Source organism: Pristiophorus japonicus, chromosome 23 (genome assembly GCF_044704955.1).
Source record: "Pristiophorus japonicus isolate sPriJap1 chromosome 23, sPriJap1.hap1, whole genome shotgun sequence".
Taxonomy (NCBI): Eukaryota; Metazoa; Chordata; class Chondrichthyes; family Pristiophoridae; genus Pristiophorus; species Pristiophorus japonicus.
The window spans coordinates 18,659,063-18,731,151 of record NC_091999.1 but is presented as its reverse complement, the minus strand read 5'-3'; the positions used below and the strand labels follow the sequence as shown (position 1 = coordinate 18,731,151).

Below are 72,089 nucleotides of genomic sequence, written 5' to 3'. Positions count from 1 at the left end.
CAGAGAGCCAACAATTTATATTTCTGAGGCTCAAGCAACAACCAAACTCAGGAGCAGTGAGGCAACACTACAGGCAGCTCAAAGCTGAGGTCCAACAAAAAACCTGGCACCTAAAGGACAGGTGGTGGATGGAGAAAGCACAGGAGATACAATAACTGGCCAACAGCCATGATGTGCGAGGATTCTTCATATCAGTCAAGGCCACCTACGGTCCAAACTCCCAAGGCCCCACTCCACTGCTGGCCAAGAATGGGGAAACACTCATCAAGGACACCGAGGTTGTCAAGGTCCGCTGGAAGGAGCACTTCGAAGATCTCCTCAATCGAGATTCTGAATTTGACTCGAGTGTTCTCGACTCTATCCCACAGCATGCGTCCCGCCCCCACTTCAGTGAAACACCAACGTTGCATGAGTAGGAAAAGCCATAAGACAGCTCAAGAACAACAAGGCTACGGGAGCGGATGGACTCCCTACTGAGGCGCTAAAGCATGGCGGAGATGTATTGTTGGCACGAATACATGACCTCATCGCTCTCATCTGGAGGGAGGAGAGCATGACGGGAGATCACAGAGATGCAGTGATCGTGACCATCTTTAAAAAGGGGGGGCAAGTCCAACTGCAGCAACTACAGAGGAATCTCCCTGCTAATCAGCCACTGGGAAAGTTTTTGCTCGAGTCCTCTTCAACCGTCTTCTCCCTGTGGCCGAGGAGCTCCTCCTGAAGTCACAGTGCCCCACGGGGCACATCGAACATGATCTTTACAGCGCGACAGCTGCAGGAAAAATGCAGGGACCAGCGCCAGCCGTGATACAAAGGCTTTTTCAACCTTACAAAGGGATTTGACACTGTGAATTTGACTCGAGGTTCCATGGAGCATCCTCCTCCATTTTGGATGCCCTCAAAAATATCTCAACATCCTTCGCCTGCTCCATGATGACATGCAGGTGATAATCCTTACCAACGGATCCATTACAGACCCTATCCACGTAGGGACCAGGGTCAAACAGGGCTGCGTCATTGCTCCCACCCTCTTCTCAATCTTCCTCGTTGCCATGCTCTACCTCACAGTCAACAAATTCCCTGCTGGAGTGGAACAAAACTACAGAACCAGCAGGAAGCTGTTTAATCTTCGCCGCCTCCGGGACAAAGTCCAAGATAACCCCAACCTCTGTCGTTGAGCTACAGTACGTGGACAACACCTGTGTCTGCGCACATTCTGAGGCTGAACTCCAGGATATAGTCGACGTATTTACTGAGGAACACAAAAGCATGGGCCTTACGCTAAATATCCGTAAGACAAAGATCCTCCACCAGCCAGTACTCGACATACAACACTGCCACCCAGTCATCAAGATCCACGGTGCAGCCCTCGACAACATGGAACATTTCCCATACTGCGGGAGCGTCTTATCAACAAAAGCAGACATTGATGAGGAGATTCAACACCACCTCCAGTGCAGCAGTGCAGCCTTCAGCCGACGGAGGAAAAGAGTGCTCAAAGACCAGGCCCTCAAAGCTACCACCAAGCTCATGGTCTACAGGGCTGTAGTAATACCCACATCCTGAATGGCTCAGAGGCACGGACCATGTACAGTAGACACCTCAAGTCGTTGGAGATATATCACCAATGATGTCTCCACAAGATCCTACAAATCCTCTGGAATGATAGGCGCACCAACATCAGTGTGCTCATCTAGGCTAACAACCCCAGCATTGAAGCACTGACCACACTCGATCAGCTCCACTGGGCAGGCCACACAGTTTGCATGCCAGACATGAGACTCCCGAAGCAAGTGCTCTTTTGTGGAGTCCTTCTTGGCAAACGAGCCAAACATGAGCAGCGGAAACGTTACAAGGACACCCTCAAAGCCTCCCTGATAAAGTGCGACATCCCCACTGACACCTGGGAGTCCCTGGCCAAAGACCGCCCTAAGTGGAGGAAGTGCATCCGGGAGGGAGCTGAGCACCTCGAGTCTCAATGCAGAGAGCATGCAGAAATCAAGTGCAGGCAGCGGAAAGAGCGTGCGGCAAACCAGTCCTTCCCACCCATTCCCTCAACGACTATCTGTCCCACCTGTGACAGAATCTGTGGCTCTCGTATTCGACTGTACAGCCGCCAATAAACTCACTTCAGGAGTGGAAGCAAGTCTTCCTCGATTCCGAGGGACTGCCTATGCTAATGATGAAATGGGGATTCTAACCCTGGGACTGAACATGGGGATTCTAACCCAAGGATTGAATATTTCTGGCCCTTCTCTGTTACAATTATGTAGGACTTAACCCATAAGGTCGGTACTAAGCATCGCCTTTAGGGGAGATGTTGAGAAATTCGAGGTGTGGAGAGTGAGAATTAAATATCTGATATACTCCTTTACCCACTGGGACCCGTTGGAAACAGACACTGACATCGCTCACTTTGTTCCTGAACCAAGATGGCCGCGCATGCGCGGTGCGACTCAGCGAATCAAGTTGGCCGAGCGCTGAGCCAGCCTTCCTGTACGAAGATGGCCGCCGTTAGCCTGGGCCTGTGACCGGGAGAAAGCCCCAAAACTGCAACCGCCGATATGCCGTTTATTATTCCAGGCTTGCGGTAGCACCGGTGCTTTATGAAGCCTTCTAAGCGACCCGCTGGTCCATTGCTCCCCTCCACCCGCTCATGTGGAACGCTTCTGCGGAGGTCATGTTGCCCGTTTCTCCTTCGCCACTGCATTCGCCGCGCATGCTCCAAAACCAGCCACGACGCGCGCCTGCGCACTGAACTCCTGTAGTTTGGGTTCGGCACCTTCTCGCCCGTGGTGCATACTGGGTAAATAACCTGCCATTTAAAAGCTGTATTGGTGAATAGATCTGGATATAATTTGATTGCATTGGGCATTGAACGATATTCATTCTGGCAGATATTGTTTGTTTCTGCTGATCTTAATAACCCCTATACCTGAGCTGGAGATTAATGTTCTATACACATATTGAATAAATCAGCTTGGTTCAAACACAGTGTGTCGAATGTTTGATTTCTCCATAATAATATCTACTTAATGTTCTGTTACCGACTGTTCCATTTTGGGCCTTTTCTTACTGTAGATTATTTCACTTCTCACCCAGTTCATCTTTTATGACATCAAATCCCAAGGTTGTTCTGTTTGAGTATTCGGCTTGTGGGTGTCATAAACTGAACCGGAGTATCTCACGTTACACTCATATAACGTTCCTTTCAACCAACTATTGATTGAACTATGATGCTTTAGACTTGAAATCTATTATTTTGTACATTGTTTAACGATTTTTGAATGTGGTTACTATATGTAATAGTCTTTGAAATGTGTGATCTTTGTAACTATCTTTGCTGATTTTGAAAGTTTTGTTGATATAATTTCTTGTTACTTACATAGCTTGCAGAATTTCTTGCATCAAGATAATTGTTTAAATATTTCCATTATCGGGTCTTTAGCTCCTCTACTGATCCCTGTGAACAACCTTTGGTTCGGGAATGGGTTTGGGTGCGAGTTAAGGGTTTAGTGGTTGTGGTTATTTGTTAGGATTGGGGTTAGTGGTTGGGATCGTCAGTAGGATATTAGGCACCTTGGAATCCCTGGCCAAAGACCACCGTAAGTGGAGGAAGAGCATGCAGGATGGCGCTGAACACCTCGAGTCTCAGCGCCGAGAGCATGCTGCAAACAAACGAAGGTAGCGGAAGGAGCATCTGAGAAACCAGACTCCTCACCCAGACTTTCCATCAACGACTGTCTGTCCTACCAGTGACAGTGACTATAATTCCCATATTACACTGTACAATCACCTGAGAACTCACTTTTAGAGTGGAAGCAATTCTTCCTTAATTTCGAGGGATTGTCTATGATGATGATGATGAGGCTTAGGAGATAGTAATTCTCTGTACACCTCGAGTCTCAACGCCGAGAGCATGCAGAAGTCAAGTGTAGGCAGCAGAAAGAGCGTATACAAACGAGTCCCACCCACCCGTTCCCTCAACAACTATCTGTCCCATCTGTGACAAATCAGTGGATCTCGTATTGGACTGTTCAGCCACCAAAGAACTCACTACAGGAGTGGAAGCAAGTCTTCCTTGATTCCGAGGAACTGCCTATGATGATGAGTAATTAACATAGAAACCATTATTGACAATATAAGTGTCACTGGACGTGTCCTTTTCCATTTCATGCCTTTAACCTCATGCAGACGAGTCACAAAACTGCCTCACAAACTGTTCATTCAAAGAACATTCTTTCCTGCAAGCCTCATTTCATCCCTTCTTCCACATCTCTACAAATCTCACCGAACGTTTAATTAGCGACATTAGATTTTGGTATTTTGGAACAAGAACAGACGGATACATTTGCTGCGCTGGTTACATCAAATTATCAGCCTGTCTGAAAAGTGCTTCTGACAATAACCTATTACAAAATTGAAAAAAATAGAAAAGCAAATTATAATTTAAATGGAGAAAAATTGCAAAGTGCTGCAATACAGAGGGAGTTGGAGGTCCTTGTGCATGAAACACAAAACGTTAGTGTGCAGATACAGCAAGTAAACAGAAAGGCAAATGGAATGATGACCTTTATTGCAAGGGGGATGGATTATAAAAGCTGAGAAGTCCTGCTACAACTGCACAAGGTATTGGTGAATCCAAACCAAGAGTACTGCATACAGTTTTCATCTCCGTATTTCGGGAGGAATATGCTTGCATTGGATGCGATTCAGAGAAAGTTCACTAGGTTGATTCCAGTGATGAGGTGATTGACTTATGAAGATAGGTTGAGTAGGTTGGGCCTATACTCATTGGAGTTCAGAAGAATGAGAGGTGATCTTATTGAAAAATATAGGATAATGAGGAAACTCGACAATGTGCTTGCAGAGAGGATATTTCCACTCACAGGGGAAACTAAGACTAGGGGACAAAGTCTCAGAATAAGGGGCCGCCAATTTAAAACTGAGATGAGGAGGTATTTCTTCTCTCAGAGGGTTGTAAATCTGTGGAATTCTCTGCCCCAGAGAGCTGTGGAGGCTGGGTCATTGAATAAATTTAAGGCGGAGATACATAGATTTTTCAGCAATAAGGGAATAAAGGGTTATGGGGAACGGGCAGGAAAGTGGAGCTGAGTCCATGATCACATCGGCCATGAGACCGACTCCTGTTCCTACTTTTTATGTTCCTGTACCAGGCCCTACCAGTCACCATGTGATTCCACCGTGATATCTTCATCCATTACTCAGCTTTTGCCCTCACTAGAGGTGGTTTCACCATCATGACCATTGCCCACACTAAGACTCTCTAATTCCCGAATGGTGCACAAACGCCAGCATGGACTGGTTATTCTGAATGGCCCATTTGTGTGCTGTATATCCGATGTAATTTTGTAGTCTCAGTGTAAGTGGTCCCTGGAATTGGTGCCTCAGGGTAACTGGTCCAAGGATCTCGTGTCGCAGTGTAAGTGGTCCCTGGATTTGGTGTCTCAGTGTAAGTGGTCCCTGGATTTGGTGCCTCAGTGTAATTGGTCCCTGGATTTGGTGTCACAATGCGAGTAGCTTTTGGATTTGTTGTCGAAAGCACCTCGTCACTGGAACTGAGTGCAAACCCGCTGCCCAGCATTGTATTCAGCACAGAATGATCCCACTCAATCGATTCCAAATTAACACGGTCCACATTATTTCAACAGAAACAGCCCAGTGCTCACAAGTAACTGCTGCCCCACATTTAACTTCAGTGAAACACGCAATTCTAAACATTTTAAAATAAAAATGAACCGCATCAAAGCACAACAGAAGTGATTAATTTCAGTAAATCGCCCTCACTCATACACCTCCTTCATCACGACTCTTCAACTCCCTCTCGAAATACAACTCTTCACCCCAGCTCCTCTTTCACCCATACAATTTCATTTTTACCATCACTTACAGCAATGATCCACACTGGAGGTAAATCTCAGGAGCTTCTGTGTGACGGTGCGATGATCACTGGACAATAAAGCGCAGAGACGGCGGGGAGGGGGGGGGCTGCTCATTATCCTCGATGTGATTTAATCCGCTTTCCCACTGAATACTGCAGACAGACATGGTCACCTTGTAACAGAATGGTCAGTGTGACGTCACTTTTTGAACAAGAGCACACAAGACAATGTGTTATCAATAAATGGTAAAGTTATTAAACACCCCACTATTGCATTGTAAACAAAATGGAAATAAATTGTTGGAAAATAATTGGTGAAGATAATTATTTATCTCTGTGCAATTGACTAGCAAACATTAAGAGTGTCGTGTTTTGTTCACACACACACATAAATATTTATATATATAGCAAAGACTGTGTGTGTGCCCTTTTCAATTGTTCTGCTCAACCCGATATTGATCGTTGTGGAATTTAGGACCCTGCGGCAGCCCATCCGGCGGTGCTTGCTGGGTCAGGATACAAAGAGACCGTGCGCTGTTCCTCCTCCCACTGCCTGGGGGAATGGGGCAGATATTTAAAGGGACAGGGTCTCCCCTTTCTCTGCTACTTTATAGTTAAAGGGACAGTCCAATTTATCTTGGGGTGTCGGAGGACTTCACTAACCGAGCTTCCATTAACAGTCTCTCCCTTCTGTACTGTGCAGTGATTGTAAAGCTGTTCATTTCAGTGACTTGAGCATTTCTACAATGACTCACTGATTTTGATGATCCAATTGTATAATTTGGAAAGAGTCCAGAATTGTGCAGTGTGAGGAAGATTTCATTTGAAGGTGGAGTAAAATTTGTTTCAAAATATTCTGTTCTAACCGTTCCCCAACCCCCCAAATTTTAGAACACTACAATACTGACTGGGAAGGTCCCAAGTTCAATCCTTGATCTGGGCTGTTGGTTGACCTCAGACAAGGCAGCAGTTCAGGGGTTATAATTGTCCTCAGTAGCATTGGACTAAATAAGAGTAAAAATCAGCCAGTGCCCCTGCTCTTCAGACCGATCAAGTGACGTCAACTGGGAAGTGTGTGGATGTCATTTGAGGACAGGATTTGAGGCTGTGATGCCTACCACAGTGGAAATCCTGCTGGCACTCACTGTGTCGACTGACAGTGAGGCACGAGAGGTTTACTAATGTCAGTGGAATTGCACCCAGCCAGATTCAGCACTTTCTGGAGATAATACATCTCAGGCAATGAAAGGAATGTTGATTTTATAGAGTGAGGATGGAGGGGAGAGTCTTGAATAAGGAATTTACAGCTTAGGGGGGGACACGAGAGGACAGGATGTTCTGTAGAATCTGGAATAGTGTGTTCTGAATTTCAATCCTTTACTTAAAGTAACAACGTTTGTAACCACCATTTGCAGGGTATTAGAAGAGGAGGATCTGCAGCTGGGAAACTCAAACCAGACATCACGTCAAGATTTGACAGATTCCCTGGATTGATCAGGATCACCTTATCATCAGCCTTTGTAAAAACACCAATCACAGCGGGGAGAAACAGGACACATGTTGTGTGTGTGGATGTACCTTAAACAATCGTTCCGCCTGTGAGATTCGTGAGCCCACCTGACTCAACACTGCAAATGTGGGGACAGTGGGAATGGATGCTGTTGCACGTGGAAAGTGATTCAGTCGCTCATCTCACCAATTGACATTCGAGGCGTGAGATAACAGACTTTCTCCTGTGAATATAGAGCTAGGTTATTAGGCTGTGATGTGTTTACTTATTCATCTCGTTGATTCTAAACCTTTGCCAATTATTTGTTGTGATTGGTTTAGAGAGAGATGCTGTGAGGTGTTGTGGAAAAATATTTCCGAGACTGTATAATATATAAAGAGAGGTTTATTAAATCGAAGACAAAGCTTTGGGAGAAGTGTTAGATACACCTGTCTCTGCACCAGCTTCTCAATTTGATATCTCCAGTGAGGTTATTTTATCTTACAAATTACATCACTTTACATCACGTGCTTTAGCACTAGTCCTTAAGTCCAATCGTCGCATTACAAGGTTTACAAAGCTTTTCATACAATTACTGTCCAAGGCTGAGCTCTTGATATAAACCAGTCTCGCATTGTGACAGGAATTATATACATCCAAGAGGACTAGTTTCCCTTTTATCAACAAAAAAACAAGTGGCAGGCTTTTTGGCACCGGTATAGACAAACATACCCCCACTTATCTCTCCAGTCGTTCATTATCTCACTTTCCTGTCTCCATAACTCAAGGTCAGCATACCTTGAAGTCTAACTGTGTTTTTTTGCAAAAACAAATTGCATCAGTATTGTCCCTTACAAAATTCATTCAAGGGGAAAATAAAAACAAATGTTTGGTCCTGTATACTAGTCAAGTATATGTCCAAAAATCCGCTCCAACAATATTTCCCCTTTTGGCCCTGGAGGATGTTCACGAAATCCAGATGACCACAATGATAGTAGCATGGTGTCATATATGCATCCTTTGGGGTATGTTACTTCCATGATGTCCCGTATGTCCACCTTGCCTGTAGCTCCAGGCTACCCTTCAAAGATAGTGGTCGGTGTCAACGTCGTCTGTTTCTTCATCCTTGGTGTTTTCAGGCATTTCCATCAGGTGTGCTGCTGCTTCTTCGGCGATTACACTGGCTACTGGATCAGTCGGGCCATCATAACTTTACAGCAGATATTAAAACACCCGATAATCAGACAGCAAGTAATTATTATTACAACCAGAATAATTACTCCGTGCATAAGATAGGACCCCCAGGATTCCCCTAACAGCCAGTCAAACCAGCCAGATCCTCCTTCTGTCGTGGATAACTTCTTTACCTCCCTTCTTATGTGATCAGCGAGGTTGGTTATGTTTTCTGAATTATCGGGAATGTAAGTGCAACATTCAGCTCCAATTAAGGCACATGTGCCCCCACTTTGTACTAGTATCTAGGGCCATATGGTTCTGGAGTACGATTGTGCGTATGGCTACCATTTCAGCCGTTATGCCCTCCATTGCTTCAGCAGTGTCGTTAACTATCTCTTCCAGTAACCTCTCTAGGTTACGTAATTAATCCATGGTGCGTCCTATCCCGAATGGGAGCATCATGACCACAAATAGCCTCTCTACCGGGGTAAGAGCTCATCTTACTCGACCTGGTGTCTGTACTTCTGCTAAAGTATGTACCCGTCTGACAAAGGGGACCACATATCCCAAATAACAGGACCCCCTCCAGTCCTGTGGCAACCAGGGGTAGGCCTTGTGCTCGCACACAAAATAAGTGCCATTGTATGCTGTTAGATTCAATCCCAATCTCTCTCTCTCTCAACCCCCGTCGCCACCTAATCTTAGGGTCCCAGTCCTGGCTACTTGTCTGATTCTTCAAACCCTCCATTTCAAGGAACCCCTGGTTTATTGTTTCGCTGTCTGTTATGTTCCACCTGGTGAGGTTACAGTATTGCGTACAATTGCTATATCCTGCTCAAAACCTGTTTCCTCATCAGTCAGGTTTCTAGTGAAACAAATGTCAGTGGTGGGTCTTCCAACTCCTGAGGTGTTGGTCAAAACCAGGAATGGGGGTCGTACCGACCTATTGTATTCCGGCTGGTACCATCCGTCAATGCATCCAAAAGGTAACCCCCCATCTCCATGTTTCTTTATTACCCACTCCGCTACTTCCGAAATGTTAAAGGAGATTGACCTCAAAGGGATGCCTCCTTTGCTATGTATGGGGATGTTCGAACATACTCAGCAAATGGAAAAGTTCCCATTTTGCGCATAAACATAAGACATGTACAAAAAGGTATTCACATGTAACTCTCGTTTCGGTCCAGCTGGCAGGCCGGACCAAACACGAACTATGATAATTGCACGGATCGCAATATATAGTTTCATCTTATTACTCTATAATTAACAAATAGTCAAAGGCAAAATGGCCATATGGCTTGCTTGAAGAATCTCTCGCTGTCAATCTGTAAATAGACAAACAACAACAACTAATACGTGTGCTAAACGGCTGGTTCAAAAACCTTAAGCTGGGTCCAATGCTTCCATTGTCCGTTCCCTTTAACATCAATGCAGGCACAAGTGTCCCCGCTGATTGTAACCTCATATGGTCCTATCCATTTTGGGGCAAACCCCAGTTTTCCCGGGAGGACCCTTACCATAACGCGACTTCCCGCCAACGGGACTTCAGGGAGCTTTGTAAGCTCTGCTTCCACGTCGCTTTCTTCCTGATTGTCCCTAACTAATTTACGCATCCATTTTAATTGAGTACTTAGTTCCAAAACATACCGTTTTATTTTGACTTTTAATGGGCCTACATCGGCCCCACCTGTTATGATGTTCTCTGGTAATTGCATCGCCCTTCCTGTCACTAGTTTATAAGGGGTTAATCCGGTTGTCCGGTTTGTCGTGGCTCTTAACTTCATCAAAATAATGGGTAATACTTCCGTCCACGTTTTTCCTGACGTTTGCATGGCCTTCGCCAGGGCGTTCTTAAGGGTATGGTTCATGCGCTCTACCATCCCAGAACTCTGCGGCTGGTAGGGGATGTGGAATTTTTGTTTTATGCCCATCAGCTGGCATATTGTTTTTACAATCTTCCTGGTGAAGTGGGTGCCTTGGTCAGAATATCCTTACCACTGTTGAGGCAGTGCAATCACGTGTGGGGACAGCTTCTACCCACCGGGTAAGTTGATCTATAATCACTAGGCAATATCTTTTTTCCATGGGATGGGGACAAAGGACCTGTGAAATCAATTTGTACGTGGTCCCATGGCCCCCGTGGACGGGGCTGGTGTCCCATTTTAATATTAATGGGCCGGCCTGGATTATATTGTGCACACGTAATGCATCGATGGCAATGTTTGGTGATATCTCTCCCCATCCCTTTCCACCACCAATCTCTCCCAAGACTCCCGGTCATGGCCTCTCATCCTGATTGAGACAGGCCATGATGCAACTCCAATAAGGTATTCTGTATGCATTCAGGCGCCATTACCTTGTCGTTCCGTCTACAAACGTTATCCTTCCCTTGCGTTGCGCCCTGCTTTGTCCACATACCTATTTCCTCCTCAGAAGTGTCCTGGTATAGTTTCTCAATACTTGTCTGTTCATCTCGGGTCCCAGCGGCACTGACTTAATTTTAATAATTTAAAATCATCATCAATGGAGAGTGTTTTTTACCTCTTCAAATTCTTTTTTTTTCCAATTAAACCGATATCTTTTTCACAGCTGATATCAACTGGTATTTAGTAAGTTATGTCTTTATCCATCGCAAACACCCCTTTTTTTTCCAGATCCTAATTAGTGCATTACGTCTTTTTTTTAATTAGATCACCTTTCTTCAAATTAGGTATTGTATTTAAAATCATCAGACAATCGAAGACACTTTTTCTTTCCAATCGTTCAATTTGTTTATTTTCAAAGTTGCGTCTTTATCTTTTTCTTTTCTAAACTGCTAAAGCTTACTGTTTTAGCCTTTTGCAAAAGTCCATTTTACACCTTCACAGATAGCTCACCACTCGCCCAGGAGTTTGCCCTGATCCCTGAAGGTATTTCTAGATTTAAAACTTTTTTTTTAAACTGAGCTAGAAGCTTTTGTGTCAAGGTTTTACACAAAGGAAAAAGCGAGCGTTTTAAAAGGCATTCTTTATCTCATTCCTCGAATAAATTTATGTCTTTCAACCCAATTGCATGTTTTCTTTCGACAGGTAAGTGAGCGTGACAAATAAATTCTTTATTTTTTTACTACCAGGACCATGAATTTTTATCTTTTATTCAACAAACCTATCCTTTGTGCATTTCCTATCTCTGTAACTTATTATCCGTATATATCCACACCTGCATTTCTAACTTAAAATGTAATACCAGAAGGTTCACACTTTCTTAAACTTCCCATATACAGGACAACACTACGAAATGTTAAAAAAACTTTCACTCTGTTTGGAAAAGGTGGGTGGAGCTAAAACAGTCAGCCACTCCATACCTTCCCAAACAGGCTTTTCATTCATTCCGCTGTCAAAATCACTCAAGTATTCTCATTCAAAATAGACATCACAAAAGTCTCTCTTCATTCAACAAAGCTTAAGTCTGGCCAGTTCTATTTTTGGATCCATATGTCACTTAAGATAGTCACCATCAGCTTTTTTATGGCATTACGTAATTACGCAAGTTACAATTAATGATAGGAATTAATTAATGACCCGGGCAGCCCGCGTTTTTCATTCCCTTCCTTACCTTCCATGTTCGCCAGTCTCGGACGTTTCCCTTTGTTTCTGTAATACTCACGGCCATGACTACTCTGTGGAGACCCTTTGTCTTCGCAACAAAGCTAGCGTGTTTCCTTACCACCGGAGTTTCGCCTCTAGGTTGGAGTGATCAGCTCCCTTCTGCACCGACCTTATTTACTAAAGGGACAACTCAAACTGGTTAGTCAGCCTCCTCCTGCTATCTACTTACTCGTATCTTATACACGATCCCATCGTGCTCATACACCTATCTTTCAGTCTCTAACACCAGATTCCAGATACTGTCTTAAGTGATCATGTCTGATCGGACAGTATCCTGTTTGTGACGCCATTTTGTTGTGGAAAAATATTTCCGAGACTGTATAATATATAAAGAGAGATTTATTAAATCGGAGACAAAGCTTTGGGAGAAGTGTTAGAGACCCCGGTCTCTGAACCAGCTTCTCAATTTGATATCTCCAGTGAGGTTTTTTATCTTACAAATTACGTCACTTTACATCACGTGCTTTAGCACTAGTCCTTAAGTCCATTCATCGCATTACAAGGTTTACAAAGCTTTTCATACAATTACTGTCCAAGGCTGAGCTCTTGATATAAACCAGCATCGCATTGTGACAGGAATTATATACATCCAAGAGGACTAGTTCCCCTTTTATCAACAAAAAAACAAGTGGCAGGCTTTTTGGCACCGGTATGGACAAACATACCCCCACTTATCTCTCCAGTCATTCATTATCTCACTTTCCTATCTCCATAACTCAAGGCCAGCATACCTTGAAGTCTAACTGTGTTTTTTTGTATAAAGCACAATGCATCAGTATTGTCCCTTACAAAATACATTCAAGGGGAAAATAAAAACAAATGTTTGGTCCCGTATACTAGTCAAGTATATGTCCAAAAATCCGCTCCAACAGAGGCACACACTCAGTCCAGTATCTGAAAGTGATTAAGAGACTGGGTTTTGTGTTTAGTGATCCCGGGTGTGTTTCTGACACCTTTGCTCGATACCAAGGCAAGGAGAGGTACTCTGGACGGTAAGAGGAACTGGGACTTGTCCCTGAGAGTAACCAAAGATATGAGACTGAAATAATGTAGAGTTAGAAAGTAGAAAATGCACAAAATGGTGCAGTCGGTAACAGGAAATAACTTAGTCTCCTCTTATCTTGGAGACATCAAATATCGACACACTCTGTTATTTAAAATATCAAATTATTAAACTCCAGCCCAGTTATAGGGGTTATTCACATCAGCAGAAACAAATTCCAACCAATACAAGAAACAAGATTCAGTCAGGAAGCCATTAACACCAGCAATAACAGCAGAATCTAACCCCTGCAGTCACTTGTGAACTCGCTGGTGTGTCAGCAGGTTGGATGACTGAGTGAATCACTTCCCACACTCAGAGCAGGTGAACGTCCTCTCCCCAATGTGACTGTGATGATGCATTTCCAGTTTACAAGGTTGGGTTCAGTTCTGCACCCGCTGTGCGCAGAGTGAGAATAAAATCAATGAGCTGCTGATTCTCTCTGCTGGACACTGCATCTTTTGTGCTGGTCCAATAGGGTGAGCCCATGCTGCCCCAATAAGGTGAGCCCGGGATGGCCAGTAGGCTGAGCCTCGGCTGGCCCAAAAGAGTGCAATTCAGTGGCCCAATAGGGTGAGCCCGTGCTTGCCCAATAGTGAGATCCTGGGCTGGATCAATAGTGAGATCCTGGGCTGGACCAATAGGGTGAGCCCAGGCTGGCCCAATGGGGTTATCCCAGGCTGGCCCAATAAGGTGAGTCGGGCTGGCCCAGAGTCACCAGGCAACAATCAGCACAAGAAGACTCCCTTTCAGGGGCCACTGACCTGGTCACAAACATGTGGTCCAATCAAACTGACAGACAACCTGAAGCCCCGCCCACCCATTGTCCCTGCTGAAAAAGCCACGCATGCGCCGCGAGACCCGCCCAGACCAAGATGGCGGCCGCTCAGCACGATCTCCAACGCCCCACCCTGACCAAGATGGCGAAGATGGCGGCCGCTGAGCCCGCTCCCTCCACCCTGACCAGTATGGCGGCCGCTGAGCATGCTCGCCCCGCCCTGACCAAGATGATGGCCGCTGAGCCCACTCCCCCGGACGCTCATTGACCGTGTCTGTAACCGGTGGGTAAACACGGGGTCTGCAGGCTGTGATTCGAGGCCTGGGGACGAGCCCGGGTGTGGGTGAAGCGGATGGTGCGGAGTGTTGTCTCTCGGGCCTGGGCCCACACTCCCCGGGTTTAGTAAGCCAGGGAACTATTGGTTCTGCACTTTGTGATTGACAAGTGGCAAGCCCCGCCCCCTCCTGGCCCGAATCATTCCATGCAGATGGTGCAGGGAAATAGGACTGGGGTAAGGCACTTCGGCTGGGGGAGACATGTACTGGGACTGGGGGTAGGCACTTCGGCTGGGGGAGACATGTACTGGGACTGGGGGTAGGCACTTCAACTGGGCGAGGGATACACTTGGACTGGGGTAAGGCACTTCGGCTGGGGAGGGATACACTGGGACTGGGGTAAGGCACTTCAAATGTTGGAGGGATACATTGGGACAGGAACAAGGTACTTCAACTGGGGGAGGCACACACTGGGACTGGGGTAAGGCACTTCCACAGAGGGAGGGTTAGAGTGGGACTGAGGTAAGGCACTACAGCTGGGGATGGCATATACTGGGATTGGGGTAGGGCACTTTGGCTGAGGAGGCATGCACATGGGACTGGGGTAAGGCACTACGGCTGGGGGAGGCATATACTGGGACTGGGGTAAGGCACTTCAACTGGGGGAGGGATAAACTGGCACTGGGGTAAGGCACTTCAACTGGGGGAGGCATACACTGGGACTGGAGTAAGACACTTCGGCTGGGGAGCGAAACACTGTAACTGGAGGAAAGGCACTTCAACTGTGGGAGGGATACACTGGATCTGGAATAAGGCACTTCAACTGCGGGAGGCTTACACCGGGACAGTGCTAAGGCACTTCAGCTGGGGAGGGATACCCTGGGACTAGGGTAAGGCACTAAGGCTGGGGGCGCATATACTGGGACTGGGGTAAGGCACTTCAACTGGGGCAGGGATACACTGGACCGGGGTAAGGCACTTCAACTGGGGGAGGGATACACTGGCACTGGGGTAAGGCACTTCAACTGGGGGAGGGATTCCCTGGGACTGGAGGAAAGGCACTTCAACTGTGGGAGGTCTACACTGGGTCTGGAATAAGACACTTCAAATGGGGGAGGCATAAACTGGGACTGGGCTAAGGCACTTCAACTGGGGGAGGCGTGCACTGGGACTAGGGTAAGGCACTTCGGCTAGTGGAGAATATACTGGCACTGAGGTAGGGTACTTCGGTTGGGTGAGGTGTGCACTGGGACTGGGGTAAGGCACTATGGCTGGGATTGGCATAAACTTTGACTGGTTTAAGGCACTTTGGTTGGTGGAGGCATATACTGGGACTGGGACAAGGCATTTTGGCTGCGAGAGGCATGCACTGGCACGGGTGTAAGGGACTTCGGCTGGCAGAGGTGTGCACTCGGACTGGAGTAAGGCACTTTAACTGGTGGAGGCATACACTGGGACTGTGGTTAGGCATTTCAACTGGTGGAGGGATACAGTGGGACTGGGGTAACGCACTTCAACTGGGGGAGGGTTACACTGGGACTGGGGTAAGGCACTTCTGCTGGGGAGGGATACACTGGGACTGAGGTAAGGCACTTCAAATGTGGGAGGGATAAATTGGGACAGGAACAAGGTACTTCAACTGGGGGAGGCACACACTCGGACTGGTGTAAGGCACTCCAACAGAGGGAGGGTTACACTAGGACTGAGGTAAGGCACTACAGCTGGGGGAGGCATATACTGGGATTAGGGTAGGGCACTTTGGCTGAGGAGGAATGCACTGGGGTTAGGCACTTCGGATGGGGGAGGGCTATACTGGGACTAGGGTAACGCACTTCAACGGGGGGAGGGATACCTGGAACTTGTGTAAGGTACTTCAACTGGGGGAGGCATGCACTTGGACTGGTTTAAGGCACTTTGGCTGGGGGAGTCATTCACTGGGACTGGGGTAGGGCACTTTGGCTGACGGAGGCATGCATTTGCACTGAGAAATGCTACTTCAGCTGGGGGAGGCATATATTGTGAATTGGGTAAGGCACTTCAACTGGGGAGGGATACTGTGGGACTGGGATAAGGCACATCGGCTCGGGGAGGGATACATTGCGACTGGGGTAATGCACTTCAACTGGGGGACGCTAACACTGGGACTGGGGTAAGGCACTTCAACTGGGGAGGGATACTGTGGGACTGGGATAAGGCACATCGGCTCGGGGAGGGATACATTGCGACTGGGGTAATGCACTTCAACGGGTGGAGGGATACACTGGGACTGTGGTAAGGCACTTCAACTGGGGGACGCTAACACTGGGACTGGGGTAAGGCACTTCAACTGGGGGAGGGATACACTGGGACTGTGATGAAGCACTTCAACTGGGGGACGCTAACACTGGGACTGGGATAAGGCACTTCAACTGGGGGAGGGAGACACTGGGACTGGGCTAAGGCACTTCAACTGGGGGAGGCATGCACTGGGACTGGGGTAAGGCACTTCAACTGGGGGAGGGATAAACTGGGACTGGGGTAAGATACGTCGGCTGGGGGAGGCATTCACTTGGACTGCATTAATGCACTTCGGCTGGGGGAGGCATAAACTGCGACTGGTTTAAGGCACTTCGGTTGGTGGAGGCATATACTGGGACTGGGACAAGGTACTTTGGCTGGGAGAGGCATGCACTGGCATGGGTGTAAGGGACTTTGGCTGGCAGAGGTGTGCACTCGAACTGGAGTAAGGCACTTCAACTGGTGGAGGCATGCACTGGGACTGCGGTTCGGCATTTCAACTGGGAGAGGCATGCACTGGGACTGGGGTAAGGCACTTCATCTGGGGAGGGATACACTGCGACTCGGGTAACGCACTTCAACTGGGGGAGGTATACCTGGGACTTGTGTAAGGTACTTCAACTGGGGGATGCTAACACTGGGACTGTGGTAAGGCACTTCAACTGAGGGAGGGATAAACTGGGACTGGGGTAAGGCAATTCGGCTGGGGTGGCATTCACTGGGACTGGTGTAACGCACTTCAGCTGGGGGAGGCATATACTGGGACTGGAGTAAGACAATTCGGATGAGCGAGAAATGCAATGGGACTGGATTAAGCCACTTCGAGTGGGGGAGGCCTGCACTGGGACTGGGGTAAGGCACTTCGGCTGGGGGAGGCATATACTGTGATTGGGGTAAGGCACTTTGGCTGGGGGAGGCATATATTGGGACGGTGGTAAGGCACTTCGGATGAGGGAGAAATGCAATAGGACTAGGGTAAGGCACTTTGGCTGGGGGAGGCCTGCACTGGGACTGGGGTAAGGCATTTTGGCTGGGGGAGGTATGCACTGTGACTGGGGTAAGGCACTTTGGTTGGGGGAGGCATGTACTGTGACTGGGGTAAGGCACTTCGGCTGGGGGAGGCATGCACTTGAACTTTGGTAAGGCCCTTCGGCTGGGGGAGGCATATACTGGGACTGGGGTAAGGCACTTTGCCTGGGGGAGGCATCGACTAGGACTGGGGTAAGGCACTTCGGCTGGGGGAGGCTTATACTGGTACTTGGGTAAGGCACTTTGGCTGGGGGAGGCATGCACTTGAACTTTGGTAAGGCACTTCAGCTGGGGGGGTGATACACTGGGACTGAGGTAAGGCACTTCAGCAGTGGGAGGCATATATTGGGACGGTGGTAAGACACTTCGGATGAGGGAGAAATGCAATAGGACTAGGGTAAGGCACTTTGGCTGGGGGAGGCCTGCACTGGGACTGGGGTAAGGCATTTTGGCTGGGGGACGCATGCACTCTGACTGGGGTAAGGCACTTTGGCTGGGGGAGGCATGCACTGTGACTGGGGTAAGGCACTTCGGCTGGGGGAGGCATGCACTTGAACTTTGGTAAGGCCCTTCGGCTGGGGGAGGCATATACTGGGACTGGGGTAAGGCACTTTGCCTGGGGGAGGCATCGACTAGGACTAGGGTAAGGCACTTCGGCTGGGGAGGCTTATACTGGTACTTGGGTAAGGCACTTTGGCTGTGGGAGGCATATACTTGGACGGTGGTAAGATACTTCGGCGGGAGGAGAAATGCAATGGGACTAGTGTCGGGCACTACTGCTGGGTGAGGCATGCAGTGGTACTGGGGTAAGACATTCAGCTGGGGGAGGCATATCTTGGGACTGGGGTAAAGCCCTTCTGCTGGGGAGGCATGTATTGGGACTGGGGTAAAGTACTTCAGCTGGGGGAGGCATGCACTGGGATGGGGGTAATGCATTTTGACTGGGGGAGGCATGCACTGGGACTGGGGTAAAGCCCTTCTGCTGGGGGAGGCTTATCTTGGGACTGGGGTAAAGCACTTCGGCTGGGGGAGGCATGTATTGGACTGGGGTGAAGCACTTCGGCTGGGGGAGGCATGTATTGGGACTGGGGTAAAGCACTTCAGCTGGGGGAGGCTGATCTTGGGACTGGGGTAATGTACTTCGGCTTGGGGAGGCATGCATTGGGATGGGGGCAAGGTACTTTGGCTGGCCCTTGCTATCTTATGGGGAGCTCTGTCCTCTGTCACTTCAGGAATTCAAAGTGGATCAAGTTACAATTTGCAAAGTCAGTGAGACCTTGGGATGGGCGGTTCCAGTTACACATTCCAGTGAAATCTCAGGATGTGGCTTATCCTCCAAGGGACCAATCATAGACAAATGGTGCGGCGTGGTGGCCATTTTGGCAGTACAATTAAGCGCGTTCTTCATTAACCCGCTCCCTCCCTCCGCCTGTCTCTCACCTGCTGACTCACCCACTGTGCATGCTCAGCTCACACTGCCCGGCTGATTGACGGCAGCTCCTGACCAATAGGGAGAGTGGGGGCGGGGCTGAAGGACCAGGCAGGCGGTTGATCCTCCAACCAATCACAGTGTGTGAGAGGTGGGGCTTGCAGCCCCCAGTGGGCGGGGCTGGGTCTGGATCTCGCTCATTGGCTGAAACTCTGCCCCATTGTTAAAGTTGATATCCCTCAAACTCCAGGAGGAAATGGGACATTTCTGTCGTGGCTTTAAACAGATGGAACTCTGTGGGGTGGAGGAAACATTGCAGCATTTGGTAGTGACATGATTCATTCAGGCCAGACAGGGGGGATTATTTCTGGAAATAACACAGTGTAGTTGTTTCTGTTGAAACAGATGAAACCCTGTCGTTGTGGAACAACCACACTTCTCGTGTCCTGGTCAATCACGTGTGCAACAAGTGTCGTCATGGAAGTAAAGGATGGTATCAAATTGGAAAAAAAGGCATATAATGTTGTGAAGGACAGTGGAAGGCCAGAGGATTGGAAATTTTTAGAAACTTGCAAAGGACAACTAAAAAATGAAAAAGACAGAGAAGATAGCAGATGAGAGCAAACTAGCAAGAAATATAAAAACAGACAGTAAGAGCTTCTACAGGGATATAAAAAGAAAACGAGTATCTAAAGTAAACATTGTTCGCTTAGAGGATGACATTGGAGAATTACTAATGGGAAACACGGAAATGGCAGAGATTTTGAACGAATATTTTGTATTAGGCTTCACGGTAGAGGACACTAAAAACATACCAACAGTTGCTAACCAAGGAGCTATTAAAACAATCACTATCACTACAGATAAAGTGCTAATCAAACTAATGTGACTAAAGGTGGACAAGTCCTCTGGACCTAATGGCATGCATCCTTGGGTCTTAAAATAATTAGTTGCAGAGATAGTGCATGCATTGGTTGCAATCTACCAAAATACCCTGAATTCTGGAGAGATCCCAGTGGACTGGAAAACTACAAATGTAATACCCCTATTCAAGTAAGGAGGGAGACAGAGAGCAGGAAACTATACATCAGTTAACTTATCATCTGTCAGTGGGAAAATACTCGAGTTCATTATTAAGGAAGTACTAGCAGGATATTTAGAAAATCATATTGCAGTTAGGCAGAGTTAGCATGGTTTTGTGAAAGGGAAATCATGTTTGACAAATTTGCTGTAGTTGTTTGAGGATGCAACGAGCAGAGTGGATAAGAGAGAATCACTTGATGATGTATATTTTGATTTCCAGAAAACATTCAATAAGGTGCCACACAAAATATTACTGCACATGCTAAGAGCTCACGGGTTTGGGGGTAATATATCAACATGGATATGGGATTGCCAAACTAACAGAAAACAGAGAGTCCGGATAAATGGGTCATTTTCAGGTTGGCAAACAGTAACTAGTGGGGTGCCGCAGTGATAAGTACTGGGGCCTCAACTAATTACAATTTATATCAATGATTTGAATGAAGGGACCGAGTGTAACATTTGCCGATGGTACAAAGATAGGTGGGAAAGCAAGTTGTGAGGAGGACGCAAAAGAATCTACAAAGGGATATAGATAGGTTCAATCAGTGGGCAAAAGTCTAGCAGATGGACTATAATGTGGTAAAATATCAGGTGATTAACTTTGGTAGGAAAAAAAAAGCAAATTATTATTTAGATGTGGACGATTATAAAATGCTGTTATACAGAGAGATCTGGGGATTCTTGTACATGAAACTCAAAAAGTTTGCATGCAGGTACAGCATTAATCAGGAAGGCAAACTGAATGCTGGCCTTTATTGCAAAGGGGATGGAATCTAAAAGTAGAGAAGTACTGCTACAACTGTCAGACCACACCTGGGCTACTGCGCACAGTTTTGGTCTGGACTTGTCTCCATTCTCGTGCCGAGATGATTGATACACCCAGATGGGAAGGACAACATTTGGGTACACTGATTCCCCACCAATTCCCATTCCCCTTCTTTCTGGTGGATATGGAGGGGCCACTGTGTGTAATAGGCAAGTCATTAAGAATTGTCAGCAAGCTATTTCCAATTGGAGATTATATTCAGTGGAAACTTTCACACACTATTGTAGATTTTGTACCAAAGATCAATTTAGGATTAAAGTAAAAGTTCATAATTTTATTGCAAACTAAATTTCCGTTGAGAGTTGCTGAATTAAGGGGTAAGATAACCCACAGTGTTTCTTAAATGGACACTGCAGCCCCGAGAACACAATCAGCAATATATCCAGAATATTAAAGTCCAGCCCAGTTATATGGTTATTAACATCAGCAGAGACAAACCCCAACTGTCCGAATGAACATGGTTCAGTCGGGATGTGATTAACAGCCTCAATAACAACAGAATCCAACTCCTGCAGTCACTTGTGAACTCGCTGGTGTCTCAGTAGGGTGGATGATGTAGTGAATCCCTTCCCGCACTCAGAGCAGGTGAACGGCCTCTCCCCAGTGTGCACTCGCTGGTGTGTCAGCAGGTGTGATGACTGAGTGAATCCCTTCCCACATTCAGAGCAAGTGAATGGCCTCTCCCCAGTGTGTACTCGCTGGTGTGACTGCAGGTGGGATGACTGAGTGAATCTCTTCCCACACTCAGAGCAAGTGAATGGCCTCGCCCCAGTGTGAACTCGCTGATGTGTCAGCAGCGTGGATGAACAAGTGAATCCCTTCCCGCACTCAGAGCAGGTGAACGGCCTCACCCCAGTGTGAACTCGCTGGTGTGTCAGAAGGCGGGATGACCGAGTGAATCCCTTACCGCACTCAGAGCAGGTGAATGGCCTCTCCCCAGTGTGAACTCGATGGTGTTTCAGCAGGTAGGATGACGTAGTGGATCCCTTCCCACACTCAGAGTCGGTGCACGGCCTCTCCCCAGTGTGAACTCGCTGGTGTGTCAGCAGGATGGATGACTGAGTGAATCCCTTCCCACACTCAGAGCAGGTGAATGGCCTCTCCCCAGTGTGAACTCGCTGGTGTGTCAGCAGGTGGGATGAACAAGTGAATCCCTTCCCACACTCATAGCAGGTGAATGGTCTCTCCCCAGTGTGAACTCGCTGGTGTGTCAGCAGGTGGGATGAACAAGTGAATCCCTTCCCACACTCAAAGCAGGTGAACGGCCTCTCCCCAGTGTGAACTCGCTGGTGTTTCAGCAGGTTGGATGAACAAGTGAATCCCTTCCCACACTCCGAGCAGGTGAACGGCCTCTCCCCAGTGTGAACTCGCTGGTGTTTCAGCAGGTCGGATGATGCAGTGAATCCCTTCCCACACTCCGAGCAAGTGAACGGCCTCTCCCCAGTGTGAACTCGCTGGTGCATCAGCAGGCTGGATGATACAGTGAATCCCTTCCCACACACAGGGCAGGTGAATGGCCTCTCCCCAGTGTGACTGCGTTGATGAATTTCCAGCACAGATGGTGATCTGAATCCCATCCAACAGTCCCCACATTTCCATGGTTTCTCCATGGTGCGGGTATCCTTGTGACTCTGGACGGTTGGACGATCAGTTGAAGCCTCGCCCACACACACACAACACGTTTACAGTTTCTTCCCGCTGTGAATTGTGTGATGTTTCTTCAGGCTGTGTAACTGGTTAAAGGTCTTTTCACAGGCAGTGCCCTGGAACACTCACTCGGGTGTGTGTGTCTCGGTGCTTTTCCAGTCACACAGATATTTGAAATCTTTTTACACAGACAGAACAGACAAACATTTCTCCTTCCACTTTCAAAGGCCGATGATATTCAGGTCCTGATGAATCGATTGACTCCGTCAGATCTTGACGCGATGTTTGGTTTGTGTTTCCTGTCTGAAAATCTCCCCTTCTAATACGCTGTAAAAGGAGATAACAAAACTCATCACTGTCAGTACAAGACACAAATTCAGGATAGATACATATAGTTTCCATGGAACATTCTTTCCTCTCTTGTTCTTCCAAAGCTGTAAATCCCTGTCCCACACATTGTCCCTCCTGCTGTGCTGAAATACAAATCAACACACATTTCTGGCCTGTTTCTCCTCCACTCCCAGTTTTCAACACCAATTCTGGTTGGCTTCAGTTCTACATTCAATGGTTCCTGTCCCTCTCCTCCACTGAACGTTCTGCCTGTGGCTGGGTTCAGTTCTACACTCACTGTTCCCCACCTCCCCTGAAAGTGCTGACTCTGGCTGGGTTCAGTTCTACAGTCACTGGTTCCCTTCCCCTGAACGTACTGACTCTGGCTGGGTTCAGTTCGACACACATTGGTTCCGTTCCCCTGAAGGCACTGACTCTGGCTGGGTTCAGTTCTACACTCATTGGTTCCCTTCACCTGAAGGTACTGACTCTGGCTGGGTTCAGTTCTACACTCATTGGTTCCCTTCCCCTGAAGGTACTGACTCTGGCTGGGTTCAGTTCTACACTCACTGGTTCCCTTCCCCTGAAGGTACTGACTCTGGCTGGGTTCAGTTCTACACTCATTGGTTCCCTTCCCCTGAAGGTACTGACTCTGGCTGGGTTCAGGTCTACACTCACTGGTTCCCCTCCCCTGAAGGTACTGACTCTGGCTGGGTTCAGTTCTACAGTCACTGGTTCCCTTCCCCTGAAGGTACTGACTCTGGCTGGGTTCAGTTCGGGACACAGACATCATTCACTTTGTTTCCTGCATGAAGATGGCCACGCATGCGCTGTGCTGCTCAGTGAATCAAAATTACGGCGTGAACCTGCCTTCCTGCACCAAGATGGCCACCGTTAGCCTGGGCCTGTGACCGGGAAAAAGCCCCGAAGCTGCAAACGCCGATATTCCGGTTATTATTCCGGGTTTGTGGCGGGCACCGGTTGTTCATGAAGCCTTCTTGGCTCCCCACTGGTCCATTACTCCGCTGCGTCCCGCTGAAAAGCACACTTCTTCGGAGCCTGTACAAAAAGTGTCACCTCCGCCATTACACGCACCGCGCATGCTCCAAACACAGCCAGATCGCACCTGCGCACTGAGCTCCTGTAGTCTGGGTGCGCCTCATTCTCCCCCGCGGGGCATGCTGGGTACATACGACCATGAGAAATAGGAGCAGGAGTGGGCCACCCGCACCCTCGAGCATACTCCCCATTCAATAAGGTCATGGCTGGTCTGATCATAGACTCAGCTCCATTCCCTGCCCGCTGCCCAGGACCCTTTACTCCCTTATCGCTCAAAAATCTGGCTATCTCCACCTTAATATATTCAATGAACCAGACTCCACTGCTCTCTGCTGCAGAGAATTCCACAGATTTACAACCCCCCGAGAGAAGAAATTCCTCCTCATCTGAGTTTTAAATAGGCTGAGGAGAAAGATTAGAACATCATTCAACTACCACAGAAAGTAGTTGAGGCCAATTCACTAAATATATTCAAAAGGGAGTTAGATGAAGTCCTTACTACTCGGGGGATCAAGGGTTATGGCGAGAAAGCAGGAAGGGGGTACTGAAGTTTCATGTTCAGCCATGAACTCATTGAATGGCGGTGCAGGCTAGATGGGCTGAATGGCCTGCTCCTGCACCTATTTTCTATGTTTCTATGATTTACTGTGATTGCATTGGGCACTGAACCACGTTCATTCTGGCAGCTCTTGTTTTTTTCTGGTTATCTTAATAACCCCTATATCTCAACATAAGAACATAAGAAATAGCAACAGGAGCAGGCCATATGGCCCCTCGAGCCTACTCCGCCATTCAATAAGATCATGGCTGATCTGATCATGGACTCAGCTCCACTTCCTGCCCGCTCCCCATACCCATATCGTTTAGGAAACTGTCTATTTCTGTCTTAAATTTATTCAACGGCCCAGCTTCCACAGTTCTCTGAGGCAGTGAAGTCCATAGATTTACAACCCTCAGAGAAGAAATTTCTCCTCATCTCTATTTTAAATGGGCGGCCCCTTATTCTAAGATCATGCACTCTAATCCTAGACTCCCCATTATCAGTGGAAACATCCTCTCTGCATCCACCTTATCAAGCCCCCTCATAATCTTATACATTTTGATAAGATCACCTTTCATTCTTCTGAATTCCAGTGAGTAGAGGCCCAACCTACTTAATCGTTCCTCATAAGTGAAACCCTCATGCTCAGAATCAACCGAGTGAACCTTCGCTGAGCTGCCTCCAAAACAAGTATATCCTTTCATAAATATGGAAACCAAAACTGCACGCAGTTTTCACATACAGCTGTCGCAAGATTTCCCTGCTTTTATACCCCATCCCTTTTGCAATAAAGGCCAAGATACCTGTTGCGTTTCATGCACAAGTACCCCCAGGTCCCGCTGTACTGCGGTACTTTGCAATCTTTCGCCATTTAAATAATATGTTGCTTTGATTTTTTCTGCAAAGTGCATGACCTCACACTTTCCAACATTATAGTCCATCTGCCAAATTTTTGCTCACTCACTTAGCCTGTCTATGTCCTTTTGCAGATTTGTTGTGTCCTCCTCACATATTGCTTTTCCTTCGATCTTTGTATCATCAGCAAACTTGGCTATGTTACACTCAGTCCCTTTTTCCAAGTCGTTAATATAGATTGTAAAGCTGGAGATCAATACCCTCTATAAATGTTGAATAAATTATCTTTGTTTCAAACACAGTTTGTTGAATATTTGATTCTTCCATGTTCAGAGGAGATTAATTGATGTTCTGTTACAGACTGTTCCCTTTTCGGGCTTTTTCTTAATCTAACTTATATCACTTCTCATCTAGTTCGCTTTCTAGCATATCAAACCCCAAATTTGTTCCAGTTGCATACATGAGTTGTGGTTGTAGTAGGCTTAACTGCAGTATCCCACTTTAAACTCAGCTGAAATCTTTTGAACCACCCCTTTATTGAACTGTCTTGCATAAGATTTGAAATCCGTTACTTTCTAGATCAGTTAACACATTTTTGAAACCGATTGAATATTAAAAACTCATCCACACATTTTGCACGTGATAGCCTGTGAAATATTCTGATATTTGTAATCATCATTACCACAAGCTCCATTCCCGAGTGACCGACTCCATCCCTCTCCCCAACTTCTGTCTGAGCCTGAACCAGACTGTTCACAACCTTGGTGACATACTTAACCCTGAAATAAGTTTTTGACCACATATCCACAAACTAACTAAGAATGCCTATTTCCACCTCTGTAACATCGCCCATCTCCGCTCATGCCTCAGCTCATCCACTGCTGAAGCCCTCATCCATGCCTTTTTTTACTTCTGGACTTGACTATTCCAATGCACTCCTCCCACATTCTGACCTACATAAACTAGTGTTTGTACCCAGTGCTGTACGTGCCCGAGGAGTGTTTGATGGACAGTGTAGAGGGAGTTTTACTCTGTATCTAACCCGTGCTGTACCTGTGATGGGAGTTTTTGATAGATCGGTGTAGAGGGAACTTTCCTCTGTATCTAACCCGTGTTGTACCTGCCCTGGGAATGTCTGGTTGAACATTATAGAGGGAGATCGCCTCAATATCTAATAAATGCTGTATCTGCCCTGGAATGCCTGGGACGTTAGAGGGAGATGTACTCTATGTCTAAACAGTACTGTACTTGCCCTGGGAACTGTACAGTGGAAGCTTTGGTCTGTATTGAATCCATGTTGTACCTGCCCTGGGAGAGTTTGATGGGACAGTGTATTGGGATCCTTACTGTGTACCTACTCATATCTGTTATACCCCTTGGAGGACGAAATGCACACTGTGACAATGGGAGGAGCTCCTCAGCCAGAGTGACTGGAGTGCATCATCACCCCCAGCAACCAAATTTTAATTTGATTTAAGTTTACTGTCCAATGTTTAATTAGTTTATTTTGTTGGTTATAGTGCCCCCCACCCCAGCTTTAATCAGGGGGCACTTGATTTACAGATCAACAACAAAATAGTTGTGCTATACCTGCCCTGGGATTTTTTTACTGGAACAGTGTAGAGGGAGAAATTACTCTGTATTTATCCCATGCTGTTCCTGCCCTGGAGTGTTTGTGGGACATGTACTTCATATGTGCTGTACCGGCCCTCGTCTGTTTGTTGCGACAATGTTGAGGGAGCTTTATTCTGGATATAACCCATGCTGTACCTGCCCTGGGATTGTTTAATGGGACCGTGTAGTGAGAGTTTTACTCTCTGTTTAAACCGTGCTGTACTTCACCTGAGAGTATTTAATGTGGCAGAGTAGCGTAGCGGGAGCTCTACACTGTATCTAACCCATGTATCACATCATGGGCCACCCCAACCTGCGAGAGAACATCTCCACAGGTTGGGGCTGTAAAAAGAGCAGGAGTGAACCACTGCAGCTTCAGTGTGAGCTGACAAAAATGTGTGACGGCTTCGAGGTAGATGACTGGGTGACATCATCAGGGCCCAGATTTCCATTTGGAGCGTGAGCAGGAGCATCGGCAGGGCCCTGGTACAGCAGAGCAACATGGAAGGTTGTGCTGGACTTGTGACGAGTGATCGAGGCAGAGGAGTGATGAGGGAGCATGCCTGAGATTTGGTGGGTGATCGTGATGGAGGGTCAGCGAATGTTTGGTGCAGAGATGGGGCAGGAGATCGTGGCAGAGGTGCAGCGAGTGTTTTTTTTGAGGAGCGGAGAGGGATCGTGCTGGAGGTGAAGCGAATGTTTGTGGTGGAGGAGTGGCGAGAGATCGTGGCGGAGGTGCAGCGAATGAGGGTATCGGGCGCAAAAGAGGCGAGAGCCCAGAGGCAGCACGGACCAGCCCGCACTGTTATATTTGTGCACACTAGCTCCGTACAGCAAAACAGGTCTCCAGTAATCCTGATTAACCCTTGCCACTGGACCAATCCTAGCTCTGTCATGCCCGTGTCGTGGCTGGTGTGCAACAGTCACCACACGTTAAAAACAATCCACCCATAGGCATCTTCCACCTCCTCAATTGGAGGTCAGGACTGGAACATCGGGTCCCTCATTGAAACATCTGTGAACTCATGTGGAAGCAAATCATCCTCGTTCGAGGGACCGGCTATGATCATCTAAACCGTGCTTCACCTGCCCTGGGATTGTTCAGAACAGTGTAGAGGGAGATTTATTCTGTATCTATCCCATGCTGTAGTTTCCTCTGGCACTGACTCTCACTGGGTACAGTTCCTTTGGCACAGATTTACTGTATATTTAATTCGTGCTGTACCTATCCTGGGAGTGCTTGACAGGATAGTGTAGAGTGAGCTTTATTCATTATCTAACCAATGCAGTATCTGACAATGTGTAAAGAAGGGTTGCGAATGTGGTAGATGGATAGAGAATGTGGCAAATGGATAGAGAATGTGGCAAAAGGATGGAGATAGGGAATCATGGGAAAATAGCTAAAGAAATGTCAAGATGCAGACAACTGCAGAATCGACAGAAAAAAAGGGGTTACCAAGAGTTGAAGTTGAGGTTAAACACGGGTCATGAGAAAGACGCAAGGCGGCACAAAGAAAGAAAACAATCCTAGATAGAAGGGGAAAAGTAATAGCTTTTACTGATAAGGAGGAAGGGAAACTAATTGGGTTCTTTACTGATAAGGGAAGACAGTGTAGCAAAGCTATAACTAACCTGACCCTGACACCAGCCCTAATTGGGAGACTTTTTTGCCTGCCATTGGACGTACTCGGGGGGGTGGGGGGGAGGCAGAAAGGGATTGGATAGACCAAGTGCTAATCAAATGTGCTCTGTTTTGAAAATGTATAACTGTTGTGTCGCGCTGAAAAGGCGCTTGTCCAGGGGAAGGTAAATTAGCTCTGATTGAGAGTGTCCCTTTGTCTTGACAAGTTCTGGCCGGAGAATCTTCAATAAAGGTCTTTTACGAAAAGGCAAGAAGGTGTTCGCATCAGTGTATTCGCTGAAACAGATTGAGGGAAAAAGAATATCCACTCTGGAATGCATGGGACAGGTTGAGGGAGATATACTCCATATCTCACCTTGGAATGTCTAGTGGGATAGTGTTGAGGAAGATTTACTCTGTATCTAAGCAAGGCAAGGATATCCTTACTTAGAGAAGGAGACCAAAACAGTGCACAATACTGCAGGTGTGGTAAGGGAGTGAAGGGTTCTGGGGAGCGGGCAGGGAATGGAGCTGAGTCCATGATCAGACCAGCCATGACCTTATTGAATGGGGAGCATGCTCGGGGGTCGGGGTGGCCCCCTCCTGCTCCTATTTCTCATGGTCTTATGTACCCAGCATGCCCCGCGAGGGAGAATGTGCCGCACCCAGACTACAGGAGCTCAGTGCGCAGGCGCGGGCCCTGGCTGTGTTTGTAGCCTGCGCGGTGCGTGTAATGGCAGCGGTAACACGTTTAGTACAGGCTCCTCAGAAGTGTCCTTTTCAGTGGGATAGATTGGAGAAATGGACCAGCGGGGAGCCGGGGAGGCTTCATAAACAACCGGCGCCCGCTGCAAGCCCGGAATAATAACTGGAATATTGGCGGTTGCAGCTTCGGGGCTTTATCCCGGTCACAGGCCCAGACTAACAGCGGCCATCTTCATGCAGGAAGGCTGGTTCAGCGCTCCGCTATTTTGATTCAATGAGTAGCAGAGTGCATGTGTGGTCATCTTGGTGCAGGAACAAAGTGAATGATGTCAATGTCTGGAACTTAACACAGCCATTTAGGACCGAGATGAGGAGAGACTTCTTCACCCAGAGAGTGGTGAACCTGTGGAATTCTCTGCCACAGAAAGTTGTTGATGTCAATTCACTAAATATATTAAAAAAGGAGTTAGATGTAGTCCTCACTACTAGGGGGATCAAGGGGTATGGCGAGAAAGCAGGAATGGGGTACAGAAGTGGCATGTTCAGCCATGAACTCATTGAATGGCGGTGCAGGCTCGAAGGGCCGAATGGCCTACTCCTGCACCTATTTTCTATGTTTCTATGTTTCGATGAGGGGGTTGACTTTTGAGAAAAGGTTGAGGTTGTGCCTCTACTCATTGGAATTCAGAAGTATAAGGGGTGATCTTAACGAAATGTGTAAGATTATGAGGGGGCTTGACAAGGTGGATGCAGAGAGGAATTTCCACTGATAATGGGGAGACGAGAACTATGGGGCATAATCTAAGAATAACAGGCCGCCCACTTAAAAGAAGAAATTTCTTCTTGGAGAGTTGTGGATCTGTGGAATTCACTGCCTCAGAGAGCTGTGCAAGCCGGGACATTGAATAAATTTAAGACATAAATAGACAGATTTATAAACGATAAGGGAATAAGTGGTTATGGGGAGCGGACCTGAGTCCATGATCGGATCAGCGATGATGGTATTAAATGGAGGAGCAGGCTCGAGGGGCCGGATGGGCTACACCTGCTCCTATTTCTTATGTTAACTAGTGAGTGCAGAACTGAAACCAGACAGATTCAGCATCTGCATTGGATGAGAGGGGAGCCAGTGAGTTTGGAACAGATTCCAGCCACATTCAGCACCTTAAGGGGAGGGGACCAGTGATTGTAGAATTTGTTCCAGCCAGAGCCAACACTTTTAGGGGAGGAGAGGGAGGGGAACCAGTGAGTGTAGAACTGAACCCAGCCAGAGTCAGTACCTTCAGGGGAGGGGAACCAGTGAGTGTAGAATTGAACCCAGCCAGAGTCAGCACCTTCAGAGGAGGAATGCAAAGTAAACCAATGAGTGTATAGCTGAACCCAGACAGAGTGATCATTTTCAGGTTAGGGGAACCAGTGAGTGTAGAACTGAACCCAGCCAGAGTCAGCACCTTCAGGGGAGGGGAGAGATGTGAGGGAGGGGAAGGAGTGAGTATCGAACTGAACCCTGCCACAGTCAGCACGTTAAGGGGAGGGGAGAGATGGGAGGGAGGGTAAGCATGGAGTATAGAACTGAACCCAGCCACAGAAGGTACCTTCAGGTTCACTCCCTGGTTCCTCTCCTGTCTGGTGTAGAAATCCCCTCGGCATGGGAATGGAGACAAGTCCAGACCAAAACTGTACGCAGTACTTCAGCTGGGTCTTACCAACACCCTGTACAGTTGTAGCAGGACTTCGACTTTTATACTCCATCCCCTTGCAATAAAGGCCAACATTCCATTTGCCTTCCTGATTAATTGCTGTACCTGCATACTAACTTTTTGAGTTTCATATACAAGAAACCCCAGATCCCTCTGTATAACAGTATTTTGTAATCGTCCATTTAAATAATAATTTGCTTTGTTATTTTTCCTACCAAAGGAGATCACCTGACATTTTACCACATTGTCGTCCATCTGCCAGATTTTTGCCCACTCATTGAGCCTGTCTATATCCCTTTGTAGATTCTTTGCATCCTCCTCACAACTTGCTTTCCCACCTATCTTTGTATCATCAATAATTTGGTTGCGTTACACTCGGTCCCTTCATCCAAGTCATTAATATAAATTATAAATAGTTGAGGCCCCAGCACTGATCCCTGCGGCACCCCACTAGTTACAGTTTGCCAAACTGAAAATGACCCATTTATCCCGACTCTGTTTTGTGTGTTACCCAATCCTCGATCCATGCTGATATATTACCGACAACCCCGTGAGCACTTAGCCTGTGCAGTAACCTTATCGAATACTTTCTGGAAATCCAAATATACATCAACGGGTTGTCCTTTATCCACTCTGCTCGTTACATCTTCAAACAACTCCAGCAAATTTGTCAAATATGATTTCCCTTTCATAAAACCATGCTGGCTCTGCTTGACTGCAATATGATTTTCTAAATGTCCTGCTGCTACTTCCTAAATGATGGACTCCAGTATTTTCCCATTGACAGATGGTAGACTAACTGGTCTATAGTTTCCTGCTTTCTGTCTCCCTCCTTTCTTAAATAGGGATGTTACATTTGCAGTTTTCCAGTCCACTGGGACCTCTCCAGAATTCAGGGAATTTTGGTAGATTACAACCAGTGCATCCACTATCTCTGCAGCCACTTTTTTTAAGACCCTGGGATGCATGCCATCAGGTCCAGGAGACTTGTCCACCTTTAATCCCATTAGTTTGCTTCCTACTTTATCTCTAGTGATTCTTTTCAGGTCCCCACCCCCCACAATAACTCCTTTAACAACTATTGGGATGCTTTTAGTGTCCTCTACTGTGAAGACCGATAGAAAATATCTGTTCAAAGTCTCTTCCATTTCCGTGTTTCCCATGATTAATTCTCCAGTCTCATCTTCTAAGGGACCAACGTTTACTTCAGCGACTCGTTTCTTTTTTTACATACCTGTTGAAGCTCTTACTGTCTGTTTTTATATTTCTTACTAGTTTGATCTCGTATGCTATCATCTCTGTCTTTCTTATTATTCGTCCTCCTTCGCTGGTTTCTAAACATTTCTCAATCCTCTGGCCTTCCACTGTCCTTCGCAACATTGTATGCTTTTTTTTCAATTTGATATCATCCTTTACTTCCTTCGTTAGCCAGGGATGGTTCATCCTTCTCTTAGCATCTTTATTTCTCTGCTGAGATTATGAAATATCTCATTAAATGTTTGTCACTGCATTTCTAGTCTTACCCTTGAACATATTTTCCCAGTCCACTTGGTGTCAGTGACAAGGATTGGTTTATATCACATGGGAGGAGATTGGTGTCAGTGACTGTGGAATTGGTTCAACCTTCTTTGACCTGACCAAGGCCTTTGACACTGTCAACCGTGAGGGATTATCGGGTGTACTTTTCAAATTTGGCTGTCCAAATGTGATAACATGCAAGCTGTGATCCTGAGCAATGGATCCACCACAGACCCAATTCATGTACGGACCGGGGTGAAGCAAGGCTGTGTCACTGCACACACGCTCTTCTCCATCTTCCTTGCTGCATTGCTACATCTCACCGTCAGTAAACTTCCTGCTGGAGTGGAGATAATCTACAGAATAAATGGGAAACTGTTCAACCTCCATCGCCTTCAGACCAGATCCAAGGTCGTGCCATCCTCTGTCATCGAATTACAATATGCAGATGATGCTTGTGTCTGCGCTCACTCAGAGGACGAGCTCTAAACCATCATCAACACATTCACCATAGTGTCTGAGAGCATAGGCCTTACACTAAACATCTCCATAAAAGAAAGGTGCTCTATCAACCTATCCCCACCACACAGCACTGCCCTTCACCCACACCCCACCCCGGATGATCAAAATCCACGATGAGGCCTTTGGTAAAATGGTCCATTTTTCATACCTCGAGAGCCTCCTGTCAACAAGGGCACATATCAATGACTAGGTCCAACACCACCTTCTGTGTGTCAGCACAGCCTTCGGTCGCCCAAGGCATAGAGTGTTTGAAGACCAGAACCGTAAAACCGGCACAAAGCTCATGGTCTACCGAGCAGTAGTGATACCTGCCCTCAGACACGCTTCTCAGACATGGACTATGTACAGCAGGCACATCAAAGCACTGGAGAAATAACATCAACGCTGCCTCCAGAATATCCTGCAAATCCATTGGCAGGATAGACGCACCAACGTCTGTTCTCGCACAGACCAACATCCTCAGCATTGAAGCATTGACCTCGCTCGATCAGCTACGATGGATGGGACACATCGTCCACATGCCCGATACGAGACTCCCAAAGCAAGCACTCTAACTTGGAGCTTCAACATGGCAAGCGAGCCCCGGGGGGCAGAGGAAACGCTTCAAGGACACCCTCAAGGCCTCCTTGAAGTTCAACATCCCCGCCGACACCTGGGAATCCCTGGCACAAGATCGCTCAAAGTGGAAGAGAATAATCCGTGAGGGCGTCGAACACTTCAAGTCTCTCCACCTGGAGCAAGCGGAGACCAAGTGCTGACGGTGGGAGGAGCACACGACAACCCAAGCACTTCAACAAACCGGCACTTCAACCAACGTACTTTCAACCACCGTCTGTCCAACCTGCGACAGAGACTGTAGCTCCCGCATTGGACCTAACAGACATCTGAGACCTCATTTGTAATATGGAAGACAGGAGGAGATTGGTGTCAGTGACTGTGGGGTGGGTTTATATCAGACAGGAGGAGATTGGTGTCAGTGACTGTGTGGTTGGTTTATATCAGACAGGAGGAGATTGGTGTCAGTGACTGTGGGGTGGGTTTATATTAGACAGGAGGGGATTGGTGTCAGTGACTGTGGGGTGGGTTTATATTAGACAGGAGGGGATTGGTGTCAGTGACTGTGGGGTGGGTTTATATTAGACAGGAGGGGATTGGTGTCAGTGACTGTGGGGTGGGTTTATATCAGACAGGAGGGGATTGGTGTCAGTGACTGTGGGGTGGGTTTATATTAGACAGGAGGGGATTGGGAGCAGTGACTGTGGGGTGGGTTTATATCAGACAGGAGGAGATTGGTGTCAGTGACAGTGGGGTGGGTTTATATCAGACAGGATGGGATTGGTGTCAGTGACTGTGGGGTGGGTTTATATCAGACAGGAGGGGATTGGTGTCAGTGACTGTGGGGTGGGTTTATATCAGACAGGAGGGGATTGGTGTCAGTGACTGTGGGGTGGGTTTATATCAGACAGGAGGGGATTGGTGTCAGTGACTTTGGAGTGGGTTTATATCAGACAGGTGACATTGAATCATAGCAGTTTACAACACAGAAGGAAGCCATTTGGACCACTGTGTCTGTGTGGCTGAAAAACAGCTATCCAGCCGAATCCCACTTTCCAGCTCTTGGTTCATAGCCCTGTAGGTTACGGCACTTCCAGTGCGTATCCAAGTACTTTGGCAAATGCGATGAGGGTTCCTGCCTCTACTATTCTTTCAGGCAGTAAGTTCCAGACTCTGGAGGTTATGCTCGGACCGTGTCAAACACTAGTTAGACCACAGCTAGAGTATTCGCACAGTCTGGTCACCACAGTGCAGGAAATATGTGATGCACTGGAGAGGGTACAGCTGAGATTTACCTGGACTGGACTGAAGAATTTTAGCTGAAGAATGTTAAGATGGGCTGGTGTTGTTTTCTTTGGAATGGAGGAGGCTGAGGGTGGAACTGTGTACAAAATTATGAGGGTCCCAGATGGAGTGGATAGGAAGGACATAAGAACATAAGGACAAATAAATAGCAGGAGTAGGCCATCGGACCCCTCGAGCCCGCTCCGCCATTCAATAAGATCATGGCTGATCTGATCTTGGTCCCAACTCCACTTCCCTGCACTCTCGCATAAACTGTCAACTCCCTTATCGATCAAAAATCTGTCTATCTCCACCTTAATTATGTTCAATGACCCAGCCTCCACAGTTCTCTCGGGTAGAGAATTCGAAAGATTCACCACCCTCTGGGAGATGAAATTAATCCTCATTTCCATTTTAAATGGACAACCCCTTATTCTGAAACTATGCACCCTAGTTCTAGTTACCCTCACGAGGGGAAACATCCTCTCTGCATCGACTCTGTCAAACCCCCTCAGCATCTTATACATTTCAATAAGATCACCTCTCAGTCTTCTAAACTCCAATGAGTATAGGCCCAACCTGCTCAATCTATCTTCATATGACAACCCCTTCACCTCAGGAATCAACCTTGTGAACCTTCTCTGAACTGACCTATTTCCCTTCGCAGAGAGGTCAATAACCAGGGGGCACAGATTTAAAGTAATTGGTAGAAGGATTAGAGGGGAGTTGAGCAGAAACTTTTCACCCAGAGGGTGGTGGGGGTCTGGAACTCACTGCCTGAAAGGGTGGTAGAGGCAGAAACCCTCACCACATTTGAAACATACTTGGATGTGCACTGGAAGTGTCATAACCCACAAGGCTGTGGAGCAAGAGCTGGAAAGTGGGATTAGGCTGGATAGCTCTTTTTTGACCGGTACAGACACAGTGGGCCGAATGACCTCCTTCTGTGCTGTAAATGTCTACGATTCTGTGGTCGTTGAAATCCCCGACTATTGCTGCCCTATTGGTTTTGGACTTCTCAGAAACCTTCCTCCATATTTGCTTTTCTATCTCCCTCTGACTGTTTATAGTACACTCCCAACATTGTGATTGGCCCGCTTTTGTTCATCAGTTCAATACATATGGCCTCATTTGATGATCCTTCCAACATCTCATCCCTCCTCACTGCTGTAACAACACCTCAGCTTATCTGCCTTATCCCCTAGACTTCTTGCATTGAAGTATATACCATTAAGCACGGCCAAAATACTTTGTTGACGATTTTCTAGCCTTCGAAACTCATTTACGAATTTTCTGCTCCCATTTCCAAGCTTTGCTTCTCTCCCTCCTGAATCTGCGCTTAGGTTCCCATCCCCCTGCCAAGCAAGTTTAAACCCTCCCCAACAGCATTAGCAAACCCCCGGGAGGATAATGGTAGGGGCCCTGTTGAGGTGTGACCTTATCCGGCTTGTACAGTCCCCAGCCCCTCAGGAATCTGTCTGTTCACCCTCGCCCCTCAGAATATCCTGCAGCCTCTCAATGAAATCCTTGACCCTGGCACCAGGAAGACAACCTACCATCCTGGAGTTATGTCGGTGGCCGCAGAAAGGCCGGTCTGTTCCTGTAACTATTGAAAGCCCTTTCACTATTGCCTACCTGACCCTGACCTTGCCCTTGCCCCCGTTCCGTACAGTTGAGCCACCCATGATGCCTTGGACTTGGCTCTGGCTGTACTCCCTGAGGAACCACCAGTACAGAGAGTGAGATGTATTGAGAGGTGTCCTGCACTACCTGCCTGGTCCTCCATGTCTGTCTGGGCAGTCACCCATTCCCTCTCTGCCTGCACACTCTTATGCTGCGAGGTGACGACCCCCTGAAAGGTGCTATCCACGTAGCTCTCAGCCTCGCGGATGCAGTGACACTCGCTGCTGCTCAAGCTCCGAAACCCGGAGATCGAGCTCCTCCAGATAACGACACTTATTGCACACGTACTTGACCAGGACACGAGAAGCGTGGTTGTTCCACAATGACAGGGTTTCATCTGTTTAAACAAAAACAATTCCACTGTTATTCCCTGAAATAATCCCCACTGCCCGGCCTGAATGAATCCATGTCATTCCCAAACGCTGCAATGTTTGCTGCACCTCACAGGGTTCCATCTCTTTAAATGCACTCCCCAGCCAAAGTGCCTTGCCCAGTCCCAATATATGCCTCCCCCAGCCAAAGTGCCTTACCCCAGTCCCAATATATGACTCCCCCAGCTGAAGTGCCTTACCCCAGTCCCAGTACATTCCTCCCCCAGTCCTGTTTCTCAGCACCACCTGCATGGAATGATTCGGGGGGAGCGGGGCCTAGACAGTGGGAGGGGCTTGTCGCCTGTCGGTCACAAAGTGCAGAACCAATAGTTCCTTTGGGTTAATAAACCCCGGGAGGGGGGGCAGGGTTACACAGCCCGAGTGCAGATCCAGTCCCGAGTGACAACACTCCGCACCATCCGCTTCACACACACCCAGGCTCGGGCCCAGGCCACCAATCACAGCCCGCAGGCCCCGTGTTCACCCCCAGTTCCAGGCCCAGCACACCCTATTGGGCCAGCACAAAAGACCCAGTATAAACCGAGACAGGGTCGAGTGTAATATAAACAGGGACAGAGTCTAGTGTAATATAAACTGTAGAAGGAAACAATCCATGTCCTAGGTTAAAGGAAGGGTTAAGTTCGCTTTTGCTGATTCTGTAGAATTCACGGAGCTAGAGAAAATTACCGAAACTTATCAGCCTCAAAGAACAGAATGTTGTATATACATGACTGTCTGGTCTTTTCCTGAGTTTCCAGATACCTTGTTTATCAGCATAGGGACAGAGAGAAACTATGCAAGAAACAGATAAAGTGTGCCTACCGGGGTGAACTTTGGACTCACAGTTTCGTATGAATAATGCTCATGTATAATAGATACAATGTTTATGTGTGGCGAGTTGCAGATAAAATTCCTGTTTCAACTGTATAAAGATAAACCGAGGTTGCTTGTAAAATTCAGAGTTCTGCCTTGGTGTGGACTAAGTAGGCTCTCCGAGATATTTCGTTAGTTTTAGAAATAAACTTCTCTCGAAGCTCATCTCTGAACGCCTCCGCCTGAGTTAATTTAACTTACAAATTTCCTCGACAGTTTCTGGCGTAGTCGGCAGGATCTCTGATAACGAGATCCAAAAAGAACTAAATTTAACTTTTAAAAAAAAAAGAGGAATTTTAAAGCACCTTCCTAGCTGAAAGGAGGAAGGTGCCTGGGCAGTCTTAGTTAAAAAGGACGAGCCGCCGAGATCCCCAGGGGAGGGGTTGAGGCATAAGGTAGCTACCGTAAAGAAGCTAAAGTAACAAAAAGGCAAAAGGAGACCCCGAGCTGAGCAGAAAAGAGAACACCGGTGAGCGCTTTGTAAAATACTGTATATTTTGTAGGCGTGTACTAAACTCTCATTTCAGAAAGGATCGTGGGACATAACACCCGGACAAATGGGAAACGGCTCTAGTCGAGCAGAGCGCTCGCGCCCAGCTCCTAGAAAAGGAAAGAAAGACGATGCCTCGACTGAAAAAATGAAATTAGATCCTCAAACCGAGAAAAAAAATCCGTAAGGTAGTAAAGCAACGAGAGAAGGTAGGAGATCCCATTGTGCCGCCCGGCTCACCGGCAGACACTGTAATTAAAGAAACAGGAGACGACAGATACGCGGTAACGTTTAGTAGCGATTTGTACGGTTGGTCTGATGGGGACTGGCCATATGGAGGAAGTTTTAAGTTATCCTTGATAGAGGAATGGAGAAAAGTAACCAAAGAAGGAGGGGGAGATCCTACTTGGGATAAGGACTACATGGAAAACTGTTTTAAAAAATGGACAGAGGTTGCCAAAAGGCATCAACCCCCCAAAAGTAAACCGGAAGAAAAAGATAAACGAAAAGGTAGAAAACCTCCCTCTTACAGTCCTCCGGGTTTTCCTATCCCCTCAGCACCAGCAGTAGGACTTTACCCCCGTATAGAACCCCCAAAACAAGATAGCTGGCAGGAAATGATAGAAATAATTGCGGCCCATAGAAATCAAGCTCCGAGGGAACTAGCAGCCCCTCCGGATCAGCCACCTAATGGAGGACCCGGTGGAGGAGATCCGGGAGCATCAGGATCAGGGGAAGCCGAAGCAGTAGAGGGAGGGGTAGCAAACCAGGACACAGGGAGGAGAGGTCCTCACCAAACAAGGCAACAAACGGCAAAAGAAGCCGCCGACTCTAGTTCCCAAACCCCCGTCGGCCAAAATCCTAGGGTAATGGTAGGAACTACAGCAGTCCTGAAACTCTGGTCTCCCGGAGAAGCCAGAGATATGATCTCGGCCGCCCCGAATCCGGTAAAAAGACCAATAGTTTTTCACAACCGGCTTGAGCAGACAAGTACAATTTACAATCCACTCCCAGGAGATGTTAAATTATTATTGCAAGCGGCCTATGGGTCTTCCTGGCAGGGGGTAAAAGATATGTTCCCTATACCCGCCGGTGAAAACGGAGATTGGCGAAAAAATGATGAGGAAGAAGGAAATGAGTCCCGGGAACATTGGTTGCAACACAGGGGCAAGGATGCCATATTAAAGGGAGCTAAAAAGCACGGAGATATAGGGGAAGTCACCCGCTGCTTGCAGAAGGCGGAAGAATCAATGATCGGCTTCGCAGGCAGATGGAGAAATAGTTGGGACGAACATGCAGGAATACCTATGGATCAAAATGAACCTTTGGCAGTACAAACCTTGTTAAATTGTATGTTGCCACAACACGCGAGAACCTATAAAATAAAGGTTTTGGACTGGCAAGGAAAAAGTTGGAAAGAGACAATTACAGTACTAGCTAATATGGATAGGGAGGGACTATTCACCTATAAAGACAATGAGGCCAAAACGACAGGTCAATACTATCAGCAAAAAGGAAGAGGGTACACACAAAATAATAAAGGAGGGTTTGGGGAACAAGGACGTGGAAGGGGAAGAGGACAGTGGCCCCAACGAAATCGATCCCAAGATGAGTGTAGAAATTGCGGAAGAAAAGGGCATTGGGCCCGGGATTGCAGGTACCCCCCGAAACAGGGTGGAGGATTGAAAGGGGGTTTCCCCGAACCTCCACCTCCCTTGGCCCCTCAGTTTTCATTCTCTAACCCCAACCCGCACCAATCAGCATAGGGATGCCCCGGAGGCTTAGTGGTACAAGCGGCAGCCCTCCGCTTATCAGCAGACAAAGAAGAAAACCCTCTAGCAGTAGTAAAAGTGGGAAACACTTGTGAAGTTCCTGGTGGATACCGGTGCTACTATGTCTTCTGTACCACCCTCTGTGGGACTACCTGTAAGCAACACCACCGTCTTAAGTTTGGGCGTGGCCGGTATCCCCATGAAAGAATTTTTATGTGAACCTACCAGATTGATCATTGAAGGACAACAAGTTAATGACGAGGCTTTGATAGTCTCTAAAACAGCGCATCTCCCTTTATTAGGAAGGCAGATTTTATGCAAACTAGGAGCCACAATTTATTGTACACAAGAGGGAATGTTCATGGAACTCCCACCGAATAAAATCCATCATTTCCTCAAGGGGATTGAGGGAGAAAAGAGGGAAGATAATGAAGAAAAGGCTACCCTCTATTATTGGCAGTTGAATAGCAACTCCTATTTCCCTTTGATACATGAAATTATACAAAACTTAAAAACTAAATTCGACTCTAATACCGAAGAATTGATGTATATAATTTTAACAAGCTTTGAGGCAGTTCAGCTTCACTGTACAGCCTGGTACACTCGACAAAAAGCTGAAACTTACCAGTGCTTAATACAGCCCTTTCTAAATAAAGAAGAAATAATAGAAGCTACACCCCGCATTTATTTCGGACCAGAAGGATTAGGGGTAGCCATGAATTTGACACCCTTACAGCAGAAGCGGTTTAAAGAAGAGACCTCGACACCCCATCTGACATTGGCTGTAAAACTGCCAGCGAAACCCAAAGATATGGGTCCGATGATTGTAGAAATTGAAAAGGAGAAACAGCAACCAGGCTATCGACCTTGGGCAGTAATAGAATTACAGAATGTTCAGATAGAATTCATCGCCTGCACCAGGGGGATTCTCTGGTGGAAGGGTAAGGGTCATGCCTCCAATTTTAAAAAACAGCAGCCCGCTGAACAACCAAGCCCTAAGCTGCCAATGGCATTGAATCAAGTATCTTCGGAACTTTGGGCAAAACATAAGAATCATGTTGGACAAGTACGCTCTGCAGTAGCCCATCGGGTACAGCTAATAAAGAATGCCGTGTTACCAAGCATTAAGCAGTACAGACTGCCTCCAGAGGCAGAAGATGGGATAAAGCCAGTCATTTCTGCATTGTTGGAACAAGGAGTTCTAGAAAAGACACAGAGCCCATGTAACACACCAATACTGCCCATACCAAATGTTAATAGGCCGAATGAGTGGAGATTTGTGCAAGATCTGAGAGCTATTAACAAGATAGTAGTCCCTATCACCCCTGTGGTGCCGGACACCAACATTATACTATCTGTTATCCCACCAACAGCAACTGTCTTTACGGTGATAGATCTGTGTTCAGCCTTTTTCTCCATCCCACTAAGTCAGGAGAATCAATATCTGTTTGCCTTCACCTACAAGAAACAGCAGTACACCTGGACCAGGTTTCCCCAAGGGTATACAGAAAGCCCCGCCGTCTATGCAGCAGCAGTAAAGAGAGACCTCGAAGACTGTACCTTATCAGACCAGTCCGTACTGCTGCAGTATGCGGACGACTTGCTTGTGGCTTCCAGCCACGGATATAGGTGTATGCAAGACTCCCTGAAACTATTACAACACCTGTGTGAAAGAGGGCATCGAGTGTCGTTACAAAAGTTACAGTTTTGTCAGACTCAAGTCCAGTACCTGGGTTTTATCATATCTCATGGGCAAAGGCAGCTAGGACCAGAAAGAATTCAGGTAATTCAAAGAGCCACCATACCTAAGACAAAGAAGGATATCTTGTCATTTTTGGGGATGGTTGGGTACTGTAGACAATGGATCCCTGATTATCGGGAATGGGATGCAGTCCTAAGATCAGCTGCACTGAATGATGCCCTACCCAAGGTGGAATGGACCCCTGAGAGAGAAGAAGCATTTAAACAGTTAAAGAAAGCGATCACTAATGCCCCGGCGTTGGGACTTCCGAATTATGGAAAACCTTTTCAAATGTATGTGAATGAAAAAGGAGGATTTGCAACAGCCGTACTGACCCAAGAACACGGTGGGGGAAATAGACCAGTGGCTTATTATTCGGTTTTGCTGCCTCCAGTGGTAAGGGGAATGTCAGCATGTCTACGTGCTGTAGCTGCTACTGCAGTCATGGTGGAGAAGTCGGTACCTATTGTTTTGGACTATCCATGTACTGTCATAACAGCCCACGCTGTGTTATTACTGTTGAATGCCGCTGCCACACAACACTTTACAGCGTCTCGAAGAACAGGTTATGAAGTATTACTACTGTCACACCCTAATTACGCCTTTCGGCGCGCACCGGTAGTAAACCCAGCCACTTTCCTTCCTACTACTGACATAGAAGATCCAGACCAGCATGATTGTCTATTAACAGTGCAAGTAGCCACCTTATCAAGACCAGACTTGCTCACAGAACCTACGGACAATCCTCATCTCATTCTGTATACAGATGGATCATCGTACAGGCCGTCAGATGATTTACTTTTGACAGGCTATGCAATTGTAAACCCCCTTGAAATGGTCAAAGCATTTGCCCTGCCTCCCGGAACCTCGGCTCAGGCTGCTGAATTGTTTGCCCTCACCAGAGCTTGTATAATAGCAAAAGATCAAACTGCCAATATCTATACTGATTCTAGGTATGCATTTGGTGTGGTCCATGATTTTGGGCAACTATGGAAAAACAGAGGCTTTATCACCTCTGGAGGAAAGCATGTTAAGCACTCTCAACTGGTGCTTAATCTATTAGACGCCATTCAGTTGCCAAGTAAGGTAGCCGTTATCAAATGTGCAGCTCACACAACCGGTGAGGATGAAGTGTCGGTAGGAAATAGGAGGGCTGACGAGGCAGCCAAACAGGCCGCTTCGGCACAGGCAGACTGCCTTCAAGCAGTCTCAGTCTCCCTTCCACAGACACTAGACATCCAACTACTTAAAACAGCCCAACAAGTTACTATGCAGGAAAGAAGGACTTGGGAAAACCAGGGTTGTTTTCTGAGAAACGACATTTGGTATCACCCTGATGGGCGAACTGTTTGCCCTAGGTCTCTATTCTTGCCCCTGTCTCACCTGGCACACGGTCAGGCTCACATGGGCAAGGGAGGGATGATACATGCTATTAATGCACAGTGGTATGCACCAGGAATATCAGTAATAATTGAGAAAGTTGCTAGAACATGCCAAATTTGTCAACAAAATAACAGAGGTAAAACACCTGCTGAATATGATCATCTACCCCAACCTAGTATGCCCTTTGAAAATTTGCAAATTGATTTTGTCCACATGCCTCCAGTATCAGGTTTTAAGTACCTATTGGTGATAATAGACATGTTCACAAGGTGGGTAGAAGCGTATGCCACTAGGAGAGACGATGCCCGAACAGTAGTAAAGATTCTATTTAAAGGAACAGTACCAAGATATGGGATACCTATGGGAATCAATAGTGATAGGGGAACACACTTCACAGGAAAGATAGTGCAAAATCTTGCAGAAGCATTAGGATTCCAGTGGAAGTTCCATCTCCCATATCAACCACAGTCCTCGGGAATGGTAGAGAGAGCGAATGGGATAGTAAAATCTACCCTCACCAAGGTATGTCAGGAAACAGGATTAAAATGGCCAGATGCCTTACCATTGGTACTGCATACAATGAGAAACCAAAGAAACCGAAATACTGGTTTGACACCACATGAAGCCTTGTTGGGAAGACCAATGCCTACCGGCGTAAAACCACCATTGTTGGCTGAAAAAATAGCATTAATTTGGAATGATGAAAAATCACTAAAGTATGCTCAGGCCATGTGTGAAATAGCAAGGAGTCTGCATGAACAAATAAAGCAGACACAGGTGTCCCCGTCGGAAGGAAATATGCACCCTTTTATGCCTGGAGATCAAGTGTTGGTAAAAACATTAAACAAAGAATCCTTTTCTCCTAGGTGGAAAGGACCATATCAGATAATTCTCACAACACGAACCGCGCTGAAGTTGGCAAAGCACCCGAACTGGGTGCATGCAACCCGCTGTAAATATTATTTTCCCGACGAAATACAGACAAAAGAAAAGGCATTGAACCAGGACGTACTACGATTGCCTGACTAAGAAACAGGCCATCTTCTCGCTGAAGAACTGTACCTGCTCTTGTATTAAATATTTGGACTTGAAAGTACTGCCCAAAAGTTCAGGAACAGATTATAACGACTTAATTCAAGAGTGGTATAGAAACAAACAAGAAAGGGAAGATGGGAAGGGATTCTTGGAAAAATTATAAATGGACGTTAGGTATACTGATCATTTTAGCGACAGGGAACTCCCGGCAGGAGGTAGAGGTCCTAAAAGAAGGAAGAGCATGGAAGGGAAATATGGTATGGGAAAGCAGTAATAGTGCAAGGCGGCAAGGAAATTTTATATGCCCAGTAGGCCAAAGTTGTAAAGTAGGGAATTTTACGGCACGATGTGAGGCATGCGGAATGAAGGAAGAAAGAGGGGAATTCCAGTTTATATTGCGGAAAGGGTATCAGTTGTTCATAGAATACCAGGCCGATGTGTGGATGAAGTGTACCCGGAGCACAGGAAAAAACAAGAGATGGGGGTACATAGGAGGGCCGAACGAGAGAAAAAACTTCCTCCGTCATTCATTTACAAGTATGGTAGATGGGCAGCGGATGTTGTGCATGAATAACACCCCGGTGAATGGAGGAGACCCATTCGTGGTAAAATGGTCAGTAAAAGAATCCGGCCACCCAGAAGACCGGGACCCTGGACATTTAAAAAGGATACTGACCACTTGCATCCCAGTGGTAAGATCCCCAGGTGTATTAAATCTAACAATAAGAATTAAATATCCCCCAAAGAAAGAAGATGGTTGCCACACAACCAGTGTTAAGGTATCTTTTGAAAAAGAAAGACCCCAAAGAAAGAAACGGGATGTGTTAGGGACTGTGTTCGGCAGAGTGGGAGCAGGAATAGGAGCATTAAACACTATGGATATTGAGGCCCTACAAAATAAAATCAAGGTCATCGGAAGACTGATAGGGGAAGATATAAAGATCAGAAATGCCTGGGATGAAGGATTACAGCAATTACAGATATCAGGTTACGTCATAAATGAAATGACACAGAGATTGCAGAAATTGGACCGAATGAAATCTGTGTGACAGGAAGCAAATCTGTCTATCTGGATGGAATTCTATATAGGCCCCCCATTAATACATGCGAGAGAGGAGTATACACCTTGTATGACCCTGAAGAAAAAATAACTTATACCTTTGGGCAGTGGCAAAATGTAGAAAAATACCTGTCTGTGCATAGGATTGACCCCCTACCCGCTATAATTAATTTGACCAGACTGCACAATTTGATACGTAATGACAAGCAAATTGAGGAAGCTCTGTCTAAACGAGACAGAGACATCCACCAATGGCCATACACCACATAGTAATCATGGGGGCAGTTCTGCTTGCGTTTTTGATAATCATTTGTGCAATGTGGATGAAATTGAAAAAATTAATTGGTCAAGTAATGGACCTAGTATCCCGCGTGGAAAGAAAAAGTGTGTTCATAAAAGAAAGGTTAAATCGCATAGAAGAAAATGCCTTGAAATGCGACCCTACCCTGAAGGGTATGAACCCCCTTTTAAACATGAAAAGAATATGAAAGCGTGTTGATCTGGAAAAGATCAACAAGGAGGGAGTTGTGGAAGAAAACAATCCATGTCCTAGGTTAAAGGAAGGGTTAAGTTCGCTTTTGCTGATTCTGTAGAATTCACGGAGCTAGAGAAAATTACCGAAACTTATCAGCCTCAAAGAACAGAATGTTGTATATACATGACTGTCTGGTCTTTGCATGAGTTTCCAGATACCTTGTTTATCAGCATAGAGACAGAGAGAAACTATGCAAGAAACAGATAAAGTGTGCCTACCGGGGTGAACTTTGGACTCACAGTTTCGTATGAATAATGCTCATGTATAATAGATACAATGTTTATGTGTGGCGAGTTGCAGATAAAATTCCTGTTTCAACTGTATAAAGATAAACCGAGGTTGCTTGTAAAATTCAGAGTTCTGCCTTGGTGTGGACTAAGCAGGCTCTCCGAGATATTTCGTTAGTTTTAGAAATAAACTTCTCTCGAAGCTCATCTCTGAATGCCTCCGCCTGAGTTAATTTAACTTAGAAATTTCCTCGACATAAACAGAGACAGGGTCTAGTGTAATATAAACAGAGACAGGGTCTAGTGTAATATAAACAGAGACAGGATCTAGTGTAATATAAACAGAGACAGGATCTAGTGTAATATAAACAGAGACAGGGTCTAGTGTAATATAAACAGAGACAGGGTCTAGTGTAATATAAACAGAGACAGGGTGTCGTGTAATATAAACAGAGAAAGGATCTAGTGTAATATAAACAGAGACAGGGTCTAGTGTAATATAAACAGAGACAGGGTCTAGTGTAATATAAACAGAGACAGGATCCAGTGTAATATAAACAGAGACAGGGTACATGGTAATATAAACAGAGACAGGGCCCAGTGTAATATAAACAGAGACAGGGTCTAGTGTAATATAAACAGAGACAGGGTCTAGTGTAATATAAACAGAGACAGGGTCTAGTGTAATATAAACAGAGACAGGGCCCAGTGTAATATAAACAGAGACAGGGTCTAGTGTAATATAAACAGAGACAGGATCGAGTGTAATATAAACAGAGACAGGATCGAGTGTAATATAAACAGAGACAGGGTACAGGGTAATATAAACAGAGACAGGGCCTAGTGTAATATAAACCGAGACAGGGTCTAGTGTAATATAAACAGAGACAGGGTCCAGGGTAATATAAACAGGGATAGGGCCCAGTGTAATATAAACAGAGACAGGGCCCAGTGTAATATAAACAGAGAAAGGGTCTAGTGTAATATAAACAGAGACAGGGTCCAGGGTAATATAAACAGAGACAGGGTCTAGTGTAATATAAACAGAGACAGGGTCTAGTGTAATATAAACAGAGACAGGATCGAGTGTAATATAAACAGAGACAGGATCGAGTGTAATATAAACAGAGACAGGGCCCAGTGTAATATACACAGAGACAGGGTCTAGTGTAATATAAACAGAGAAAGGATCTAGTGTAATATAAACAGAGACAGGGTCTAGTGTAATATAAACAGAGAAAGGATCTAGTGTAATATAAACAGAGAAAGGATCTAGTGTAATATAAACAGAGACAGGGTCTAGTGTAATATAAACAGAGAAAGGATCTAGTGTAATATAAACAGAGACAGGATCGAGTGTAATATAAACAGAGACAGGATCGAGTGTAATATAAACAGAGACAGGGTACAGGGTAATATAAACAGAGACAGGGCCTAGTGTAATATAAACCGAGACAGGGTCTAGTGTAATATAAACAGAGACAGGGTCTAGTGTAATATAAACAGTCAGGGCCCAGTGTAATATAAACAGAGACAGGGCCCAGTGTAATATAAACAGAGACAGGGCCCAGTGTAATAAAACAGAGACAGGGCCCAGTGTAATATAAACAGAGACAGGGCCCAGTGTAATATAAACAGAGACAGGACCCAGTGTAATATAAACAGAGACAGGACCCAGTGTAATATAAACAGAGACAGGGTCTAGTGTAATATAAACAGAGACATGGCCCAGTGTAATATAAACAGAGACATGGCCCAGTGTAATATAAACAGAGACAGGGCCCAGTGTAATATAAACAGAGACAGGGTCTAGTGTAATATAAACAGAGACAGAGCCCAGTGTAATATAAACCGAGACAGGATCTAGTGTAATATAAACAGAGACAGGATCTAGTGTAATATAAACAGAGACAGGGTACAGGGTAATATAAACGGAGACAGGGCCTAGTGTAATATAAACAGAGACAGGGCCTAGTGTAATATAAACAGAGACAGGGTCTAGTGTAATATAAACAGGGACAGGGTACAGGGTAATATAAACAGAGACATGGCCCAGTGTAATATAAACAGAGACAGGGCCCAGTGTAATATAAACAGAGACAGGGTCCAGGGTAATATAAACAGAGACAGGGTCTAGTGTAATATAAACAGAGACAGAGCCCAGTGTAATATAAACCGAGACAGGATCTAGTGTAATATAAACAGAGACAGGATCTAGTGTAATATAAACAGAGACAGGGTACAGGGTAATATAAACGGAGACAGGGCCTAGTGTAATATAAACAGAGACAGGGCCTAGTGTAATATAAACAGAGACAGGGTCTAGTGTAATATAAACAGGGACAGGGTACAGGGTAATATAAACAGAGACAGGGCCTAGTGTAATATAAACAGAGACAGGGCCTAGTGTAATATAAACAGAGACAGGGTCTAGTGTAATATAAACAGGGACAGGGTCTAGTGTAATATAAACAGAGACAGGGTACAGGGTAATATAAACGGAGACAGGGCCTAGTGTAATATAAACAGAGACAGGGCCTAGTGTAATATAAACAGAGACAGGGCCTAGTGTAATATAAACAGAGACAGGGTCTAGTGTAATATAAACAGAGACAGGGTCGAGTGTAATATAAACAGGGACAGGGTCTAGTGTAATATAAACAGGGACAGGGTCTAGTGTAATATAAACCGAGACAGGGTCTAGTGTAATATAAACCGAGACAGGATCCAGTGTAATATAAACAGGGACAGGGCCCAGTATAATATAAACAGAGACAGGGTCTAGTGTAATATAGACAGAGACAGTGCCCAGTGTAATATAGACAGAGACAGTGCCCAGTGTAATATAAACAGAAACAGGGCACAGTGTAATATAAACAGAGACAGGGTCTAGTGTAATATAAACAGAGACAGGGCCCAGTGTAATAAAACAGAGACAGGGCCCAGTGTAATAAAACAGAGACAGGGCCCAGTGTAATAAACAGAGACAGGGCCCAGTGTAATAAACAGAGACAGGGCCCAGTGTAATATAAACAGAGACAGGGCCCAGTGTAATATAAACAGAGACAGGGCCCAGTGTAATATAAACAGAGACAGGGCCCAGTGTAATATAAAGAGAGACAGGATCTAGTGTAATATAAAGAGAGACAGGATCTGGTGTAATATAAAGAGAGACAGGATCTGGTGTAATATAAACAGAGACAGGGTGCAGTGCAATATAAATAGAGACAGGGTCTCGTGTAATATAAACAGAGACAAGGTCTGGTGCACTAAGAACTGACACAAGGCCTAGTTTTACATTCGAAACAAGTCTTTAATATTGAAATAATTTTTTGGCAATAATAATTGAGAGGTGATAGTGTCACACTAACAGAAGCCTTTAACACTTTAACAATACCAGAAACATTCTCTATAGAATACAAGAGACACAATCTACGATTATAATAATAGAGGCGTGCACTCGAACTGGAACTACAGGGCCAGGTTATTTTCAGGTCTAGTGCAACAATTCCAGAGACAGTGTCCGGAGTAATAACAGCAAATGCATGGCCCACTGTGAGAGTAACAAAGACAGTGTTTGATCCAATAATAACAGAGGCAGACTCTAGTGTAATACTGAACACAATGCTGGATCTAGTGTGATGGTCACACAGGCAGTGTCCAGTGCAACAAAACAAAGATTGGGTCTCCTCTAATAGTGTGTGCAAGTCAGGGCCTATTGCTATAACCTCATTCACCCATCCCCCTGTGCTCACTGACCTACATTGGCTCCTGGTTAAGCAACGCCTCGATTTTAAAATTCTAATCTTTGGTTTCAAAACTCTCCATGGCCTCGCCCCTCCCTATCTCTGTAAACTCTTACAGCCCCACCACCCTCCGAGTTTCTGCACTCCTCCAAATCTGTCCTTGCCCATCCCTGATTTTAATCGCCCCACCATTGGTGGCCGTGTCTTCAGCTGCCGAAGCTCTGAGCTCTGGAATTCCCCCCTAAACCTCCACCTCCTCTTTCAAGGTTCTTTTTAAAAACTAGCTCTTCAATCAACCTTTTGGGAATCTGTCCTGATATCTTTCTCTGTGGCTCTGTGTCAAAAATGTTTTCTTATTGATATCGATCGTGTTAAGCACCGTGAGATGTTTCATTGCATTAAAGGCGCTATATTAATGTAAGTTCTGGTTGTTTTCTTGTTGTAACAAATGCTTTGCCGAATGTGTGATAAGAGAGTCAAGGCCCACTGCAGTATGAATGTGTGGGTCAGTGTAATAACACCGGCACGGTCTAGTGTAACGGGAACAGGGAACAGACCCTGTCAGCCTTGGCTCAGTGGTAACACTCTCGGCCGAGTGAGGGTTCAATTCCCAATCCAGAGCCCGAGCACATCATCTAGGCCCAGACTCCAGGTGTCAGTACAGAGGGAGTGCTGCACTGTCAGAGGTGCCGTCTTTCAGATGAGACATTAAACCGATGCCCTGTCTAGATTTTAAGTTGGGTGTAAAAGATCCCACGGCCACGATTCAGAGGAAGAACAGGCAGAGTTCACCCCGGTGACCTGGGTAATGTGTATCCCTCAACTTACATCACTGAGAACGGATTGTCTTGTCATCATTACACGGCTGTTTGTGGGATCCTGCTGTGCACAAATAGGCTGCTGCATTTCCTACATTACATCTTCTCCCCAAAACCCCCTCACCCCAACCCCTCCTTCACCCCTACTCTCCAACCCCCCTCACCCCATCCCCTCCTTCACCCCTATTCTCCAACCCCCCTCACCCCCGGGCCCCCTCCTTCACCCCTACTCCCGGCCCCTCTTGTGTCTTGAACTGCCTTCACTGTAATGGAAACTGACAATTGGTACCGGTCAGGATTTGAACGATATTTACAACAGATTCGAGATGTTCTGAGAGTCAGTATCTTTCTCAATCTGCCCACTCGAGGAGTTGGATGACCACCTTTATCCTGTGAATATAGAGCTGGAGTATTGGGTTGTGATGTATTCACTAGTTCATCCTGTTGACTCTAAATATTGAGTCTTGTGGTTTCAGACACCAGATAATCAAGCTCAGGACACCAGACTGACGTTATTAACAGCAATGCAAACATACAGACAATATAGTTACCGGATCCAGAGAACAGGGATAATGGAGTGGGTTCCCAGGGCTCCTCTCCCCAGGTGTGTCCAATAAGCTGCGGATACACTGGCGATATTTATACTGAACTGGTTTGCTACATTCCTGATCTGACCCTGTTCAAACCATAACCACAAGGATATCGGTGCATGGTTCTGCCTGTGACCACAGGCTGTGTCACTGTCACACACAGATACCGTTTCCTTGTTTCACATCTCCATACAAACACCATCAATTCACACATCCCCTTTCTACACAATTACAGCCGCCATGAGCAAGAACATGAGCCACATTAAACTACACAAACATTTCATAATAGCAAAGGTTAAACTGGGATAAATGTTCAGTTATTTTCTGTTCAGGCAAAATGCAGAACAATCCAGCAGCTCACCAGCACCTTTACAGCGTCTCATCGGCCGACAGGCTTTCATTAAGTCGGGGTCGTCGGTGGGAGGGGGGGGGGGTAGGGGCCGTTGCAGGGGGGGTGGGGGGACGTGAGGGTCTGGGGGTGGGGGGGGGGGGGGGAACGTGAGGGTCTGGGGGTGGGGGGGCATGAGGTTGGGGGGGCGTGAGGGTCTGGGAGTGGGGGGACATGAGGGTCTGGGGTGGGGGGGGCGTGAGGGTTTGGGGGTGGGGGGGCGTGAGGTGGGGGGGCGTGAGGGACTGGGGGTGGGGGGGGGCGTGTGTTGGGGGGGGGCGTGAGGGACTGGGGGTGGGGGGGGGCGTGTGTTGGGGGGGGCGTGAGAGTCTGGGGGTGGGGGGGGTGCGTGAGTGGTCTCGGAGGATGGGGAGGGGTTTGGGAGGAATCAGCTGGTGCAGGGTCACAGCCCAGCGGGTCAGTGATTGGCTGGTGGATTGGTAAATCTTTTTCTTTTGCTTTTCAATAGGAAACCTTTGTCATTGTTGTAAGTCGGATCTGCCAGTAAATATATGTGAACTTTATTATCTAAGGAGAGCCAGTTAATTAAATCAGCGGATTGCTGAGTAGTTGCTGGGTGTATTTCTCTAAGGTGTAGAGTTTAGTTCTACTTGATAGTTGCGAGTGTAACTAGAGGGATGACAGGACAGCTCAGTCCCGTGAATTACACATCCTGTGGCATGTGGGAAATCCCGGAAGCTTCGCACAGCCGGGACGACCACATGTGCAGGAGGTGTCTCCAGCTGCACCAACTCCAGCTCCGCGTTTTGGAGCTTGAGCGGCGGCTGGAGTCACTGCGGTGCATCCATGAGACTGAGAACTCCGGGGATCTCACGTTTCTAGAGGTGGTCACCCTGCAGCTTAAGAATGTGCAGGAAGATAGGGATTGGGTGACCCCTGGACAGAAGAGGAGGACTAGGCAGGTTGTGCAGGAGTCCCCTGAGCCCATCTCACTCTCCAACTGGTTCTCTGTTCTGAGTACCGGTGAGGGCGATGGTGGCTCTGGGGAGTGCAGCCAGAGCCAAATCCACGGCACCACGGGTGTCTCAGCTGCACGGGGAGGGGGGGAGGAAGAAGAATGGAAGATCTATAGTGGTAGGGGATACAATAGTCAGGGGAACAGACAGGTGTTTCTGCAGCCACAGACGTGACTCCAGGATGGTATGTTGCCTCCCTGGTGCCAGAGTCAAGGATGTCACTGAGCAGCTGCAGGGCATTCTGGGGGGAGAGGGTGAAGAGCCGGAGGTTGTGGTCCACATCGGGACCAATGACATGGGTAGAGGAAACTAACAATATTCCGATAGTGGATAGTCAAGAGGCTGTAGGGTGGGGGAGGAACGTAACACAATTACAATCACTAAGGAGGTGGTACTCAGTAAGATAATGGGACTGAAGACAGATAAATCCCCAGGACCTGATGGATTACATCCTAGGGTCTTCAGAGAAGTAGCGGCAGGGATTGTGGATGCATTGGTTGTAATTTACCAAAATTCCCTGGATTCTGCAGAGGTTCCAGCAAATTGGAAAATTGCGTATGTAACGCCCCTTTTTAAAACAGAAGGCAGACAAAAAGCAGGAAACTATAGACCAGTTAGTCTAACATCTGTGGTTGGGAAAATGTTGGAGTCCATTATTAAAATAGCAGTTGTAGGACATTTGGAAAAGCAAAATTCAGTCAGGCAGAGTCAGCATGGATATATGAAGGGGAAGTCATGTTTGACAAATTTGCTGGAGTTATTTAGGATGTAACGAACAGGGTGGATAAAGGGGAACCAGTGGATGTGGTGTATTTGAATTTCCAGAAGGCATTTGACAATGTGCCACATAAAAGGTTAGAGAAAAGGGGGGGGGGCCATGGTGAGTTTGAAACCAAAGATTAGAATTTTACAATCGAGACGTTGCTTAACCAGGAGCCAATGTCGGTCAGTGAGCACAGGGGGATGGGTGAATGAGGTTATAGCAATAGGCCCTGACTTGCACACTCTATTAGAGGAGACCCAATCTTGGTTTTGTTGCACTAGACACTGTCTGTGTGACCATCACACTCGATCCAGCATTGTGTTCAGTATTACACTGGAGTCTGCCTCTGTTATTATTGGATCAAACACTGTCTTTGTTACTCTCACAGTGGGCCATGCATTTGCTGTTATTACTCCGGACCCTGTCTCTGGAATTGTTACATTAGACCTGAAAATAACCTGTCCCTGTAGTTCCAGTTCTCGTGCACACCTCTATTATTATAACTGTAGATCGTGTCTCTGTTGTATTCTACAGAGTATGTTTCTGGTATTGTTAAAGTGTTAAAGGCTTCTGTTAGAGGGGATAGTGTCACACTTTGTTATTATTGCAAAAACGCTGTTTCAATTATTAAATACTTGTTCATAGTGTAAAACTAGGCCTTGTCTCTGTTTGTGTTACGCCGGACCCTGTCTCCGTTTGTGTTACGCCGGACCCTGTCTCTGTTTGTGTTACGCCGGACCCTGTCTCCGTTTGTGTTACGCCGGACCCTGTCTCCATTTGTGTTACGCCGAACCCTGTCTCTGTTTGTGTTACGCCGAACCCTGTCTCCGTTTGTGTTACGCCGGACCCTGTCTCCGTTTGTGTTACGCCGGACCCTGTCTCCGTTTGTGTTACGCCGGACTCTGGGTCTTTTGTGCTGCCCAATAGTGTGTGCCCAGGCTGGAACCGGGGTGCAAACACGGGGCCTGCGGGCTGTGATTCGGTGTGTGTGTAACGGATGGTGCGGAGTGTTGTCTCTCGAGCCTGATCCCGCGCTCGGGCTGCGTGACCCCCCTGGGTTTTATTAACGCAGGGAACTATTTGTTCTGCACTTTCCTGATGGATAGGCGACAAGCCCCGCCCCGTGTCATGGCCCGCCCCCTCTAAGCCCGAATCATTCCATGCAGGTGGTGCCGAGAAACAGGACTGGGGTTAGGCACTTCGGCTGGGGGAGGCATATACTGGGACTGGGGTATGGCACTTCGGCTGGGGGAGGCATATACTGGGACTGGGGTAAGGCACTTCGGCTGGGGGAGGCATATACTGGGACTGGGGTAAGGCACTTCGGCTGGGGGAGGCATATACTGGGAGTGGGGTAAGGCACTTCGGCTGGGGTAGGCATATACTGGGAGTGGGGTAAGGCACTTCGGCTGGGGGAGGCATGCTTGAGCATGGGGTTTCAGAGCTTGAGTAGCAGCGAGTGTCAGTGCATCCACGAGGCTGAGAGCTACGTGGATAGCACCTTTCAGGGGGTCGTCACCTCGCAGCATAAGAGTGTGCAGGCAGAGAGGGAATGGGTGACTGCCCAGATAGACATGGAGGACCAGGCAGGTAGTGCAGGACACCTCTCAGTGCATCTCACTCTCTGTACTGGTGGTTCCTCAGGGAGTACAGCCAGAGCCAAGTCCAAGGCATCATGGGTGGCTCAACTGTAAAGGGGGGTCAGTGGGAAGAGGAAGGTGAGAGATACGGAGGGGTGTCGGGCTGGAGGAGTTTAGCGAGATAGAGAGGTGTGTAGGTGCTGGAGGAGGTTAGAGGGATAGGGAGGGTGTAAAAGCTGGAGGAGGTTACAGAGGGGGAGGGGTCTAGTGCTGGAGGAGGTTACAAAGGGGAGGATTGTAGTGCCGGAGGGGGTTACAGAGATAAGGAGAGGTGTAGAACCTGCAGGAGGTTAGAGATAGGGCGGGGTTTAGGACTGGAGGAGATTACAGAGATAGGGAGGGATGTAGGGGCTGGAGGTTACAGAGATAGGGAGGGGTTTAGGGCTGGAGAAGCTTTGAGAGATCACGATGAGTTTAAGGGCTGGAGGAGGTTAGAGATCGAGATGTTTGTAGGGTCTGGAGGAGGTTACAGAGATAGGGAGGGTTGTAGGGCTGCAGCTGGTTACGCAGATAGGGAGGTGTGAAGTGCTGGATGAGGTTACAGAGATAAGAAGGGGCTGGAGGAGATTGCAGAGATAGGGAAGGTTCTGGTATTGGAGGTGGTTATGGAGATAGGGAGGGGTGGAGGACTGGAGGAGATAACAGAGATAGGGAAAGGTGTAGGGGCTGTAGGTTACAGAGATCGGGAAGGGTGTAGGGGCTGTAGGTTACAGAGAGAGGAAGGGGTGTAGGGGCTGTAGGTTACAGAGAGAGGAAGGGGTGTAGGTGCTGGACGAAGTTGCAGAGATAGGGAGGGGTTTCGGGGCAGGACGAGGTTAGAGATAGGGAGGAATGAAGGGGATGGAGGAGCTTACAGAGATAAGGAGAAGTGTAGGGCTGGAGGAGGTTACAGAGATAGGGAGGTGTGTAGGGGCTGGAGGTGGTTAGAGATTGGGAGGGGTGTAGGGGCTGGAGGAGGTTGCAGAGATTGGGAGGGGTGTAGGGGCTCGAGGAGGTTACAGAGAAAGTTGGGTTGTCGGGCTAGAGCTGGTTACAGAGATAGAGAGGGGTGTAGGGGCTGGAGGAGGTTAGAGATCGGGACGGATGTCGGGTCTGGAGGAGGTTACAGAGATAGGGAGGGGTGTAGGGGCAGGAGCAGGTTACAGAGAAAGGGAGGGGTGTAGGGGCAGGAGGAGGTTCCAGCGAAAGGGAGGGGTGTAGGGGCTGGAGGAAATTAGAGATAGGGATGGGGTCAGGGCTGGAGGAGGTTCGAGATAAGGAGGGGTGTAGGGTTGGAGGAGGTTACAGAAATAAGCAGGTGCTGGAGAAGGTTGCAGAGATATGGAGGGGTGTTGGGGCTGGAGGAGGTTAGAGAGATATGGATTGTGTAGGGCGGGAGGAGGTTAGACAGATATGGAGGAGTGTAGGGCTGGAGGAGGTTAGAATGATATGGAGGAGTGTAGGGCTGGAAGAGCTTACAGATATAGGGAGGCTTGTAGGGGCTGGAGGTTGTTACAAGGATAGGGAGGGTTGTCGGGGCTGGAGGTGGTTGCAGAGATTGGGAGCGTTGTGCGGGCTCGAGGAGGTAAGAGATAGGGGGTGGTGTAGGGGCTGGAGGAGGTTACACGGATAGGAAGAGGTGTAGTGCTGAAGGAGCTTACAGATAAAGGGAGGGGTGTAGGGGCTGGAGGAGGTTACAGAGATAGGGAGGGTGTAGGGGCTGGAAGAGACAACAGAGATAGGGAGGGTTGTAGAGGCTGAAGGAGGTTCCATAGATACGGAGGGCTGTAGGGCTAGAGAAGGTTACAGAGATAAGTAGGGGTGTAGGGGCTGGAGGTTACAGAGATAGGGAGGGTTGTAGGAACAGGACGTGTTTACGGAGATAGGGAGGGGTGTTGGGCCTGGAGGAGATTAGAGGTAGGGAGAGATTTAGGGCTGGAGGAGGTGATAGACATAGGGAGGGGTTTAGGGGCTGGAGTTGCTTAGAGATAGAGAGAGGTCTAGTGCTGGAGGAGGTTACAGAGATAGGGAGCTGTGCAGGTCCTGAAGGTTACAGCGATAGGGACGGGTGTCGGGGCTGGAGGAGGTTAGAGAGATGTGGAGGTGTGTTGCACTGGAGGAGGATACAGATGGGGAGGGGTGGAGGGGGGGGAGGGGTGGAGGGGGGGAGGGGTGGAGGGGGGGAGGGATTGCAGAGATAGCGAGGGGTGTAGGGTCTGGAGGAAGTTAAAGAGATAGGGAGGGGTGTAGGGTCTGGAGGAGGTTACAAATGTAGGAGGGGTGTAGGGTCTGGAGGAGGTTACAGATTTAGGGAGGGGTGTAGGGGCAGGGGGAGGTTAGAGAGATAGCAAGGGGTGTAGGGCTGGAGGAGGTTACAGATATAGGGAGGTGTGTAGGGGCTGGATGGGGTTACAGAGATAGGGAGGTGTGTAGGGGCTGGAGGAGGTTTAGCGAGATAGGGAGGGATGTAGGGCTGGGGCTTTGGGGCTGGAGGAGGTTTAGAGAGATATGAGAGGTGTCGGTGCTGGAGGAGGTTTAGAGAGATAGGGAGGGGTGCAGGGCTGGAGGAGCTTACAGAGATAGGGAGGGTTGTAGGGCTAAGGAGGTTACAGAGATAGGGAGGGGTGTAGGGCTGGAAGGGGTTACAGAGATAGGGAGGTGTATAGGGGCTGGAGGAGGTTACAGAGATAGGGAGGTGTATAGGGGCTGGAGGAGGTTACAGGGGCAGGGAGGGGCTGGCGGAGGTTACAGAGATGGGGAGGGGAGGGGAGGGGAGGGGAGGGGAGGGGAGGGGAGGGGAGGGGAGGGGAGGGGAGGGGAGGGGAGGGGAGGGGAGGGGAGGGGGAGGGGAGGGGAAGGGGGAGGGGAGGGGAGGGGAGGGGAGGGGGATTTGAACAGGAGGCTGAGAATTTTTAAATCAGCGCCTCGCTGGGGCCGAGGAGGGGGGAGAAGTGCAGGAAAACAACCCGCTCACTACCTACCCTGCACTAACCCACATCATCTGTTAAATCACCTGGAGTTCCAGTGACACTCCTCCCCCTCTCTCTCGGTATTTATCTACTCACTGCCTCACTCAAAGCTTATCTCCCATTGACAGTCGGTGTGAGTGCCCTCGTTGTCCGAGAATTGCTCCCCGTGGACACCAACTGACCTTCCCCGTGCCTCCGCCGCCCTCCTCCTGTTCCGTGACGGCCAACAAATTCAGGTTGTGTTCCAGTCATCAAGCGAAAGATCGGGAGTGGTGGTGTATAAATTAAAACACGTGGCAGCCGGAGGAAGGGGCTTGGGGGGCCGTGTCCGGCCCGCGGGCCGTATGTTTGACACCCCTGAGCTACACTGTCAAGCCCTGTAAGAATTTTCTATGTGGAAAAGGGGAAATGAATGACCTTTAAACACCTGGTCCGCTTGGCACTGAAGTGTCTGAAACTCATAATAGGAACTCCAGGGAAAAAAAATAATGACAAATGTCGAACTGTTTTGTTGACAAAAGAAATCTCGATTTAACTTTAAAAGATGAATTGTTTAACAGAGGTTCACACAGACTCACCTGATAGGCCGACTCAGGATCCACCCCTCAAGCACCACGATTGGTTGCAGAACACGCTGCTCCCTGGGCCCTCCGGCCTCTGACCTCTCTTCCTGTTGGTTCCCAGGGCAATCAATCACCACTCGCCAACATTACACTGCCACATTAAGTTGAGGGGCTCGAAGGGAAAAATAAAATGAGGCTGTGAATCTAAGAAAAGAAAAAAGAAATAAAATACGAAAAGCGTGATTAAATAAACAAGGAGAGGCAATATAAACTAAAGGGTGCAATCCTAAAGTGGGTGCGTGAACAGTGAGACCTGCGGGTATATGTGGACAAATCACTGAAGGTGACAGGACAGGTTGAGAAAGCAGATAAAAAAAACTTACAGGATCCTGGGCATCACAGAGTACAAAAGCAAGGAGGTTATGATGAACTTTTTCAAATATTGGTTCGGCCTCAACTGGAACATTGTGTCCAATTCTGGGCACTGCAGATTAGGATGTGAAGGCCTGAGAGTGGGTGCAGAAAAGATTGACAAGAATGATTCACGAGATGAGGGACTTCAGTTCCGTGGATTGACTGGAGAAGCTGGGGTTGTTCTCCTTGGAGCAGAGAAGGTTGAGAGGAGAATTGATCGAGGTGTTCAAAATCATGAGGGGTCCGGACAGAGTAGATAGAGAGATACTGTTCCCACTGGCAGAAGGGTAGAGAACCAGAGGAGACGGATTTAAGGTGAATGGCAAAAGAACAAAAGGTCACATCAGAAAAATCTATTTTACGCAGAGTGGTTAGGATCCGGAATGCACGGCCTGAAAGGGTGGTGGAGGCAGACTCAATCACAGCTTTCTAAAAAAAAGGAAGTTGGATAAGTATTTGAAAAAAAACATTTGCAGGGCCGGGGGAAAGGGAGGGGAGTAGGCAAGGGTACGACGGGCTGAATGGCCTTCCGTGCTGTAACCATTCTCTGATTGTGTGAGCAGAACCACTCTGTTCCCTGACTCAATCTGAAGCCTTCCTGATTGTGAGCACCTCTGTTAAACCTGCCCTGCACCTTCACTGCTCCAAGGAGAACCACCCCAGATGCTACAGCCATCATCTTATTGAATGGTGGCAGGCTCGAGGGGCCAAAGGGCCGACTCATCTCCTATTTCTAATGTTCTCATGTGTTCATGTCACTGGTCCCCATCCTGCACCTGCTCCCTGCAGTAAGATGGCCGCCGCACATGCTCCCTGCCCTGCAGCGGGACAATGGAAAGTATTGTGACATCGAGGAAGCCCCGCCCCCCGTGGTGGGCGGCCCCGTGCTGCCCAAAGATGGCGGCCGAACTCCCGGCAAACCCCGACAGTAACCAAGGCCCGTCCCCGCCCGAAGGTGCCCCACAGCCGCCACCCAAATCTCACCGCCCGCGCGTGACCGTGAGTCCTCAGGGAGGCTGAGCGCACTGCCCGGGCTGCTCATCCGTCCTCCGCGTGGGGCAAAACATCGTCCGTCCGCAGCTAATCTCCCACAATAGGCTGACCCCGCGCCTGCGCACAACTCCGCCCCGCCTCACCTGGGCCCCGAGCTCAAAGGCTGCGAGCGGAGCCCACCACCAAACTCCCCAACCGCCCGCCCGCAACACTCAGCCCGCAGCCAATGGCGAGGCAACATGGGGCACTAGCTCACCCAGCGCGCTGCTCCGCGCCAATCAGTGGCGGGGGGCGGGGTCGCGGCACCAATCAATCACTGGTCCCTGAAGGTGCTGACTCTGGCTGGGTTCAGTTCTACACTCACTGGTTCCCCTCCCCTGAAGGTACTGACTCTGGCTGGGTTCAGTTCTACACTCACTGTTTCCCCTCCCCTGAAGGTACTGACTCTGGCTGGGTTCAGTTCTACACTCACTGGTTCCCCTCCCCTGAAGGTACTGACTATGGCTGGGTTCAGTTCTACACTCACTGGTTCCCCTCCCCTGAAGCTGCTGACTCTGGCTGGGTTCAGTTCTACACTCACTGGTTCCCCTCCCCTGAAGGTACTGACTCTGGCTGGGTTCAGTTCTACACTCACTGGTTCCCCTCCCCTGAAGGTACTGACTCTGGCTGGGTTCAGTTCTACACTCACTGTTTCCCCTCCCCTGAAGGTACTGACTGTGGCTGGGTTCAGTTCTACACTCACTGGTTCCCCTCCCCTGAAGGTACTGACTATGGCTGGGATCAGTTCTATACTCACTGGTTCCCCTCCCCTGAAGGTGCTGACTCTGGCTGGGTTCAGTTCTACACTCACTGGTTCCCCTCCCCTGAAGGTACTGACTCTGGCTGGGTTCAGTTCTACACTCACTGGTTCCCCTCCCCTGAAGGTACTGACTCTGGCTGGGTTCAGTTCTACACTCACTGGTTCCCCTCCCCTGAAGGTACTGACTCTGGCTGGGATCAGTTCTACACTCACTGGTTCCCCTCCACTGAAGGTACTGACTCTGGCTGGGTTCAGTTCTACACTCACTGGTTCCCCTCCCCTGAAGGTACTGACTCTGGCTGGGTTCAGTTCTGCACTCACTGGTTCCCCTCCCCTGAAGGTACTGACTCTGGCTGGGTTCAGTTCTACACTCACTGGTTCCCCTCCCCTGAAGGTACTGACTCTGGCTGGGTTCAGTTCTACACTCACTGGTTCCCCTCCCCTGAAGGTACTGACTCTGGCTGGGTTCAGTTCTACACTCACTGGTTCCCCTCCCCTGAAGGTACTGACTCTGGCTGGGTTCAGTTCTACACTCACTGGTTCCCCTCCCCTGAAGGTACTGACTCTGGCTGGGTTCAGTTCTACACTCACTGGTTCCCCTCCCCTGAAGGTACTGACTCTGGCTGGGTTCAGTTCCAGACACTGACATCTTTCACTTTGTTCCTGCACCAAGATGGCCGCGCATGCGCTGTGCTACTCACTGAATCAAGATGGCGGAACGCGGAACCTGCCTTCCTGTACAAAGATGGCCGCCGTTAGCCTGGGCCTGTGACCTGGAGAAAGCTCCGAAGCTGCAACCGCCGATATTCCGGTTATTATTCCGGGCTTGCGGCAGGCACGGGTTGTTTATGAAGCCTCCCCCGCTCCCCGCTGGTCCCTTACCCCGCTCCGTCCCGCTGAAAAAGAGAATTCTGAGGAGACTGTCCAAAACACGTCTGCTCCGCCATTACACGTACCGCGCATGCTCCAAACACAACCTTGACCCGCGCCTGCGCACTGAGCTCCTGAAGTCTGGGAGCGGCACATTGTCCCCCGCGGGGCACGCTGGGTACATAAGACCATGAGGAATCGGAGCAGGAGTGGGCCAGATACTGCACGGGTTATATACAGCGTACAGCTTCCTCTGTACTGTCCTAAACAATCCCAGGGCAGGTACAGCACGGGTTAGTTGCAATTTAAAGCTTGCTGTACGCTGACTCATGAAACACTCCCAGGGCAGGTACAGCACATGTTAAATACACAGTGAGGGTCCCTGCACACTGTCCCACCAGGTATTCCCAGGGCATGTACAGCACGGGTTTGATACAGAATACAGCTCCCTCTGCACTGTCCCAAGAAACAATCACAGGGGAGGTACAGCACAACTATTTTGTTGTTGACCTGCAAAACAAATGCCCCCTGATTAAAGGGAGGGGGCACGAAAACCAACAAAATAAACTCATTAAACTTTGGATGGTAAATTTAAATCAAATTAAAATTTGGTTGCTCGAGGTGACGATGCACTCCAGTCCCTCCGGTGCCGACCTCTTACAGAAGGCCGAAAGCGTACCAGTAGCAGGTACACCAGGGGTTTGATACAGAGTGAAGCTCCCTCTACACTGTCCCATCAAACACTCCCAGGGCAAGTACAGCATAATTTAAATGCAGGGTAAACGTCTTTCTAAACAGCCAACCAAAAATTCACAGGACAAGCACAACACAGGTTAGGTACACGTTATCATCATCATAGGCAGTCCCTTGAAATTAAGGAAGACTTGCTTCCACTCTAAAGGTGAGTTCTTAGCTGACTAAACATTCCAATACGGAATTACAGTCTCTGTCACAGGTGGGACAGCCAGTCATTGAAGGAAAGGGTGGGTGGGTCTGGATTGCCGCATGCTCCTCTGCTTGGTTTCTGCATGCTCTCAGCGATGAGACTCGTGGTGCTCAGCACCCTCCCGGATGCACTTGCTCCACTTAGGGCGGAATTTGGCCAGGGATTCCCAGGTATCAGTGGGGATGCTGCATTTTATCAAGGACGCTTTGAAGGTGTCCTTGAAATGTTTCCTCTGATCACCTTGGGCTCACTTGCCATGTAGGAGTTCTGAGCAGAATGCTTGCTTTGGGAGTCTTGTGTCAGCCATGTGAACAATGTGGCGAGCCAGGGTATCCTTGGAGGTGGAGCACGCCGTGTCCACAAGAGATGGACACTGCAGAGATTGGAGTGCATCATTTCAAGAGAGAACAGAATTTTTATTAAAATTAATTTGATTTGATTTGACAAAGGTTCCTTTTATGTTGAATTATTAAGTTGTGTTTTTGGTGCCCTCAATACAAAAAACAAGGGGGCACTTTAATGAAAGTTTCTTGAGTGTGACCTCCCCTTTAATCAGGGGGGCACTTGATTATTGTTCTACTTAAAATAGTTGTGAACAATGTGGCCCACCCAATGGAGCAGGTCGAGTGTGGTCAGTGCTTCGATGCTGAGGATGTTGGCCTGATCGAGGAAACACTGGGACTCGTTTGATGAAAATGATCAGGAGATCCAAGAGATAATAAATCGCAAGCACAGCGCATTTCTGAGCCTAAAACAACAACCCAACTCGGGACCAGCAAAGCAGCATTACAGGTGGCTTAAGGCCGAGGTCCAAGAAAAAACCTGTGACCTAAAGCATAGATGGTGGGTGGAGAAATCACAGGAGGTTCAGCAGCTGGCTGACAGCCATGATGTGTGAGGATCCTTCACAGCAGTCAACGCCACCTACAGCCCAGCCACCCAAGGCACCACCCCACTGTTGGCCAAGAACGGGGAAACACTCATTAAGGCCACCGAGGCAGTCAGGACCCACTGGAAGGAGCACTTCGAAGATCTCCTTAACCGAGACTCTGCCTTTGACTCGAGTGTCCTCGACTCCAACCCACAGCATGCTATCCACCACCATCTTAGCAAAACCCCAGCCCTGTACGAGGTAGAAAAGGCCATCCGCCAGCTCAAGACCAACAAGGCAATGGGAGTGGATGAAATAAGTGGATGAAGCACGAAAGTATGGCGGAGAGGCACTATTGGCACAAATGCATCACCTCATCTCTCTCATCTGGAAGAAGGAGGTCATGCCTGGAGATCTCAGAGATGCAGTAATCGTGACCATCTTTTACAAAGGGGACATGTCCAACTGCGGCAATTACAGATGATTCACCCTGGAAATGCCATCGCTTGAATCCTACTCAACCGTCTTCTCCCTGTGGCTGAGGAGCTCCTCCCGGAGTCACAGTGTGGATTTCATCCTCTACAGAGTATAACGGACATGAGTAGGTACACATTAAGGATCTCAATACATTCTCCCACCAGACACTTGTAGGGAAGGTACAGCATGGCTTAGATACAGAGTAAAGCTCCCTCTATACTGTTCCATCAGACGTTCCCAGGGCAAGTACAGCACAGGTTAGACACAGACTACACCTCCCTCTGACTTGTCCAGCCATTCCAGGGCAGATACAGCATCAGTTCGATACAGAGAAAATCTCCCTCTATACTGTTCTGCCGGACATTCCCAGGGCAGGTACAGCACTGGTTAGATATAGAGTTAAGCTCCCCTTACACTGTCCCATCAACCATTCCCAGGGCAGGTACCACCAAACTCATGGTCTTCAGGGCTGTAGTAATACCCGCCCTCCTGTATGACTCAGAGGAATGGACCATGTACAGTAGTCACCTCAAGTCGCTGGAGATATATCACTAATGATGTCTCCGCTCGATCCTGCAAATCCCCTGGGAGGACTGGCACAGCAACATCAGCGTCCTTGTCCAGGCTAATGTCCCCAGCATTGAAGCACTGACCACACTTGATCAGCTCCGCTGGGCAGGCCGCATAGTTCGTATGCCAGACACGAGACTCCCAAAGCAAGTGCTCTATGTGGAGCTCCTTCACAACAAATGAGCCAAAGGCGGGCAGCGGAAACATTACAAGGACACCCTCAAAGCCTCCCTGATACAGTGCAACATCCCCACTGACACCTGGGAGTCCCTGACCAAAGACTGCCCTAAGTGGAGACAGTGAATCCGGGAGGACGCTGAGCACTTCGAGTCTCAATGTCGAGAGCATGCAGAAATTAAGCACAGGCAGTGGAAGGAGCATACGGCAAAGCAGTTCCACCCACCCCTTCTCTCAATGACTATCTGTCCAACCTGTGACAGAGTCTGTGGCTCTCATATTGGACTGGTCAGCCACCAAATAACTCACTTCAGGAGTGGAAGCAAGTCTTCCTTCTATTTTTCCTCGATTCCGAGGAACTGCCTATGATGATGATGATGACAACACAGGTTAAATGCAGAGTAAAGCTCCCTCTACACTGTCTCACCAGACATTCCCAGGTCGGTACAGCGTGGGTTATTAAAGGTTAAATCTCACTCTAGCCTGCCCAAAACACTCCCAGGGTAGGTACAGCATAGGTTAGATACAGCGTTAATCTCCCTCTACACTGTCCGATCAAACATTCGCACAACAGACACAGCACGGGTTAGTCAGAGAGCAAAGCTCTCCATATACTGATCCATCAAACACTCCCATCGCAGGTACAGCACGAGTTAGATACTGAGTAAAGCTCACTCTACACTGTCCCATCAAACAGACCCAGGGAAGGAACAACACAGGTTAGATACAGAGTAATACTCACTCTACACTGTCCCATCAAACACTACGAGGGAAGATACAGCATGGATTAGATAAGAGAGAAAAGCTTGCTCTACACTATCCCATCAAAAACTGCCAGAGCAGGTACAGCATGGGTTCGACAGAAAGGTTTAGGCTGGGTTTTCCAGAACTTGGGACCTGGGCAACAGAAGGCACCGTCACCAATTATAATCAGGGATGCTCAGGAAGACAGATATCACATGGGTGGGGGACAGGATGGTGGTTGTGGGGCTGGAGGAATTTACAGAGCTAGGGAGGGATGACGCCATGGAGTGCTTTAAAAATATTAGAATTTTCAAATCAAGGCGTTGCTTAACTAGAAGCCAATGTAGGTCAGTGAGGACAGGGGTGATGGGTGAGCTGGACTTGGTGCGAGTTAGGGCATGGGCAGCCGAATTTTTGATTAACTCTAGTTTATCTAGAGTCGAATGTGGGAGGAGTGCGTTGGAATAGTCAAGTCCAGAAGTAACAAAAGCATTGATGAGGGCTTCAGCAGTGGATGAGCTGAGGCAAGAGCGGAGACGGATGATGTTACAGAGATTGAAATAGGCAGTCTTAATTATGCCGTGGATATCTGGTTAAAAAACCTATTTCAGGGTTAAGTATGACACCAAGGTTGCAAACAGTCTGGTTCAGGCTCAGACAGAAGTTGGGGAGAGGGACAGAGTCTGTGGCTAGGGAACGGAGTTTGTGGCAATGACAATTACAAATATCAGTATATTTGACAGGCCATCACGTGCAAAATGTGTGGATGAGTTTGTAAAATTCAATCGGTTACAAAAACAGGTTACAGAAAGTAACGGATTTCGAACCTTATGCAAGATGGTTCAATAAAGGGGTGGTTCAAAGGATTTCAGTTGAGTTTAAACTGACACACTGCAGTTAAGTCTACTACAACTACAACTCGTACTCAAATGGAACAAGTTTGGGGTTTGATAGAAGGCGAACTAGGTGAGAAATGGCATAAGTTAGATTAAGAAAAAGCACTAAAATGGAACAGTCAGTAACAGAACATCAATTAGTCTCCTCTGATCATCGAGGAATCAAATATTCGACACACTGTGTTTGAAACAAAGATAATTTATTCAACATTTATACACAATATTAATCTCCAGCTCAGGTATAGTGGTTATTAAGATCATCAGAAACAAAGTAGAGCTGCCGGAGTGAACATGTTTCAGTGCCCAATGCAATCACAGTAAATCATGTTCTATTTACAAATGCAGCCTTTCTCCTCAGCCCATTCAAAACTGAGATAAGGAGAAATGTCTTCTCTCAGAGGGTGTAAATCTGTGGAATTCTCTGCCCCAGAGAGCAGTGGAGGCTGGGTTATTGAATATATTTAAGGCGGAGATAGCCATATTTTTGAGCGATAATGGAGTATCGGGTTCTGGGGAGCGGGCAGAGAAGTGGAGCTGAGTCTATGATCAGACCAGCCATGATCTTATTGAATGAGGAGCAGGCTCGGGGGTCCGGGTGGCCCACTCCTGCTCCAATTTCTCATGGTCTTATGTACCCAGCATGCCCCGCGCGGAAGAATGAGCCGCATCCAGACTAGAGGAGCTTAGTGCGCAGGCGCCGATCTTGGATGTGTTTGGAGCATGCGCAGTGCGTGTAATGGCGGAGGAGACACGGTTTGGACAGGCTCCTCATAAGTGGCATTTTCAGCGGGACGGAGAGGAATAATGGACCAGCGGGGAGCCGGAGAGGCTTCATAAACATCCGGTGCCCGCCGCAAGCCCGGAATAATAACCAGAATATCGGCGGTTGCAGCTTCGGGGCTTTCTCCCGGCCACAGGCCCAGGCTAACGGCGGCCATCTTCGTATAGGAAGGCAGGTTCATCGCTCCGCCATCTTGGTTCAGTGAGTAGCATAGCGCATGCGCTGCTATCTTGGTGTCGGAACCAAGTGAATGATGTCAATGTCTGGAACTGCACCCAACCAGAGTCAGTACCTTCAGGGGAGGGGAACCAGTTAGTGTAGAACTGAACCCAACCAGAGTCAGCACCTTCAGGGGAGGGGAACCAGTGAGTGCAGAACTGAACCCAGCCAGAGTCAGCACCTTCAGGGGAGGGGAACCAGTGAGTGTAGAACTGAACCCAGCCAGAGTCAGCACCTTCAGGGGAGGGGAACCAGTGAGTGTAGAACTGAACCCAGCCAGAGTCAGTACCTTCAGGGGAGGGGAACCAGTGAGTGTAGAACTGAACCCAGCCAGAGTCAGTACCTTCAGGGGAGGGGAACCAGTGAGTGTAGAACTGAACCCAGCCAGAGTCAGTACCTTCAGGGGAGGGGAACCAGTGAGTGTAGAACTGAACCCAGCCAGAGTCAGTACCTTCAGGGGAGGGGAACCAGTGAGTGTAGAACTGAACCCAGCCAGAGTCAGTACCTTCAGGGGAGGGGAACCAGTGAGTGTAGAACTGAACCCAGCCAGAGTCAGTACCTTCAGGGGAGGGGAACCAGTGAGTGTAGAACTGAACCCAGCCAGAGTCAGTACCTTCAGCGGAGGGGAACCAGTGAGTGTAGAACTGAACCCAGCCAGAGTCAGTGCCTTCAGGGGAGGGGAACCAGTGAGTGTAGAACTGAACCCAGCCAGAGTCAGTACCTTCAGGGGAGGGGAACCAGTGAGTGTAGAACTGAACCCAGCCAGATTCAGCACCTTCACGGGAGGGGAACCAGTGAGTACAGAACTAAACCCAGCCAGAGTCAGCACCTTCAGGGGAGGAGGGGAACCAGTGAGTGTAGAACTGAACCCAGCCAGAGTCAGCACCTTCAGGGGAGGGGAACCAGTGAGTGTAGAACTGAACCCAGCCAGTCAGCACCCTCTGATAATGAGAGGGAGGGGAACAAGTGAGTGCAGAACTGAACCCAGCCAGGGTCAGCACCATCAGCGGAGGTGAGCTAGGGGAACCAGTGAGTGTGGAACTGAACCCAGACAGAACCAGCGTCTTCAGGGGAGGAGAGGCAAACCAGTGAGTGTGGAACTGTTCCCAGCCACAGTCAGCATCTTGAGGGAAGTGAGGAGAACCAGTGAGTGTAGAACTGAACCCAGCCAGAGCCAGCACTTTCAGGGAAGGAGATGGAGGGGAGCCAGTGAGTGTCGAACTGAACGCAGCCAGAATTGGTGGTGAAAATTGGGAGTGGAGGGAAAACAGTCTATAACATAAGAACATAAGAAATAGGAGCAGGAATAGGCCATTTGGCCCCTCGAGCCTGCTCCCCATTCAATAAGATCATGGCTGATCTGATCATGGACTCGGCTCCACTTCCCTGCCCGCTCTCCATAACCCTTTATTCTCTTATCATTCAAAAATGTGTCTATCTCCACCTTTAATTATTCAATGACTCAGCTTGCACAGCTCTTTGGGGCAGAGAATTCCAGGGATTTGCCACCCTCAGAGAGGAAATTCCTCCTCATCTCACTTTTAAATGGGCGGCTCCTTATTCTGAGACTATGTCCCCCTAGTTTTAGTTTCCCCTATGAGTGGAAATATCCTCTCTGCATCCATCTTGGCGAGCCCCCTCATTATCATTAAGTTTCAATAAGATAACCTCTCATTTCTTCGAAACTCCAATGTGTATAGGCCCAACCTACTCAACCTATCCTCAGAAGTCAACCCCCCATCTCCGGAATCAACCTCGTGAACCTTCTCTGAACAGCCTTCAATGCAAGTATATCCTTCCTTCAATACGGAGACCAAAACTGTACACAGTACTCCAGGTGTGGCCTCACCAATACTCTTTACAGTTGCAGCAGGACTTCTCTGCTTTTATACTCTATCCCCCTTGCAATGCAGGCCAACATTCCATTTGCCTTCCTGATTACTTGCCGTACCTGCATACTAACTTTTTGTGTTTCATGCACAAGGCCCCCAAGTCTCTCTGTAATGCAGCTCTTTGCAATTTTTCTCCATTTAAATTATAATTTGCTTTTCTGTTATTTCTGCCAAAGTGGATAACTTCACATTTTCCCACATTATACTCCATCTGCCGAATGTTTGCCCTCTCACTTAACATGTCTATATCCCTTTGCAGATTTTTTGTGTCCTCCGCACAATTTTTGTAACAACAGCAAACTCGGTCCCTTCATCCAAGTCATTAATATGGATTGTAATTAGTTGAAGACCCATCACCGATCCCTGTAGCACCCCACTAGTCATGTTTGCTAACTGGAAAATTACCAGTTATCCCGACCCTCTGTTGGTTTGCCAATCCTCTATCCACGTTAATACATAACCTCCAACCCTGTGAGCTTTTATCTTGTGCAGTAACCTCTTATGTGGCACCTTATCGAATGCCTTCTGGAAATCCAAATACACCACACCCACTGCTTCCCCCTAATCCATCCTGCTCATTACATCCTCAAAGTACTCCAGCGAATTTGTCAAACATGATTTCCCTTTCATAAAACCATGTTGAATCTGCTTGATTGAATCATGCTTTTCCAAATGTCCTGCTATTGCTTCCTTAATAATCGACTCCAGCATTTTCCCAATGACAGATGTTAGACTAACTGGTCTCAATTGTCCTGCTTTTTGTCTGCCTCCTTTTTCAAATAGGCACGTTACATTGGCGGCTTTCCAATCTGTTGGGACCGCCCTAGAATCCAGGGAATTTTGGTAGATTACAACCAATGCATTCACTATCTCTGCAGCCACTTCTCTTAAGACCCTAGGATGCAAGCCATCAGGTCCAGGGGACTTGTCTGCCTTTAGTCCTATTATTTTACCTAGTACTACGTCATTAGTGATCGTGATTGTATTGCGTTCCTCCCGATCTCTCGCCTCTCGCTTATCCACTGCTGGGATGTTTTTAGTGTCTTCTACCATGAAGGACTCTTACTATCTGTTTTTATATTTTGTGCTAGTTTTCTTTCATAATCTATCTTCCCTCTCAATCATGTCTGCCACTGCTCATCAACCGTCCCATTCTTTAATCTATTTTCCCAGTCCGCTTTAGCCAACTCTGCCCTCATACCATTGTAGTCTCCTTTATTTCAGCTTGGGACCCTGGTTTGAGAACCAACTTTCTCACCAACCATTTTAGTACGAGATCATTTATTAATCCTGCCTCATTACACACTACTAGATCTAAGATAGCCTGCTCCCTGGTTGGTTCCACAACATACTGTTCAAGGAAACTATCCCAGATACACTCCATGGACTCCTCCTCAAGGCTACCCTGGCCAATTTGCTTTGTCCAATCAATATGAAGTTTAAAATCACCCATAAATATTGCCGTTCCTTTATTACAAGCCTCCATTATTTCTTGATTTATACTCCGTCCAACAGTGTAGCTACTGTTAGGGGCCTATAGACTCTGCCCACCAGTGACTTTCCCTTTATTATTCCCCATCTCCACCCAAACTGATTCAATATCTTGATCCTCTGAGCAAATATCGTTTCTCACTAACGCACTGATCTAATTCTTTATTAACAGAGCTACCCCACCTCCTTTTCCTTTCTGTCTGTCCTTCCGAATTGTCAAATACCCCTGAATATTTAGTTCCCAGTCCTGGTCACCTTGCAACCACGTCTCTGTAATGGCTATCAGATCGTACCCATTTGTATCTATTTGTGCCGTCAACTCATCTATTTTGTTACAAATGTTATGTGCATTTCGACAAAGAGCTTTAAATTTGTTATTTTTACCTGTTTTTCCTGCTTTTTTCCTCTGTCCAACAGCACTGACAAACCCCCCCCCCCCCCCCGGACGAGGATATTGGTCCCGGCTCTGTTGAGGTGCAACCCGTCCGGTTTGTACAGGTCCCACCTCTCTCCAGAAGCGGTCCCAATGCATCAGGAATCTAAAGCCCTCCCTCCTGCACCATTTCTCCAGCCAGGCATTCATCTGCTCTATCCTCCTATTTCTGTACTCACTAGCTCATGGCACCAGGAGCCATTCTAAATATTACCCTAGACCATGTCACTGTTTATATTACACATGACCCAGTCTCGGTTTATATTACATTCGACCCTGCCTCTGTTTATATTACACTAGACCCTGTCCCTGTTTATACTACACTTGACAGTATCCCTGTTTATAAATAGAAGTATAGAGTACAAACGCATGGATATTATGATGAACCTGTACAAAACACTGGTTCGGCCTCAACTGGAGTATTATGCCCAATTGTGGGCAACACACTTTAGGAATAATGTGAAGGCCTTGGTGAGGGTGCAGAAAAGATTTACGAGAATGATTCCAGGGATGAGGGACTTCAGTTACCTTGACAGACTGGAGCAGCTGGGGTTGCAAGGGGGATAGAGTATAAAAGCAGAGAAGTCCTGCAACGACTGTAGGGTATTGGTGAGGCCACACCTGGAGTACTGTGAACAGTTTTGGTCTCTGTATTTAAGGAAGGATATACTTTCATTGGAGGCAGTTCAGAGAAGGTTCATTTGGGTGATTCCTGAGATGAGGGGGTTGACTTATGAAGAAAGGTTGAGTAGTTTGGGCCGATACTCATTGGAGTTCAGAATAATGAGAGGTGATCTTATTGAAACATAAAAGATACTGGAGGGCTTGACAAGGTGGATGCAGAGAGGGTGTTTCCATTCATAGGAGAATCTAGAACTGGGGGCATAGTTTCAGAATAAGGGGTTGCCCATTTAAAACTGAGATGAGGAGGAATTTCTTCTCTGAGGGTTCTAATTCTGTGGAATTCTCTGCCCCAGAAAGCTGTGGAGGCTGGATCATTGAATAT

At 47.7% G+C, this 72,089-nt stretch overlaps 1 long non-coding RNA gene across 1 annotated transcript; it reads right to left on the bottom strand.

Annotated features, from left to right (window-relative positions):
* Nucleotides 1-22,368: 22,368 nt before the first annotated feature.
* On the bottom strand, nucleotides 22,369-61,661 carry LOC139235314 (uncharacterized). The gene is made up of 3 exons (XR_011588453.1): nucleotides 61,418-61,661; nucleotides 58,526-58,714; nucleotides 22,369-22,930 (listed from the first exon to the last, which is right to left on the bottom strand). It is a non-coding gene; the product is annotated as an uncharacterized lncRNA (long non-coding RNA).
* Nucleotides 61,662-72,089: the final 10,428 nt, after the last annotated feature.